This window comes from Anolis sagrei, chromosome 4 (assembly GCF_037176765.1).
Source record: "Anolis sagrei isolate rAnoSag1 chromosome 4, rAnoSag1.mat, whole genome shotgun sequence".
Lineage (NCBI taxonomy): Eukaryota > Metazoa > Chordata > Lepidosauria > Squamata > Dactyloidae > Anolis > Anolis sagrei.
In genome coordinates, this window is record NC_090024.1 from 227,327,607 (window position 1) to 227,399,695 (window position 72,089).

A 72,089-nucleotide genomic window follows, 5' to 3' on the forward strand; every position below is an offset into this window, starting at 1 on the left:
TCTTCCTCTAATGATGAAGATACATCTAAAGGCACCTGCCAGAATTACATGTCAGGAATTCAATCTACTCATTTACCCAATGGGAGCAGAAACCCTAATGACAGTGTTGTACTGGCTAGTTTGAGTTCAGAAAGGGAAGGGTTGCTGTAACTATCAATGAGTTGCAATTACAATACACCCTTTTCAACTTGAAGATTTTTTTTCATGTCAGGAGCGACTTGAGAAATTACAAGTCGCTTCTGGCGTGAGCAGGCATGTAGCGGGGGGGGGGGGGGCTTGAGGGGCTTTGCATGGTGGTTCGCAAAAAGGCCTTACTAGTGCATTATTTAAACTGTTATGTTTATTCATATAATGATCTCATCGCCATACTCAATATATCCCATATGCATGGGGGTATTGGGGTAACGATACAAAAGGTTTGCTAGGCTAGACCCTCTTTCACTCAGACTCAGCCCCCCCCCCCCCGAAACAAACTCAGCCCCCCCCCCCCCAATCGAAATCCAGGCTACGGGCCTGGGTGTGAGAACTGGCCATCTGCAAGGGCCTTGCCCAGAGGACACCTGGATGTTTTAACATTATGTTAGAGGCTTCTTTTATGTCCCCACATGAGAAGCTGGAGCTGACAAATGGGAGCTCATCCCGCTCTCCAGATTCGAACTGCCAACCTTTCGGTCAGCAGTCCTGCAATCCTGCTAACACAAGGGTTTAACCCATTGCACCCCCAGAGGCGCCAATAACAACAGCTGGGACATTGTCACTCATTTGGTCCTGCCGGCACAAGTCCTACCCATTGCACCACCGGGGACTCCACCTTGGAAGATAATATCTAAATCTTTCAATACTACAAGATACACAGAAAGAAGAGCTCTGCAATTTGGCAAAACCATTAATACAGGCTACATAATCTCACCAGGTTGCCTTAGCTTCTTAATCAGGACAAGATTGTTTCTCAGAAGTTTTCTTAAGTTTTCAAGAGCCTGTTATGAATCATTAATAGGTACGTCAAGTCAGGAATATCCCAGACTCTAAGATACCTGGACCCAAATCTGATCCCTGCAATCGTGTCCTGAACTGGAATCCCATCAGATGCCTGGCACTAGCCCTAACAACCAATAGCAGCTTTCTCAATCCCTAATGTTCAACGAACAGACTTTTGGGAAGCCATCTTGTTCAGAAGGGACAGAAGAAAAACTAAATTAAGCCTGAAGTTATGGAAAGAAAGCCAAAGAAGAAGAAAAGAGAAGAAAAGAGAAACAGGTCAACTTAGTGAGTCATTGTCGGTCATTGTTAAGTTTTGGAAATTGTCCAAGTTTAACTGAAAGCCCATACTTACCTGAGTAAACACCACCAAGATGCTCTTTGCACCATAAGCAAAGAAGGTGCTGTTGTGTAAAATGTTTGGAATTCTGTTCCTTGCACTCAGTGACATGGTGCTTTCCTTGTTGGCCACGGGATCAAATCTCCCTTCTGATCTGTTCTGTACTCCCCAGCTTGTAAACAGTCCATGCTGCCATCAAGGAGGTCACGCCAGTTCCTTAAAGGGTCTTAACAGTATTCTTTTCAGCCTATAGGCTCCATCTATCCTTTGGGAGTTTACTTTGCAATCTGATTTATACAAAAGAAGCCTTAAGGATATGTGTCCTCAAGATAAACAAGATAGTAAGGAAGGGCTGTTTGTTTACACCATATCATGCTGACGTGCCAAATAACAAACTCGACTACTCCTGCTTGTCAATCATTTAGAGCTTCAGCATTATCGAAAATGTAGATAGGTGTAATCAAACCCAAATCACAGAACTCGAATATGACTGAAAGAGTATAAAGCCTGACCCCTGGCCTAAGCGGCTATCTCCACTTTGTATTATTAAACCACTATTCCATTTCTTCTTGCAACCTTCCTGTGCATGAAGTACCAGGAATGTGTGTCTCTTTATGTTTTATTGTTTTGCTGTAACTGCCACGAACCCTTAATATTGCCCTGGCTGATTATAGCTAGTGGAAGTTGCAGACTGTAAGACATTCCTCATATATACAGGCAGAGTATCGCTTACTCAAAATGTTTGGGACCAGACATATATTGGATTTCCGATTTCTTTGGATTTTTTAATACTTGTGTTTGCACATTTGCAAATACATTATGACAGATCTTGGACACCCATATGGCTGATTTAGGAGTATTTCAGATTTTGGGATTTTGGATAGGGGATGCCCAATCTATATTATCTTTTCCAGTATCTCCATTTTGAACACAGAGAAGGCACAAAAATTAATCTGCAATAGAGAGAGCAGGTTAGTTGGAAGAACTGTACAAATAAACTATCAAGGAAGGTCGCCATACCATATACTAGAGCAGAACTGGGAACATCAGCTCTTATTGTGCAGAGTTTAATAACATGAATGGCTAGATATTTTACATCCCAATAATAGGATGAACCATGATGCGAATACATCGGTCATGTGGGTCGTGGCCTGGACACTTCAGAACACTTCATACACCTCAGTAGTCCACATGTAAAGTGGGAGCAGACAATACCAGGAACTCACCATTATATTGATCTCCCTGAAACTCAGTAACAGGTTCTAGATTCGCTACTGCCATGGTTTCCACCAAACGTCCTCATTTGTCTATAATACAGGGTACCGGAGAAATAATTTTTTCAGCAGAAATTGTATCAAGTGCCGGTAGGGTGATTTGATCATGGTGACAACTGATGGTGACAAGCACAACACACCCACCAACATTTCACAGATAAGGATGCAGCAATTTTGCTCCTCCCCACTTTCTCCTGGCACATCATTTCTACGTGTCAGGAGAGCTCTGGCAGCCCTCTAGCGGAGGCTGGGCAAGTTCTTTTGTTTTTTTACAGTGCTTTGGGGGTCTTTTGGGGAGTGGGTTGGTATTCTCACAGTTTTCTGGGCTAATTTAGCCGGGAAAACCATAGGAATGCTGTCTGGACTGCAGTCCAGACACCGGAAGTAGTAGGTTTATCCTGAGCCTTCCAAGAAGGTGCAGAATCAACCCACTAACAAGTTAATTCACCACAAACCAGGGTTTTCCTGGTTTGTGGTGAATTAATTCAGATTTGTTCAGGACGTCATCTGGACAGCTCCCTTTTTATTGTGGCAACTCCCGCATTAAAGGGACTGTCTGGATGCGCCTTGGGTCTACTGGGAAGGGCAAGATTTTTAAATAAATAATTAAATAAAAGATGCTGTTTTTCAGCTCCTCTTCTCTTTTTTAAGTCAAAAGAGTGCAAACTCCTTCTTCACTTTGAAATTAGTTTGCATCAGTTGAAATAAACTGATAATAAAGGGGGGAAGTGGAAGGATGGAGAAACTGGGAAATTTTAAAAGCAGCTTTAAAAAAAGTAGGATGAATCAGAAATGTTCCTGCCAAACAGGACAGTTTATGTGTATACAACATGGGCAATCTTTATGCCTGCCCGCACACACTTCTTTGGGTGCTACACAGCTTTTTGCTGGTTTGAAAGGGAAAAATCCCCCCCCCCCCCCCGAAATATAGGTCAGCCTTTGAATATAAAGGAACAGGGAAATCACTCACCAATCTTCTATATCCTTTGTCTTCTGCAAGGCAAACAGTGGCCTAAATTTTGCATTCCGATTCTGCGTTGATTATGCATGAAATCCCGGAGTGTGAGAAACCTGGCATTCTTGTCTTTGTTTTGACCTCCTTTCCATTCAAATAACTTGTTAAAGCAACCTACAGTTTTTCTTTAGCTTTCCAGCTTGCATTTTATCAAGGGCATTTGGTCTTGAAGTCATCAAGGACACACCGACTTGTTATGGTGTTTTCATGTTTAACTTTTGAAAAATACAATTAAAGACTTTAGAAAGATGAAAAGAACACACTTCCTGAGATATCTGGACACAAACAGTCCAAGGTTTTGAAAATGTGCAGTTGTACAGAAGCTAGAATTCTTTTTATGCTCTTTATTTTCAACAACATTAGGCATGAAGTCATAAGGGTACCAAATCTTGAATGATCTTGGAAGCTAAGCAGGGTCAGCTCTTGTTATTACTATGATGGGAGACTGCTAATGGATATATTTCAGGAGCTCTACTCTGGAGGAAGAAACTGGCAAAACTATTTCTGACTTTTTCTTTCCTAAGAAAACTCTATAAAATTCATAGATTTGCCATAAATCTATAGGCAAACTAAAGCCACACAAACACACATACACAAACTTATTTAGGCTTGCAATACTATAGTGGAAATTCATCATAGCAAATGTTGGATTCCAGGGCCAGAGAAGCAGGTGGCGAAAACAGAAGAATGGCCTGCCCCAGGGGAGCGTGCTTGCTCCATCAATGTCTAACATTTACACAAATGGTCAGCCTCTGCCAGAAGGAACAGAGAACTTCATCTGTGCTGACGATCATGCCATCACTGCCCAAGCAGGGAAGTTGAAATGGTTGAACAGAAGCTCTCCAAAGCTTTAGGTGTTCTTACTGTATTACAAGGAAAACCAGCTGATTCCTAATCCATCTAAAATACAGACAGTGCTTTTCATCTTAAAAACAGACAAGCACATTGAGCTCTGAGGATTACCTGGGAAGGAATCCCACTGGAGCATTACAGAACACCCAAATACCTGGGAGTTATCCTGGACCATGCTCTGACTTACAAGATGCAATGCTTGACTATCAAGCAAAAAGTGGGCACTAGAAATGATATGAAAACTGACTGGCACAACCTGGGGATCACAACCAGACACAGTGAAGACATCTGCCCTTGAACTTTGCTACTCTGCTGCTGAATGTGCATGTTCAGTGTGGAACACATCTCACCACGCTAATACAGTGGATGTGGCTCTTAATGAGACATGCCACATTATCGCAGGATGTTTATGCCCAACACCGCTGTTTAGCCAGTATTGCACCATCTGACATCCGCCGAGAAGTGGCAACCAATAATGAAAGGACCAAGGCAGTGATATCTCCAGTCCATCCCCTGTTCAGATATCAGCCAGCACGCCAACACCTTAAATCAAAAAATAGTTTTCTAAGTTTTATAGAGATACTCACAGGAACACCTCAGAAAATGAAAGTCCAAAAGTGACAGGCTAAAACCAGGAACCTCTAGCCATGGCTGAAACTGAATGAGAGACTCCCTCCTGGGCACACAGAAGACCAGGTGACTTGGAAGGAGCTGAACAGACTGTGCTCTTGTACCATGAGATGTAGAGCCAACCTTAAGAAATGGGGCCACAAAGTGGAGTCCATGACATGCAAGTGTGGAGAAGAGCAAACTACAGACCACCTATTACAATGCAGTCTGAGTCCTGCCACATGCACAATGGAGGACCTGCTTATAGCAACACCAGGGGCACTTCAAGTAGCCAGCTACTAGTGGGGGGACATTTAGTATGGTGCCAAGTTTTTTAAACTTTGTGTTTTTAAATACATTATAACTGTACGCTCGGTTCGCTTCTGACACAATAAATAAATAAATCATAGTAAAAATGGCTGCAGCCGTAACTAGATTGCAAAGCACATACCAAAATTTCAAAAATTCATTCATTCCTGGCTACAAGCAAAGTTGGAAAACCTCAAAATTAAAATATTGGAGATCCAACATAAATCTGGATGGACAATTCCAAACAGTTGTAATTAATTGCCATCAAGCCAACCTCAATCTAACAAGATTTGATGGATGAGAGACTTCCATGACACTCTGTCATCACCAGCCTTTTTCAGCTTCTGTAAACCGAGGGCTCTGGCCTCATTGACTGAGGGAGTTATCTCAACTTGCGGGGGGGGGGGGGGATTCCAGAGTCACCCCAAATGGAAGTCTTCCTGTCCCCATGAAATGCAGTGTCTTGTAATGAGTACCCCATTTTTTTTATTTAATTGTTTTGTTTTTTTAAACCAACTCTGCCCTGATTTGGACCACATCGGTGGATTTTCTGGCAAATTCTGCAACTTTGGAGCAGCCTGAACAACAGAATTGGGTCCAATTCAACCCAATCCATGCTCCAGATTGAATATCAGTGCTGCCATCTTTTCTCTGCAATCATCAGTGGAGCAATGGATTATTCCAGTGCCACCACTGCTCCCAGCTGATCATGGAATGGGGCCTCTGCTGGTGTCAGAATGGGCCACCAACATGAACAGGAAGAAAGAGGACAACACAGGATATGCACTTCCAGGCCCCGGTTTCAATATTAACATACTGGATGGAAAACTGTTCAAAATGAACTGCCCGGTGTGGATGAGTCCTGAGTCTATCCACTTGTAATGAGATCTTCCTCTTTTTTTTGCTGCCTCCCACTTTACTGAGCAGTTTTCTAATGAATCATGTTGTCCAAAGTACACTAGTCTCAGTTTGGTCATTTTGGCTCCTAGGGAAAGTTCAGTATTCATTTGCTCTTGAATCTATTTATTTGTCTTTTGGGTTGTCTGACACCATATCTCAAATAAGTTTATTCTTTTCTTGCCAGCGTTGTTCACTGTCCAGCTTTCACAACCATACATAGAAATTGGGAAAAACTGTGTCCTGTGTGGTAAGAACTTTGATTTTCAATTATATATCTTTACACTATTTTTTAAATGTTCATTTTAAAGAAAATCACTCAAGTACAAATACGTACAAATACATACTAGACAATTGCTTTCAGACCACTACTAATATATAAGAACCACATTAAATATTAACACTAAGCACTAACTAAACTATTTTACCCAACACATAAAATACATAAAAACTAAATCTAAATATCTTAAAGGAAAAGGTAAAGGTTTTCCCTTGATATTAAGTGTAGTTGTGTCCAACTCTGGGGGTGGTGCTAATCTCTATTTCTAAGCTGAAGAGCTGGCATTGTCCGTATATGCCTCCAAGGTCATATAACTGCATGGAGCACCATTACCTTCCCACAGAAGTGGTACCTATTGATCTACTCATGTTCTATTTGGCTGGCAGAAGCTGGGACTAACAGTGGGAGCTCACCCTACTCCAGAGATTCAAATTGCCAACCTTTCGGTCAGTAAGTTCAACAGTTCAGCGGTTTAACGCATTGCACTACCGGGGGCTCAACTAGAATTTTCTATATTATCAGACTAAACTATTTTTTGGAAAATCTTGTAAAACATAAAACATTTCATATACAGTATAACAGTCTTCAAATTGTGTAAGCACAATCTTGTCTTTTTTCTCCTGTATGTAGGTCAAAAACAATTCCCAGTCCTTTAAAATTTTATCCAATGACTTCTCTCTAATCAAATTAGATAATTTGTCCATTTCAGCAATTATATATGGTTACACTTGAGGATCGTATCTAGTTTTTTCATAGTCGTCCTATTAATCCTACTTGATCCAAAACTGGTTCTTCGGGGTATCTCTAAATCACAAAAATACATTTCTCCCTCTAATTTCTTCTTTCCTTAACTTGGAAAATTGTGTCAAGTCCATTTTCCTGAGAAGAGGAGTCCAGAGTGTCCACCAGATTCTCAAAAAAGGTTAAGAATTGCGGGCTGAAAAAAACTTGTTATGTTGCCATGGGTCCATTGCTCACATAAATCAAAGAAAACACCCTCACAAGCTCCTATTACTCAGGAAAATTGTGGGCAGAATTCTGTTTGTCCATTATTCCAATCAGTTGCATGGAAACCTCAGGATCTGGCACAATCAAATCCCAAAACAGTAGGTGAAGAAGAGGACTCCAGTTCTTTTCTCTTAATTTATCAGATCTAGCAATATCAATATTTTCCAGCAACACCAGTGGAGTAGCAAAACCAGGATGTTTCGAAAGGCAGAATCATTTCAATTGCCTGCCACCCACCCTTAGATTTGTTCCCTTTGAACTGAGCTGTAATTCTTACATTACCTTGTGGTAAGAGGGGAGGACTCTTTCCCAGCAATAATATACAATCGGGATGCTATTCCTCTTGTAATCCCTGTTGTAACACAAACTATTGCGGGTAGCAAATAGGTCTTGAAAATGCAATTAAGACCAATTTGCTTTATGAAAGGCCAACCTCTGGTAAAGGATCAAAACTGCTTAGGATTGTTTTGTTGACTCGAGATAAAAGTCTTTCTTTCTGATGCCTGGAAAAGATACTCTGAAAATACAAACACATACACAAAGAGATCAACAAAGCTAACTGGTTACTTTAAAAAAAAACTCTCCTATGGGAAACATTATGGGGATTGTCATGATAAATGAATAAATAAATGTTTGCACATCCAAATTTACCACTGAATTACATCTCACTATATTAGACATGAACTACCCATATATACTCATGTATAAATTAACTTTATGTATATGTTGAGTGCAACTTTGGTTGCCAAAATTCTCATATGGATCCATGGATAAGTCAAGGGCCATTCTACAAGAGGGGAAAGCACCAGTGCTATCTCAGGGGGACGAATGGGAGATGAAAAAGTAGGATGATAGGATGAATGGGTACTGTCTCTGCCAAACTGGGACTGTGGTAGAATATGCCTATTTATGCAAGCCTGTTAAAATAAAATCTGTTAGAGCATTGTGTGAAATTACAGTGAAATGAAGAGTCAATATTTTGTCTTGTTGGTTTTCTGTGGTGCTCATTTACTACCAAAAATGGGGTCTACCTCAAGCTTTGGAAGAAAAGCATTCTCATGTTAAACAGTGCAGCTAACCCTGGTAACCTAATCAAAGGGTGAATTGCCTGCCTCTAATTTTGGCCAGAAATGCTTAGACTGTTAAAAACCTCCATACGTTATGCATCCTGACTGTAATGGAATGAAGGTGGGTACAGGTGGGGCCGACAACCCCATATTGTTCAGAAGCTTATGAACAATAAGCTCCTTCCCTCAATCATCCTTTAAGGTGCTACAAGATCCCTTTACATACTGATATTCCAGACTAGCCGGGCCATGTCTTTGAATGCACTCCCTTACCAGTTCACTTGGGATATGGGAACTGGACTGTGTGCATTGCATGCCAATGTTGTTCCATCCTCTCCCTCCCACAGCTATTCAACCCTGCTCCTTTTTCCCCATGCCAAAGGATGTTTCCAAAGGCGAGTAAACACTCCAGGGGCGAGCCTCCAGTTCACAGCCAACGGGTAGTTGCTGTGACGACGCAACCGGCTTTTCTACCCATTGCACACATTACTGCCCGGGTGTTGCAACCATCCGGTCTCTCTTTTTTGTAAGTGAGCTCTCCACATGTCCCTTTTACTGAAAGGTGACGACAATTCCCCTGGACTGGGGAATAGACTGGGATAGAACTAGGCCAAAGGTTGGCCTGCCAAGACGTTTCGTAAACTGGCTTGGAAGAAAACAATGAGGCAGTAAAAACTGACAAGCCTCATTTCCAAGCATTCATTAATTGAGCTGGTTAAAGGATAAACTCTTGGAAGGGGGGTGCCATTTCTGGGGACATGGTCCATTCTTGGCCAGGAACCAGGAGCCACGTTTTCAAAGAATGACGTTACAGGGCAAGCCTCTTTTGCCCCGGATAGTGGGATGGACCACAACCAAGGAAAAGTATTTAAGGAAGGAAGATGCTTCCTGGAAAACCAGAGACCTCACAGAGATCTTGCAGTCAGCAATACTTTACTACCTGAAAGGACCAGCCAAATCCTGTCCAAGCTAAATACAAGAGCCTACTGCAAAAAAGTAAGTACATTACCTGCATTTAAAAAATACCCAACATAGTTAAAATGGGATCTTATGTATGTGTGTGTGTGTGTTTAAAATTTGAGGAAGAATTTAATAGCAGAACAGAAGTTTTGTAACTGCAAGGTCTCAGTTTGAATTTTCATTAGCTTCAGAAGAATTTGAGAGACATTCCTGTTGTTTTATCATTGTCAACCAGACAATATGGACCACAGACCACTTGCAATCTTTGGTAATTCAAAATGTAGCCCCAGCAGTCTCCATTCTCCATTGAGCAAAATTTAGCAATGTTTTCTGGATGTTTGGTAATTATTTTCCTAAGAAAATCCTTAAACAGTTCAAAAAGTTGCAAATGTGACTTTTTCACTCTATCCTACCTGATATGTATATGTGTGTGTGGTGTGTGTGTGTACACACACATACATATACACACACACACGCACACGGCAATCCCAGTCTTCAGATTTATACTCTAAAAAGACATGGCATGGAAGGAAATGGGGACTGGGGAGATAAAAAGAAAGGAAGTGTAAGACATTTGCCTATAAACTATGTTTGTTTGTTTGTTATTCCCCAGCTGGCTATCCTTATCACGTGGCGCATAGCCAGGACCTCTTCCTTATCACCTGCCAATAAGCAGCAATGCCTTCCCAGCAGCAGAAACAGAGAAACATCCCCTCAAAGGTCATCCAGGGTGACCTGAAGGGTCTGGCGCCAGATGTAAGAGATTTCATTGAAAGCAATGCCAAGCTGTGCCAACCAGAGGCCATCCACATCTGTGATGGCTCAGAGAATGAGAACAAGAAGATCCTGGAGCTGATGGAAGAACAGGGCATGATCGAAAAGCTGGGGAAATACGAGAACTGGTAATGACATCAATAATGGCTTATGTTTGCTAATGTAGTGCGAATGATTGCAACTGGTAGAAAAGAGCCACTGTTCAATTGCTGTTTTATCCTTCTTAAGTCTAGGGTGTGGTGATGATAATAATAGTATAATATTCCCGTGTGTTGTTTTATTACGAAAAAGAATGGTTAGCAACGTAGTTACCTTTCACTGTATCATCCTAACATCATACAGAGCACACACACACCTATACTAAAGATACCAGATCCTGTCTGATCTTGGAAGTTAACTCTAGTTAGTACTTGGATGAGACACCACCCACGAGTACCAGGTGCTGCAAGCTGTATTTCAGAAGAAACTGGCCTAAGAAAGCTTTACAAAATATATGGAGTCACTATCTGTCAACAGGAAACGAAGGGATGTACACGCTGCAGCTTTAATGTAGAGATGAATGTCACTTTTTTCTATCGTATTTATTTAAGATAATTTTTCCAAAAGCTCACAAAATTACTTCATCAATTTGATGGAGGCAAATGTTATTCACCTAGGGCAGTGGTTCCCAATCTTTTTTTGTCCAGGGACCACTTTGACTAGGGACCACTCTCCAACATTATTACCAAAAGGGTTACGAATCAGTTTTTGGTCAACTTTAGATTTGGTTTGATTATTTTGGGTGCTGATTCAGAAAATTGTACTGGATAAACCACATCAGCTCTAGTTTCTCATACAGAGCATATGTCATCCAGTAGTCACCATCTGCTCACCCAAAGAAAACCATATTTAATGAAGCCTCAGCACGATAAGAGGGTTTCACGAGAACAGTCGCTCTTGTTGCAACAGTGTAGTAACGGTGAGGCTGAGGAACATATTTAAGTACTTGTGGGCCACTGGTGCTCCATGGACCACAGGTTAGGAACCACTGATCTTGTGGAATTATAGTTTAATATGAAACTTAACATCTTTTTAAAACTCAGGGGATGTAGTCTAGCTCCTTTATCTGAAGGGAGGAAGCAGATGCAAAGGAAAACAATATTTAATCAGAATACATGGAAGAAGAAGGAGGGGAATAGAAAGAGAAGTGAAAACACCTTGGGATGTAGTGTTTCTGTCTCTACCTCTCTCTAAGGGTCTGATGTCAGCATGTGCTGCCTTGCAGGAGTGCCTTCTGTGCGCTTCCTCTCATGCAGTGCAAAGGTCTGCAAAGATAACAAGAGAAAGATGAATTGTTGTAGGTTTTTTCGGGCTGTATGGCCATGGTCGAGAGGCATTCTCTCCTGACGTTTCGCCTGCATCTATGGCAAGCATCCTCAGAGGTAGTGAGGTCTGTTGGAACTAGGAAAACAGGTTTATATATCTGTGGAAGAGAAAGATGCCACCAAACTCCAGCACTCTCCACTTGAAAACTTGTCATTCCAATAAATCCTTCTTCTTTGGGGAAGTTGGGACTACACATAAGCCAGGGGCAACAATCAATTTTTGTCGTCATGGGGCACACTGAGTGCACACGAAAAAAAAATCACACCACTTTGTTTTCCCAGTGTCTAGGTGGTTTTAAGTAATTTGTGCAAGATGGAGTTTGGGTGTGCTGGACATGCTAAAACAATGATTTTGTGTGTCCACTTTTGTGTGACAATTGTCCCCAGATCAGCTCCCCCAAATTAAATTTGAAGTATCATGGGTCTTTGAGGGTATCCTGAAGGGTCTTGAGAAGCAACACAAATGGGGACAAAGGGCTGCACTTTTCCACCTCTGTTTTAGGCCATGCATTACCTTATCCTTTCCGAATCTGATACTCTCCAGATCTGTTGGATTACCACTACCATAACCTCAAGCTGGGAGTTTCAGTTCAACATATCTGAAGGACACCAGTTTGAGACAGGCTGAGTTGGATAGTAAAAATGTAAAAATACATTTTTAAATACAAAATGCCAGTGAACCTTGCCTCTGCTCCAAAAACTTGTTCATCAGGCAGTTACATCAGTGATATATCGATAGAAATCAGTTCTTTGTGTCCAGTGTAAATAATATTATTTTTGTGACAAAACACTACATTGTTGTAGATCAGGGCTTTCCAAACATTTCATGTTGGTCATGCACTTTTTAGACATGCATCATTTTGCGACACAGTAATTCAATTTTGCTAGAAAACTAGAGGTCAAACCAACGTCTTACAAGACATACAGACATAAATTGTAATGACAAAATGTATTATGGGGATACAAAATCTTTCATGAACTTTCCATTTATATATTTTAAAAAATATGATGTAATGCTTATTTCACATAGACTCAGAGGTTTCTCATCAGGTTTGTGTGACACACCTATACACTGCAGTTGACACACTAATATGTTGTGACACATAGTTTGGAAAGCTCATTGTAGATACTAAGGAAATAAAATATGTATTATCCAGATAGGATCCCCCAGTGGTGCAATGGGTTAAATACTTGTGCCAGCAGGACTGAAGACTGACAGGTCATAGGTTCGAATCTGGGGAGAGCATGGATGAGCTCCCTCTGTCAGCTCTAGCTTCTCATGCAGGGACATGAGAGAAGCCTCCCACAAGGATGGTAAAACATCAAAAAAACATCCAGGCGTCCCCCCCCCCCCCCCCAGGTAACGTCCTTGCAGACGGCCAATTCTCTCACATCAGAAGCGAGAAGTTTCTCAAGTTACTCCTGACACACAGACACACAGACACACAAAAGCTGGAGCAGATCAGACAATTGGCCTCCATTAGTGGTTAGACCACATCTGGAATATTGTGTCCAATTCTGGGCACCACAATTCAAGAGAGATATTGACAAGCTGGAATGTGTCCAGAGGAGGGTGACTAAAATGATCAAGGATCTGGAGAACAAGCCCTATGAGGAGCGGCTTAGGGAACTGGGCATGTTTAGCCTGAAGAAGAGAAGGCTGAGAGGAGATATGATAGCCATGTATAAATATGTGAGAGGAAGCCACAGGGAGGAGGGAGCAAGCTTGTTTTCTGCTTCCCTGGAGACTAGGACGCGGAACAATGGCTTCAAACTACAAGAGAGGAGATTCCATCTGAACATTAGGAAGAACTTCCTGACTGTGAGAGCCGTTCAGCAGTGGAACTCTCTGCCCCGGAGTGTGGTGGAGGCTCCTTCTTTGGAAGCTTTTAAGCAGAGGCTGGATGGCCATTTGTCAGGGGTGATTTGAATGCAATATTCCTGCTTCTTGGCAGGGGGTTGGACTGGATGGCCCATGAGGTCTCTTCCAACTCTTTGATTCTATGATTCTATGATTATATAATGGTGATGGGAAAACATGGTTGACCATAGAATCACACTGTAGGTCCTAGAGATTTCCAGACGTTGTTGCTTCCTCCCTAAAGAGAGGTTTTCTTAACAAGATTTATTTGGAATGGGTTTGACTTTTGCCTTCCTCCGAGGCTGAGAGAGAGAGTGACTTGCTCAAATGCATCCATGGCTGAAAGTATACAAACCATGCTCTACCAGAAGCCCACTCTAGTGCCAAAGCCACTACCGACATAACTGAAGTCCTGAAGTTTCTCTTTCTTGTAAATATCCTATTCCTTTCCCCTGCAGCTGGTTGGCTCGCACAGATCCAAGGGATGTGGCAAGAATTGAAAGCAAAACTGTCATTGTCACCCAGGAGCGGCGAGATACCATCCCGGTCCCCAGAAGTGGAGTAAGCCAGCTGGGACGCTGGATGTCAGAAGAAGACTTTGAGAAAGCCTTTAGTGTCAGATTCCCTGGCTGCATGGCAGGTAATGGCATGAGAAAGAGGATTCGTGGTTAGAAAAGAAAGGAAGCTGCTTTATATTCATAGGTATGACAGCATGTCTTCCAACATTTTGAAGATTGCAAACATTATTAGTGAGGAAGAATGCACAAGCTAGGAGAGGTTGCAGCAGTTTGCTTTTGCCTGAACCTGTAAGAGGGATAAGATTACCAATGACTCTCCTTTCCCAGCCCTACCTTGCTGAGTTAATGGAGTGCCGAGTACTTTTGCAACCTGAACTCAATGTGTAGCATTTGAAGTAAATTGAAGGGAAATGGAGAAAGTAGAAAGAAAGAGACATTTTAAAAGCCATTTGAAAAAAGCAGAATGACAGTGGCTTAATCTGGACTCTTCCTGCTAAAGTGTCATACAGATGAATCTTGATTCAAATGATAGACACATTCAAAGCCAGCACCGGATGGTGGTTTGAGTGTTGGACCAGGACTTCAAGAGAGATTCCACCTGACTTAAAGGAGATTCCACCTGAACATTAGGAAGAACTTCCTAAGTGTGAGAGTTGTTCAGCAGTGGAACTCTCTGCCTTGGAGTATGGTGGAGTCTCCTGCTTTGGAGGCTTTGAAACAGAGGCTGGATGGCCATCTGTCAGGGGAGCTTTGAATGTGATTTTCCCGTTTCTTGGCAGGGGGTTGGACTGGATGGCCCATGAGGTCTCTTCCAACTCTACGATTCTATGATTCTAAGAGCCCAGGGTTTGAATCCACTCTCAGCTATAAAAACCCACTGGACAATTTTTAGGAAACTCACATTCTCTCAGCATTAGAGGCAGGCAATGGCAAGCCTTTCCAAGAAAAGCCTTATAATAGTATTGCCTGAGAGTTACTATAGTGGGAAAGAATTTGATGGCACACAACAAACACATGATTTCCTTTTTTTGCTTAACTGAATCTGGCCAAACAAAACCTGCTGGTTTTTGAAATTTAACAGAAATGTATTAGTGCTCCTGACAACGTCCTATTGCCAGATGCATTCAGTCCAAGTCAGATACATTTACAATTCACCATGTCATTGCTATCCCCACTCCTTGTTCATGAATTTATAAAAAAAATACCTTGAGAAGTTCTCTCTCCTCTTTTCCCCACCAATGTTTTTACTTTTACTTCTCAAAAATAATAATAATGCAAATCTCAATAATGAAATTCCACTTACATTTTCACTCAATATAATGTATTTTATTTACTGTATATACTCAAATATAAGCCGTTTTTAGCCCCTTTTTTAGGCTGAAAAAGTCCCCCTCAGCTTATACTCAAGTTAAGGTTATTTATTATTTTACTCTATTGTTGTTGTTACATTTATTATTTTACTATATTTGTTATTATTAATTCATTTATCATTTTACTCTGTTTTTATATTTATTATTTTACTTTATTATTGTTGTTATTACATGTATTATTTTACTGTATTATTACTGTTGTTTTAACATTTCCATCACTTTACTCTATTATTATTATTATTATTATTATTATTATTATGACATTTATTATTTTACTCCTTTTATTATTATTGGAAAGATATGTAATGTATGTTTACATTGAAGAAGGTCAGAAACATTGTTTAATCAGAGTTGGGCAGTCTTATCTTAAATTACAGTCTTATCTTAAATTACAGTTTCATGTAAATATTCAAAAACATTTAACCTATTGATGCCTCAATTAATGTAATTGTATTGGTATCTATTTTTATTTTGAAATTTGTCAATAGCTGCTGCATTTCCCACCCTTGGCTTATACTTGAGTCAATAAATTTTACCAGCTTTCTTGTGATAAAGTTCGGTGTCTCGACTTATATTTGGGTCGGCTTATACTCAAGTGTATACAGTACTTACTTTACCAACCTCAATCTCTTGTGTCCATGCATTTTGCTTTTCCCCCTTTGCTCCCCACCCACTGGGAATAGTTATATATTCAATTTGAGTATTATTTGAATTAATCAATCAATCATGAAGAGAGTATGATTTAGTTCTTTATATTTTCTTTTTCCGTTTACTCTAGCTACCAGAGTTCCCTCTTTCAAGTCCAAATTCTTCTTACAACCTGTCATATATTTCCTCCCCTTTTCAAAAATATAATCCTGGAGGATACAGTTCACAAAATATTCAAACCATTTTTAATTCCCATTTTTCCTGCTCTTTCCAGCTCAAGGCTATTGTTGCTTAGACCGCTTTTATCATATGTTTTATGATATCTGTCTTTTTGTTAGTGCTGCTCTTACCCTTAATTTTATGACTAAAAATACCTATTATATTGAGTGAAAACATAAGTGGAATTTCATTATTGAAATTTGTATTACCCTACTTGTGTCTATAATTAATTATTTTTTTAAAAAAAATCTCAAAAAATGAGTGGAAATGATGCACAGAATAGCTACAACTCCCAGGAAGAACACAAATAATGTGATAGTTTTGGTTGCTGTGTGCTGGACTTCTTGCAGAAAGTATTATCTATCTATATCTCTCCATCAACTATTTAATATATAGGCTACTATCCTCCTAGCATAGGATTCAAGGTGGCTTGTTGTTGCTTTGTGTCTTCAAGTCATTTCCAAGTTATGGTGACCCTAAGGCAAACATGGAGTCATATTCTCTCAGCTTCAAAAGAAGGCAAAGGGTTCTGGAAGTTGGGAATGTGGAACAAGTTGTGTGAGTTCCTACTTAAACTATTTGTTGTAAAATGGAACCTTGACTTAAGAGCGCCCCAAATTAAGAACTGATTGAGTAAAGAGCATTGCTCTGCCCTGTTTCGCTTTGACATATGAGCAACATTTTGGGCTAAGAACTAGAGCCAGAGGGAGCACTAACGCAAGAGTACAGGGCTTTAGGGTTTCAAGGGAGCAGCCTCCGTGCCTTGTGCCTCATGCTCTTGTCTGCTTTGGGAGATTGCTGTCTGCTTTGCTCTTCTCTGCTTTGAGAATCTTTGGGTTCATTAGAAATGACTTGAAGGCACCCACACTACAATAAGATCCTGTATGTCCTGGGTTTCCAGCAAGATAGAGAAAATATATCTGAAACTTGCAGCTTCCATCTCCCACTTTGGGTTCATTTAAATTAAAATTTGCAAACCTGCGTCTATATAGTGCTTTCTGACAGCTGTCAATCAACTTTAAAACAATTAGTATTCAGCTTCTACTTTCTAAAAGGCCTCTAAAACACGGAAAAGGGACGTGTTTGGAAAAGGTGATTAAAATGTATTGGAATCAGGTGGTGACATTGGCAGGAAGCTTGAAGGTGCCATACATATACATAAATTCCCTTGTACAAGTGACTGTTTTCTTTGGCCATTATTGTTTTTGTGGTGTGATTTTGCAAAGCATATATTTAATTCATGGTTGCATAAGTGGATTTCTAATTGTGTAACTATTTAAGGAGTAGGTTACTATGGAAATCTAGGGGAGCACATTGGTCCCTCAATAGAACTTGTATGGTGCCACCACATCACTGCACCCACCTCCCCAAAAGAGATTTTCTTTTGCCCCAGATACCCTCTGATAGCATATTTTGGTCCATTATAAACCCACACATAGTCTTTTAAAAATAAAAAATGAGTGGAAGTTACTTTCTGTTTCAAAAAAAGTTTCTTTGGAATCAAAATGTTTTATTTAATGGAGCCATCACGTACATAGTGCAAAATGTTTGGATAAAAGCAACCCCAGAATCACTGGGTTGCTGTGAGTTTTCCAGGCTGTATGGTCATGTTCCGGAAGCATTCCCTTCTGACGTTTCGCCCACATCTATGGCAGGCATCCTCAGAGGTTATGAGGTCTGTTGGAAACTAGGCAAGGGAGGTTTTTATATCTGTGGAATATTGTCCAGGGTGGGAGAAAGAACTCTTGTCTCCTTGAGGCAAGTGTGAATGTTGCAATTAGCCACCTTTGTTAGCACTGAATGGCCTTGCAGCGTCAAAGCCTGGCTTCTTCCTGCTTGGGGGAATCCCTTGTTGGGAGGTGATTAACTAGCCTTGGTTGATTCATGTCTGGAATTCCCCTGTTTTTTGCATGTTGTTCTTTATTTACTGTCCTGATTTTAGAGTGTTTGGATAATGCACCACTGTCTGCCAGTGCCTCTGATAGACTATCTTCTGCACAAGGATTGCAGTAACATGCACTGTGGCAGAATCTACACTGCCATCTAATCAGTTTGAAACAGCATTGTATGGTCAGTGTAAACTCATATAATGCAGTTTAGCAGCGCAGAACTGCATTATATGCGTCTCCACTGACCGTGTAATGTGGTTTCAAACTTCATTATACATCAGTGTAGATCCAACCTGTGAGTTCCCTGTTCCAGGAGGGAAAAATAAGATGCATGGTTAGTTGCATGTACAACATTGGAATTCAGCAAAAAATAAAATAAAAATGGAATGCAACTGTTGTGTAACTACATGGGTGAAGTTTTTCATAATGTAAGCACAATATAGGATTTTGGTCATATATGTCCAGAGCTGGTCATATATTTTTATTTTTATTTCTTTTTTTATAGGGCGCACCATGTATGTTATCCCATTCAGCATGGGACCCATTGGTTCTCCTTTGTCCAAGTTTGGGATCGAATTGACAGATTCTCCTTATGTGGTAGCCAGCATGAGAATCATGACACGGATGGGAACGTCAGTCCTAGAAGCTCTTGGCAACGGGGAATTTGTGAAATGCCTCCATTCAGTCGGGTGCCCTTTGCCTTTAAAAAGTAAGCATGTTTCAAGCCTAAATGCACAATCTTTATTATTTTATTTGCCGTATCTAGCACAATATTCAGGCAAATTTATTTTACATGGCAGTGTAGACTCACATATTAATTTGATTAAGGCATTGGAAGATAATGGGTCCAAAACTTTTTATCAAGGATACTACCAACAGAGTTTTGGAGCTGTTATTTGTCAGTTTAGTTGTGCAGATTAGTTTTCATATCCCCATATTTCTATCATACAGAATGTATGCAACCTGTGCTATTTTTGAAGGTTACTGATTGCTACTGTATGTGTATGTGCATGTGCAAATATATGTATGTACATGTATATGTATGAGTGCCAGCTGTGCAAAGAACACTGCAGGGACATTTATTTATTTATTTATTTGCCGCATTTGTATACCGCCTTTCTCAGCCAGAGGCGACTCAAGGCGGTTCACTGTCGGCAGCGATTTGATGCCATAACAAATATCAAAATACAGTTAAAACAATTATAAACAATTCAACATTTAAAATGTAAAATAAAAAGCAAATATATCTGTAAAAACAAGATCCTCGGCATCTCCTTACTAAAATTGTTGTCCAGTTGCATCGTCAGTCATTCCATATATTTGTTTACATCTAATTATGCTCCAGTAGAAAAAGCTTGCTTGATGTTTGAAGGAAGGGAGCCGATTTTATATCCCTGGGGAGGGCTTTCCATAGCCGAGGGGCCACCACTGAGAAGGCCCTGTCTCTCGTCCCTGCCAAACGCATCTGCGAAGAAGGCGGGATCGAGAGCAGGGCCTCCCCAGATGATCTTGAAGTCCTAGATGGTTCATAAGGAGAGATACATTCGGATAGGTAAGCCGGACCAAATAGTGGATCAAATCGAAGGAGCTGGATTGACCAAAGGGTTCAAGTCTAGTATGTACGAGCATATATTTCAGTACAGAAATTATGCATATTCTCATCATGTATATTAAAAATGGAAAAGTGAAGTTTTAAAGATCGGTCTTATCTGTCATAATTTGCTGTTTTGAGATGTTTGATACATTAAAATCCGCATATAAAGTCCTGGGTTATACTAAAATTAATATGAAAATCTATGTTATCCTGCTAACATCTCTACAAAAGGAAGTAAAATAAATATTAAAATTTGAAAGTGGATCTGATACATGTTAGATTCATAGGTATGATAGTTTAATATATGATTAGATATAATAATGTATTTGATGAAAAAAAGGGAAATACTATATTAAGATGTTAATATCATCATGTCAGTAACTGGATGCTGAATTTAGGTGTCATGCTTAAGATATCTAAGATTCTGAGGAAATTATTGGTGGTACCTGCAAAAGAAGACGAATTCTTGACTGTCTTATTCTTTGTAGAGAATGAAAATATGGAAAATCCATGTATTCTAAAATAAGAACATTTTTCTAAAAGTTTTAAATATGATTTTGAAAATCAGTAGTAGAAAAATGTGATATTGTGTAATAGATTAAATCATATAAGATATACATCCATTGGTAAGAAAGCTGAATTTCAGTGTTTTAGTCTTTCTCCTTTTTGTTTCTTTTTATATATTATTTTTAAAGTATTTTGTCATTTTTTGGAGTTGTTTTATATTTTCTTTTTTATCTGTTAGAGCTGTAGTTTACATTATATTCAAAATATTTTGCACTTAAAATAAAAAATGCATATTAAAGTAAAACATTACAATCTTCTCTAAGGGTGCATTTAAACTGTGGAATTAATGTAGTTTGATGCCACTTTAACAGCCATGTCTTAATGCAATGGAATAATGGGAGTTGTAGTTTTTAGCCTTTTCTGCCAAAGGTGTTGGTAACTCATCAAACTACAAATCCTAGGATTCCATAGCATTGACTCATGCCAGCTAAAAAGTGTCAAACTGTATTAGTTTTACAGGTGGAAACAACCTGTGTGACAAATGGTGCTTTGTATTTCTAGGGGCTCTGGTATGCAACTGGCCATGTAACCCAGATTTGACTCTGATTGCTCACATCCCGGATCACAGAGAGATCATTTCTTTTGGAAGCGGTTACGGAGGAAATTCCCTGCTGGGCAAGAAGTGCTTTGCTCTCAGGATTGCCAGTCGGATTGCCAAGGAAGAGGGCTGGCTTGCTGAGCACATGCTGGTAGGAAGCATTTTTAATATAAGTTGTTGTAGGTTTTTCATTTTTTATGGCCATGTTCTAGAAGCATTCTCTCCTGACGTTTCGCCTGCATCTGCGGCAAGCATCCTCAGAGGTTGTGAGGTTAACTTCACAACCTCTGAGGATGCTTGCCACAGATGCAGGTGAAAGGTCAGGAGAGAATGCTTCTACAACATGGCCATACAACCTGAAAAACCTACAACAACCCTGTGGTTCCGGCCATGAAAGCCTTCGACAATACATTTTAATATACAGTGTACATTATTTAGAACCAACCCAGCACATTCAGCAGCTAGGAGGCGCTCACACTGCATTGTGTTTTCACAAGTGCTATGAAATGGTTTACTGCACTTCATCTCTGAGCCAAGCAAGAAATAATACACACAGAAATGAGTAAAGCAGACTCCCAGAGTACTTTCCGCATGCTTCAATAAGTATAACTTTGAAAACAGACAACTTGAAACAGAAAGGCTAGAGAAGGTGCTTTGCCATTTCCACCACTCAAGTTCCCAATGTATATTTGCAAATCATAATGTTGTAGTGTGCCTTCAAGTAAGTTTTTTCTTCAATATTAATATTTTCTTAAATATTTGAAAGTAATATATTTAAATATTTGAAATCTCCTTGGCAATATTAGAATATTTGACTGTAACTGAGAAGACCAGGATTAAAATGTTAGTCTTTCCCTTTTATAGCGTAGGATTGTTCTGAGTTTAAATGTAGACTCCCTAAAGCTAATTGGAGAAAGAACAAGAGAAGTAAAGGTAAAGGTTTCCCCTTGACATTAAGTCTAGTTGACCATGACTCTGGGGGGTGGTGCTCATTTCCTTTTCTAAGAGCCGGCATTGTCCATAGATGCCTCCAAGGTCATGTGGCCGGCATCAATAGGTACCGCTGCAGCAGGTAGGTAACGACGTTCCATGCAGTTTATTCGAAGAGGATTTGTCATTGCCTTCATCTAAAGGTTGTATGGCCATGTTGTAGAAGCATTCTCTCCTGACGTTTCACCTGCATCTGTGGCAAGCATCCTCAGAGGTTGTGAGGTTAACCTCTGAGGATGCCTGCCATAGATGGAACGGCGTTACCTACCTGCTGCAGCGGTACCTATTGATCTATTCACATTTGCATGTTTTTGAACTGCTAGATTGGCAGAAGCTGGGGCTAATAGAAGGAGCTCACCCCGCTCCCTGGTTTCAAAACGCTGATCTTTCGGTCAGCAAGTTCAGCATCTCATTGGTTTAACCCGCTGCGCCACCAGGGACTCTGAGCAAGAGAAAAATACAATAAATAAAATAGATTTATCAATAAAATATAATTGCATGTGATTTTTTTCAAGAAAATCACAATATAATGAGTATATTCCAAAAATTAAATTCATATTTCCTCTATGCTGTGTTGGTTTTTGTTTGTTTGTTTGTTTGTTTTCAAGTTAGGAGTGACTTGAGAAACTGCAAGTTGCTTCTGGTGTGAAATAATTGGCTGTCTGCAAGGACATTGCACAGGGGATGTCCGTATGTTTTGATGTTTTACTATTGTTGTGGGAGACTTCACTCATGTCCCCGCATGGGGAGCTGGAGCTGACAGAGGGAGCTCATCCACTCTCTCCCTTCTGGATTCAAACCTGTGACCTGTCGGTCTTCAGTCCTGCTGGCACAAAGGTTTAACCCATTGCGCCATTGGGGGCTCCTATGCTGCATTGTGTAGAAGCAACATCTCTTAGATAATAGTTTTGTTCATATGATTGGAAAAGCTAGGCAGTGGTCAAGAGTAATTGTTTAGTAGTCTAGAGTTATTAATACTCTAAATCCCTTAGTGCTGTTATGACTTGTAGCATTATGTGCTTTAAAATTGTGCATTTTGTGCTTTAAAAACAGATCTTAGGGATCACAAACCCAGAAGGCCAAAAGAAATACTTTGCCGCAGCCTTCCCCAGTGCATGCGGAAAGACCAACTTGGCCATGATGAAACCAACTCTGCCAGGATGGAAAATTGAGTGCGTTGGAGACGATATTGCTTGGATGAAATTTGATGACCAAGGTATCAATTATGTTTTATGGCATTCAAAGGGAAACTGAAATGGCTGTGGCACCAAGCCAGCACTTTATGGAGCAACAAAGGTTTGAGGATAATGTCCTGGATCAAATACACCTCTTTTCTTGCAGTGTTGCAGTCAGTCTGACTTCACTGCATTGTAATTCTTAAGCAGTGCTCCATATCGTGCAGTATAATAAGATGGTAAAATTCCCAAAGTGAATCGAACTAAATGAATAAAAGCTGGAGACATGCTGGAAAAATTACATGCCACGTGTAGTGAAGTTTATTTCGGAGAACTTCTTGGATCAAAAAGAATCCGGGAATGTTTGAACTAACTCTGGCGAATTCTTGTTTTTCTCATCCATAGAACATCCCAGTTCAACAGGGACAGTCCCATTAATCCTCTGCTGTCCTTTTTCTGGGGCTTTTGGAACATCCCAGTGTTTCTCCTCTGCCTTCCATACTTCTTCCCTTTTTTCTCAGTTTGCTTCAAATTAAGTTCAAAATGCAAAAACCATTTGTACTCATTGGAGAGAGAAGAGACGAAGGGGTGAAATCTCTAACTTCCCTGTATATTAGATAAAAGCAAATGGCTGCAGCCTCTCTTACTGCAGTGTTGTGTGGCTAGACATGTTCTCATTTTCATCTGTTTATATTGTATCAAAAGCATTGCATAAGTTTAAAACTGATAAAAGGGATCGCAAGTAGCTAAATAGTTTCAGACCAAAAACGGGGAACAGCAACTGCATTGTCTGTAGCTTTGAATCGTTTTTCCTCTGTGCATGAGGCAGGGCATTGTGGGCAAGCATACGGATGCAGAGTTGTTTGTTCTGCTTCACAGTTGCACAAGGTGGAGGATTCTTCTAGGTAGTACCATTTTGCCAGGTTGTCATGATCTGCCAACTCAACTGAGTCTGTTCAGGGACTTCAAAGTTGCCCATTCTTGGTTTGACCTTGGAGAAAGACCCTCGTGGGGAGCCATCCAGTTGGAATTGCCTGATTTTTCTGCCCACAGGAATATTCTTGCTGTTGCTGGGGGAACATTAGGAGGAGTGGTGGTACTCATGAAACTTTTCCGTGATTTGAGTCTACTGAGAGGAGGCTGATAGCCATACAGTGGGTGGTTTTCACAGTGTTCGATCTTATTTCTCTCACAGCAACTTCCTGTCACACATCAGGGGAGCAATGCCAGCTATCTTATGAACAGGTGTAGGTTTGAGACATCCTGTGATTATTCTATGTGTCTCATTCGGTGCTATATTCACCTGCTTCACGTGGGCAGATTTATGCCAGACATGGCAGGGATACTCAGCAGTTGAGTAAGACAAGGCCAGGGCTGATGTTCTTATTAATTCTGGGTCTGCACCCCATGTGCTATCTTATTGTGTGCAGCTACTTTGTGCTTGGTGTTCGCACAGTGTTTCCTAAATGTTAGTCTACGATCTAAGGTGATGGCAAGATATTTAGGGTGGGAACAGTGTTCAAGCTCTTGGCCTTCCCAGGTAATCTTCAATTACTTTTACAACATTTTGATCAGTGAAACATTAGAAGGTATGGTTTTCAGGAAAGTGTCAGATTGTAGAACAGACATTCTCTTGGAGCCAAACTCTGGAATTGCCCCACTTCATTTCAAAAGCACATTTCACACCTGATATATAGGAGACCCTGGCGGCGCAGGGGGTTAAACCCCTGTGCTGGCAGGACTGAAGACCGACAGGTCGCAGGTTCAAATGCGGGGAGAGGCGGATGAGCTTCCTCTATCAACTCTAGCTCCTCATGCGCGGACATGAGAGAAGCCTCCCAGAAGGATGATAAAAACATCAAATCATCTGGGTGTCCCCTGGGCAACGTCTTTGCAGACAGCCAATTCTCTCACACCAGAAGCGACTTGCAGTCTCTCAAGTCACTCCTGACACGACAAAAAACAAAAAACAAAAATACAACCAAAAACCTGGTATATACATTCCTTCGAGTTTGGATTTACTCCCTTTTCTATTTTCTTCATATCTGAAGGAGAGAAATGCAATTTTTTTTGCTTATATCAGATTGAAATCAATGTATGGTCAAGCAGGGTCTACAATTATGTAATACGTATGTAGTTTAAATCAGGAATTACAAGTTTTTACAATTTGACCCCTTTGCATTCTTGTGCATGTTTGGTTTGAAGAGATGTTTTGTCTAAGTTCACATTCAGTCATAATTCCACCAAAACTATGCATATTTGAGAAAGGCTTATTCATAGCATTTCAAAATCCATCTTACAGAAGTGTATATGCATAGGAAGTCATGTCAATTTTAGAGACGTCCTATTGTCGGACTCCGCTAAACCTGAGATGACTAGAAGAAGACCTTATAAGGGTCATAACTGGAAAAAATTGTACCGTTTCTCTTTTTTCCCTGCCACCATTTGCACTGATGCATCAAGATGGAGGAAAGGAAATCATTGTTCTCCTTCCCCTCTCAAAGGCATGTAAAGTGCACTAACAGAGTAATACTTTCATTTTAGAGAAAGAAACTGTCAAGGCGTCAAGCGAGGCTTTTCTCCCACTTTTGTGAATGTCTCTCAGCAGGAAAAGAAATGACAATGGGGTTGGCTTGAAGGATACCTGTGAGATTGCATCCAAATCTTAGTCATACTTAAGGTGTGGGAACATCTTCTCCTGCTCTCCCTGGAGGGAGTGCGATGACATTTAAAGTGGGAACAGCACATCTTGTGAACACCTGTAATGTGCATTAGCTGAAGCAAGGAAAAGCTCTTGAGTGATAATTAAAGCACCTTAAAAGGATGTATAATTTTGGCATAACTGAAAACCAACGCTGGGGAGGGGGGAATGTGAAAATCTGTCAACCCACCCCCCAATCCCCCTAGTCATATTCAAATATTTTAAAACTGAGGTTCTTTCTTTCCTTGTGTCAGGAGCATGAGTCCTGCCATGTTTATTCTTCATTTGGTGTACGTATTATGTGAATTGGATTGTCGTTGTCGTGCATTGACCATGCTGATATTTCCTTGTTTTTAATAGCTGTTACTGGGACATAATATTTCTTATCATTAGCTAGGAAATGTTAAAAGGGCCTCCTGGTGGCACAGTGGGTAGAACTACCGAGCTGCTGAACTTGCTGACCGAAAGGTCGGCGGTTTGAATCCGGGGAGCGGGGTGAGCTCCCGCTTTTAGGCCCAGTTTCTGCCAAGCTAGCAATTCGAAAACATGCAAATATGAGTAGATCAATGGGTACCGCTCCGGCAGGAAGATAATCACGCTCCATGCAGTCATGCTGGCCACATGACCTTGGAGGTGTCTACAGACAACTCTGGTTCTTCGACTTGGAAATGGAGATGAGCATCACCCTCCAGGGTTGGACATGACTAGACTTAATATCAGGGGAAACCTTTACCTTTACTTTTACTAAGAAATGTTTATCTATCCCTAGGAGATTTGTGGCTGCAGCTGCAAAAGGGAGGTAGCAACTGGTCAATAGCTCCGACCAAGGCCATTCTTATGAAAGGAATAGCTGGAATATTTTGGTTTTAATAATAATAATAATAATAAATATTATTATTATTATTTCTTATTTGGTTCTCCTCGTGGCTCAAGGCAGGTTACAACATAGTTAAAACACAACATAACCAGTGAAAACATTCTATAAAACACACCCATTAAAAGTAGGAGTCAATGGAGGAAAAACGTACACAAGAGATTAGTGTTACATAGTGACAAATGGAACAAAAACCCGCTGATTAATTAAATTGCTTTACCTATAAATGTATTGTGCAGTTATTCATTTCTCGGATCTAACAATGTCTGTTGTATGGTGAGCAACTCTATAAGGGTTGACAGAATGAAGAACCTCAAAAGAAAAAAAAAACAGAGATGGATACAAGGATAGCGAATCTGCTCAGAGTTTTAGTCCAACTTTAAAGAAAATATCCAGGGTGCTGAACCTGTTTGGGAGTGATGGTTGAGGATCTTGAATAGATGGAAATTCAGAACAGATTTTCCATCTCATTGAATAGTGTGTTTGCGTTATTAGATACCTGAAGCTCCTGTTACTTCTGCAATTCACTTAGGTAATTTAAGAGCAATCAATCCGGAGAATGGCTTTTTTGGAGTTGCTCCTGGAACATCAGTGAAAACCAACCCCAATGCTATAAAGACCATTCAGAAGAATACCATCTTCACCAATGTGGGGCTAACCAGTGATGGAGATGTCTATTGGGAAGGCATTGATAAGGAACTTGCCCCAGGAGTGACAATTACGTCATGGAAAAACAAAGAATGGACAGCCAAGAATGGTATGAATACTTGTTGGGGAAATCTACCATTCCTCCTCCTTTCCTTCCTCCCTTTTTCTTTTTTCTTTCTGTTTAATGGGACAGTGATGACATCTGTATCTGTTATTTGTCCAGAGGAACCCTGTGCGCACCCCAATTCCCGGTTCTGCACTCCGGCCAGCCAGTGCCCCATTATTGACTCTGCCTGGGAGGCTCCAGAAGGAGTCCCAATTGAGGGGATCATATTTGGAGGACGGAGACCTGAAGGTAAGCATTCCCATAAAGTTGTCTAGCAATCCAAGTTTTGAACGGTAAATAGGTATGGAATTGACTATTAAACAAGACTGAGAGCAGTAGGTTCTCTCTAAACACAAGGACAGCAGAATTTTAACCTTGTTGGCTTTGTTACAAAATAAATCTGTTTGCTTTGGTCAAATTCTAAAAATTCCAATTTAGGCCAATGGCTTATTTGTACATTTTAATACCATATTTTCCCAAGGTGAATTGTTGTTACATTTGAAGGGTAAGAGTTTCTCAAACTGATACATAAGGCATCCTACAGAAAGGCAGAAAATACAATAATATATATATATTTAAAAAGTCCAAAATTAAGACTAAAATATTATGAAAGAAAAACAGAATTAAAACCATGTTTTAATTAGGACAGTATTGTTGTTGTGTGTCTACGAACTATTGTGAACATATCACAGGGCTTATGGCAAGGTTTGTTCAGACGTTTCCCATTTCACTGTTGCGAGGCTGAGAAAATGTGACTTATCCAAGGCCACCCAGTAGGTTTCATGGCTGAGTAAGGATTTGAACAGTAGTCCCCAGAGTTGTAGTCCAATGCTGAAACTACTACTCCACACTGGCATTGTACAGTAAAGGTTGAGGTAAAGATTTCCCCTGACATTAAGTCTAGTCATGTCCGACTTTGTGGAGTAGTGCTCATCTCAATTTCTAGGCTGAAGAGCTGGTGTTGTCCATAGACACCTCCAAGGCCTTGTGGCTGGCATGGCTGCATGGAGTGCTATTACCTTCCCACAGAAGCGGTACCTATTGATCTACTCATATTTGCATATTTTCAAACTGCTAGGTTGACAGAAGCTGGGGCTAACAGCAGGAGCTCATCCCCTTTCCTGCATTTGAACTACTGACCTTTTGGCCAGCAAGTTCAGCAGCTCGGGGGTTTTAACCCCCAGTGTCACTGGGGGCTCCTATGCAAGTATATATATTCCAAAAATTAAATTCGTATTTCCTCTATGTTGCGCTGTATAGAAGAAGCATTACTTAAATAATCGTTTCATTCATATGATTGGAAAAGGTGGGCAGTAGTCAAGAGCAATTGTTAGCAGGCTAGAGCATTGTATAACTCCCTCAAAAAAAAAAAACCTCCCCATTTTTTGTTTGTTTTTTTAATTTTAAAGATTTGCCAAAAGTTCCCAAAGAAGGAGCTAGGGTTACTGCAATAATGAGGTAGCCAAGAGATAAGTAATTCTATTAGATATTGTGAAGGCCAGGATGAAATGAACCATGTAACTGCCATTTTCAATGTTCTGCTACATCAGGAATTAATGCTTTCCATCTGTTGCAATGCATGAATTTCCGCTCCTACACTTTGTTTCCATAGGTCATTAGTGAGCAGGGAAATGCCATGTACTTTGTAGACCCATCTAGACTCCTCCTTTCACCCTCCTAGGGGCCATGTACACTGGGCAGTTTAACCTGTGCAAATACGTCCTGGGGGTGTCATCCATGTGTCCTGGGAGCAAGGGCAATCTTCTCACCTCCTCTGCGTCCCTGTTCCTAGCTAGCCAAAGAGATCACCCTGAGCTCCTTGCCGTTGTGGCCATCTCTGCAGACATCAAAATGGGACACCCATGTGACAGGAAGAAGAAGGGTATGATCCATCCCATTTCCCTGCATTTAGTGCAGGGAAAGGATCAATGTATTGGGCTGAATTTGACCTGATCCTGCTATCCAAGGTATCCTGATCCTATGGGATTCCAATAAACTCCAGATTTCCCCCTGACTTTGGCCAAAGTGGGACAAATTGTTTTGAAGCAAAAATCAGAACAAAACCCCACAATATTCACCACATGTTGTTATACATCAAGAGGACAGCAAATCTTCCATTTAGAGTGAGGTTCAGCATTTTTTTGTAAGTCTACAGATGATCTTAGTTGCTCCAGAGCAGTAGCTCTAAATATACTGAAAATGCGAATGGACATTTTCTTCCCTGACTCCTTATAAAACATGAGTGGTAGCCTCATTATTTGAACTGTTTACATGGCCTGATACAATTAGATAAACCTTCAAAGATCAAGTTTTGACTGCTGTACCAGCTACCCCTGCAGAGGGATAACTTAGCCACAGTAGTCCCCTGTGCCGGCAGGACTGAAGACCAACAGGTCGCAAGTTCGAATCCGGGGAGAGGAGGATGAGCTCCCTCTGTCAGCTCCAGCTCCTCATGCGGGGACATGAGAGAAGCCTCCCACAAGGATGATAAAAACATCAAATCATCTGCGTGTCCCCTGGGCAACATCCTTGCAGACGGCCAATTCTCTCATACCAGAAGCGACTTGCAGTTTCTCAAGTCGCTCCTGACACGATAAAAAAATTAGACTACTGCAATGACCTTGAAAAAGAATTGAGAGCTACAACTATTCAAAAATACGGAAGCAGAACTGATGACAGGCATAGCGTATAGACATCACCTATTTTAAAACTGCTGCACATACTATAGTTTTGCTATTAGTCTCAGTCATAGAGGTAGTGATGACATTGACAAACTACAGCTCAATACTTGAAGGCAGGCTTCTCCCTGTGTCTCAGCAATTAGGCTAATATGTTGTGGGAGAGCATGGAAGAAGGGTGTATCTCTTTCACCCCAATTGTGGAATTCCTTCCCTTTAGAGGTCCACTTGGCACCAACCTTTCTTGTTCCAAGTTAAGTATATAATAGGGTTGTGCATGGAACTGTTTTACTTCATTTCATCAATTCTTTTGATGGTTTAGTTACCTTCGAAAGCATGTAACGGGGAGGCCCCTCCCAGTACGAAAATCAGCTTGACCCAATAGCAAGCGGGAGCCAATTCCAGCTCCTCGCTTGCTTTTTGTGAACACATGACACTTCATGCCTCCTTGCCTTGAGAAGAGTGCATGTTTGGTGGGCAGGCCCAGAAAGCATGCATGTGCGCCTGCCTGCAGCTGAGTGCTTCCTCTAGAGCAGGCATCCTCAAAATGTGGCCCTCCAACTCCCAGAATTCCTGACAATTGAACAAGCTCGTAAGGGCTTCTGGAAGTTGGAGGCCCAAACAGCTGGAGGGCCGCAGTTTGAGGATGCCTGCTCTAGAGGAATAAGGAGAACTTGCCTTGGAAAGAGTGTGTGCGTGTGTGATGTGCAGACCCAGAAAGCGTGCGCACCTGCCTGCAGCCGTGTGCCTCTCCTCTGGAGTAGAAACATGTAAGAAGCCTCCTTAAAGCGCACCCCTGCCTGCAACTGAGCACCTCTCCTCTAGAATAGAACAGCTTAAATGCCTAAAATGATGGGAAGGGGAGCCTGGGAAGCCCCCCCCCCCCCATAATGGGCTGATCGAAAACTGATCTTTCAGCATCCCAGAGCAAAAAAAGGTATCTGCCCTCCCAATTTCAGGAGGCTCCCAAAAATGGATTGGGTCCCCCACTGAAAGCCGAGAGATGAAACGAGTCAAGGTTTACCCTGAATGTGCAAACCTAGTATATAATGCGATATGAACATCCACAGGTTTTGGTACCCAGTTTAACCAAACCCCAGCAGATAGCAAGTGTACTTGTACATTTATTTAATACAGACTTCTAAGTTGTTTTATCTTGTTGTCGTGTTTAATATATTCATTCCACTGAAGCTATTTGATTGTTTTAAATTGCTTATTGTTTTATCTGTATGCCACCATGAAATCCCACGAGGAAAAATGAGATAGAAATGTTTTAATAAAATCAACAAGGAGGGGGAAGGAGATGTAACTTAGAAATTTACCATTTGCACTGCATCAACACTGTTTATTTGAAGTAGCAAACTGTTATGTGCCCAGGACCACTGACCTTTAAATGCTGTGCCTCCCTCCTTCTCTCCAGGCGTGCCTCTGGTCTATGAGGCTTTCAACTGGCAGCACGGCGTATTCATAGGTGCAACAATGAGATCGGAAGCAACAGCAGCTGCGGAGCATAAATGTATGTCCAAGTGAAAGCAGAAACACTGCCACAAGGAAACTACAAATAGTTTATTTTTCATTTCTCTCTCTTTTTATTGCAAATATATTTATGTGGTAGGCTGAATCGTGTAGTGTATGAACTGTGAAAAAATATCAGAGGGCCGATATGATGTACCACTAACTAGGAAGGATTTCTTGTTGTTAATTACGGTGAAATCATCTTCAACTTATGGCAACCCTATGATTGAGAGACCTCTAAGGTCACTTCTACACAGCTGTATAAAATCCACATTGAACTGGATTATATGGCAGTGTGGACTCAGATAATCCAGTTCAAAGCAGATATTGTGGATTATCTCTCTTGCTATTTCAGGTTATATGGCTGTGTGGAAGGGCCCCAAGACACCCTCCCAAAAACCGTCCTGCTTTGGTCCTACAAACACAGGGCTGTGGGTTTGCTTGACTATCCACCTTCAAGGTTGTCTTCCTCTCCCAATCATTACATTCTTATAGAAATGTAGCTTTATAATACCCTTGTTTAGAGGGAAAGAAAGTAATTCATTTAGACTTCAAAATCCAGGTGCACGGGTATAGGATGTGGGATTCTTGACTTAGAGATAAGATCTGCAAAAAGGATCTGGGAATTAGTGTTGATCATAAGTTGAGCATGACCCAGCTGTGTGATACCACATCAAAAAATGAAAATAATATTGCAGACAACATTAATAGAAGCATAATTTCCATGTCAAGGGAAGTGATCGATTCATTATATTCTAATATAAACAGCCCTCATTTGGAGTAGTGCATTCAGGTTTGGGCACCTCGTTTCAAGCAGGATATAGATAAATTGGAATGGGTACAAAAAACAGCTGAAGCCCCTTCCACACATCTGAATAAAATCCCACATTTTCTGCTTTGAACTGGAATATGGGGCAGGAATATGGACTCAGATAACCCAATTCAAAGCAGATATTGTGGGATTTTCTGCCTTGATATTCTGAGTTATATGTCTGTGAAGGGCCCTAAATCCCCCCATCTACATTGTCATAAAATCCAGATTATCTTCTTAGAACTGTATTATATGGCATTGTAAACTAATATAATCCAGTTCAAATCAGATAATCTGGATTTTATATAGCAGTGTACATATAGCCTAACAGCCATTCCACACAGCCATATAATGCAGGATATCAAGGTAGATAATCCACAATATCTGCTTTGAAGTGGGTTGTCTGAGTCCACTGCCATATAATACAGTTCAATGTAGATTTTATACAGCTGCGTAGTAGGTGCCTAAAATGATAAGAAGGAGAATACATCATACGAGGAAGTAACTGAGGATGAATCTACCTCAGGCATGGACAACTTTTGGCCCTTCGGGTGTTTTGGACTTCAACTCCCACAATTCCTAACAGCCTAAGTTTGGCCCAATTCCATCGTTGGTGGGGTTCAGAATGCTCTTTGTTTGTAGGTGAACAACAGCTCTCAAATGTCAAGGTCTACTTTCCTCAAACTCAACCAGTGTTCACATTTGGGCATATTGAGTATTCATGCCAAGTTTGGTCCAAATCCATCACTGTTTGAGTCCATAGTGCTCTCTGGATGTAGGTGAACTACAACTCCAAAACTCAAGGTTATTGCCTACCAAGCCCTTCTAGTATTTTTTTGTTGGTTATGGGAGTTCTGTATGCAAAGTTTAGTTCAATTCCATCATGGCTGAAGTTCAGAATGCTCTTTGATTGTAGGTGAACTATAAATCCCAGCAACTACAACTTTCAAATTACAAAATCAACCCCCCTCCTCCAACCTGACCAGTATTCAAATTTGGGCGTATTGGGTATTTGTACCAAATTTGTTCCAGTGAATGAAAATACATACTGCATATTGGATATTTACATTACGATTAATAACAGTAGCAAAATTACAGTTATGGTGTAGCAACGAAAAAAAATTATGGTTAGGGGTCACCATAACATGAGGAACTGTGTTAAGCGGTCGCAGAATTAGGAAGCTTGAGAAACACTGCTCTAGCAAGATTTTCTAGTCTGTGCACGGGGCTGGATTCGATGGTCTTCTAACCCTTCCAACTCTCTGCTTTATGAATTCTGATATCAATGTTCGAATCAAAGAGATTTATATCAGTTGATCATAGAAATAATGTTCTAAATGCAAATAATTTTCCATCTTCTTTATACAGGCAAGACTATCATGCACGATCCCTTTGCTATGCGACCCTTCTTTGGTTACAACTTTGGCCAGTACCTCTCCCACTGGCTCAGCATGGCCCATCGGCCTGGTGCAAAACTGCCAAAAATTTTCCATGTCAATTGGTTCCGAAAGGATAAGCAAGGGAGATTCCTCTGGCCAGGGTATGGTGAGAATTGCCGCGTGCTGGAATGGATGTTCAACCGAATCCAAGGAGAGGATTGTGCAAGGCGCACAGCCATTGGCTACGTCCCCAGCGACACAGGTGTGAACTTGAAAGGCCTGGAAGGTGTTGACATGCAAGAACTGTGTGATGTTTCCAAGGATTTCTGGGAAAAGGAGGTGGAAGAAATCAAGAAATACTTTGAAGAACAAGTGAATGCCGACCTCCCCTATGAGATGGAAAGAGAGCTCCTTGCACTGGAGCAGAAAATAAAGCAGTTATAAAAAAGCAGCCAGAGCAGATTATTTAGATGATTCTGTACCTGGAAGTGGGAAGGGGTAAATAGAGAAATGTCTTTTCCAAACTTCACCTCTGGACTGAAAGCACAAAAGTGCTAAAGTTGGCAGAAAGACTTGGTCAGGACTGTCACATCTAAGCTAACTGCATACCCTCCAACATTTCACAGATGATAACTGGGATACATGTGGCCAGTTATTGATAAACTGGTAAACTGGTAAACGTTATGATGAGGAAAAAGACTCAAGTTAGGAAAAGTAGCAGCAGCAACGTGCTTTTGCATGAGCTTACTGGGAAGGGAAAAATTTTGCTCTTCCTCTCCACTCCATCTTGCTATGTAACTCAGAGCAAAGTACTTTGATACTTTGAACCTCTTTTGCAATAATTGAAGTTAGTTAAGGATAAATGCCCCGGAGTGTGGTGGAGGCTCCTTCTTTGGAAGCTTTTAAACAGGGGCTGGATGGCCATCTGTCAGGGGTGATTTGAATGCAATATTCCTGCTTCTTGGCAGGGGGTTGGACTGGATGGCCCATGAGGTCTCTTCCAACTCTTTGATTCTATGAAATGGAGAGCATGGGAAGGGCAAAGAGAAACAGACATTTTTAAAGCAGGCAAAAATAGTGGGCCAGCAGAAGACAAATCAGGGGCATCCCTGTGAGTTCAGGACAATTGGAGGGCGTATGATTATAGTCCCGTTTTTCAGATATCACCTATCAAGGTGAAGCAGTTGTCATCAAATATTCTTGCTTGATAAGCTTTCTTCCACAAATTAAACCCTGCACACATTTAGAAGAAAGGTTTCTCATAATAGCCGAAGTTCTGTAGTATAAAGTTAGATCCCTGTAACCTCAGAACTCACATATGGGACTTCATTTACACATGCCCAGGGAAAAGGGTCTTACCAGAAATTTGCCAAGTTCTCTAAGGCTGTGTCTACATTGCTCTATGTCCCAGGATCTGATCCCAGATGATCTGCTTATCCCAGATTATCTGGCAATGTAGACTCAGGGCCCTTCCACACAGCCATATAACCCAGAATATCATGCAGATAATCCCACCATATCTGCTTTGAATTAGTTTATCTGAGTCCACATTGCCATACATTCCAGTTCAAAGCAGAACATGTGGGATTTTCATACAGCTGTGTGGAAAGGGCCTCCGGACCCTTCCACAGAGCCATATAATCCAGAATATCAAGGCAGATAATCCACAAAATCTTTGAATTGGATTATCTGAGTCTACACTGCCATATAATCCAGTTCAATGTGAATTTTATACAGCTGTGTGGAAGGGGCCTCATATAATCCAGTTCAAGCCTGGGATCAGATCTCGGCATATAGGGCAGTGTGGTTCTATGGTTTGCTCCCCTTTGAGGGTACCATACAGTTATGTTGGAGAACCTAACAAATTCACTAGGTCAGGGGCAAATCTAGATCATCATCATGAGCAGTCTGAGGCCCCTTCTACATTGGCATATAACCCAAATTATCAAAATGGATAATCCACATTATCTGCTTTGAACTGGATTATATGAGTCTACACTGCCATATAATCTAATTCAAAGCAGATAATCGGGATTTTATATGCAGTGTAGAAGGGCCCTAACACCGAGGAACCCACCTCTGCAGAGCAGCAGCTCCAAGGAGATAGAGATACAGAGCTAGGGCAGGATCGGGAGCTTGAGAAAGCAAACCAGGTACTAAGTGTTCCAGCTAGGACAGAACAGATACCATTCAACTGAGGCCCCTTCCACACAGCGAAATAAAATGCCACATTATCTGCTTTGAACTGAAATCCATGGCAGTGTGGACTCAGATAACCCAGTTCAAAGCAGATATTGTGGGATTTTCTGCCTTGATATTCTGAGTTATACGTCTGTGTGGAAGGGCCCTGAGGAGATCCAGTAGGTTAGCTGAAAGGAGGGCCAACAGGTGGGATCACTTGAGAAAGTGGTATAAGTAGCTGGAGGCTGAATCAGTTAGGTGCTGGAAGCAACGTCGGGGAAATTGTTATAGCCTGAATATCTGCTGGTGAACCTTGACTTGGTGTAATATGTTTTGGCTTGCAACCTCCATGTTGGTGAGATAACTTGACTTTGAACATTTTGGAAAGGACTTTGGAATACTCTTGTGTCTCACGCTTATTTTGGCTTACTGCTGTGGATGACCTTGGACTGCTTTAGACTATGTCGCAGTGTGGACAGGACTATCTTAATAGCATAGAGCACATGTGTCAAATTCAAGGGCCGTGGGCCAAATCCAGTCCACCGTGGCATTTTATGTGGCCCTCCATAGGCCAGAGTACAACTCCTGTATTCCTCAACATTAGACCTCATGACTAGAGCTGATGGGAGTTGTGATACCGTAACATTTGGAAGGCTGCAGTTTGTTATGTTATAGTCAGGAGAGTCAAGTTTGAATTTAAATGAAAGGCTTGCTGATATGATGCCTGACTTTAAAATGTCCTTTCACTTCAGAGCCACAAGTGTTGTTGGGTTGCAATACCCATTATTCCTGGTCCACATAGCATATAATCAAAAGTGATGGGAGTTGTCATTCAATAACATCGAGGGACCCAAACTGGGTAAAAAATAAAGAGCACACACACACATATCGTGTGTGTATGTGTGTGTGTGTGTGTGTATAGGGGGGGGGGGGCAATGGTCCTTTATATCCAGGTATTCTCCATCCATGGGTTCAATGACCCTTTGAAGGCAACCATAAGGCTGATGTGGCCCTCACTGAAAAGGAATTTGACACCCCTGCCATAGACACACTGGCCAAATTCAGTTATGAGTTGCAATAGAATAGACCCATTCCTAACTAATTGCTAAATGTTGTCAACCATTATGTGAATCTTATTCATTTAATGGGTTTACTCTACTAGCAATTAGCAATCCGATGTAGTCCAAACTTTTAATATCCCTGCTGCAGTGGTTCAGTGAATAGCAAAGGAAGCACATAAACCTTTAGAAATGGGAAATACTACAGTTCTATTTTACTGCAGTTGCAACTGATTTGTATGCAAAGAGTGGCTTTCAATATCTTTATATTTTGTGCATATTGTGATTTCTCTGGTATATGGAAAAGTCATGTTAAAACCCAAAGTAATAAAATAATTTTTTATACTTAACATACTCTGTGTCCAGTACTACTGTTGCTTAACACTGGACAGCCCGATTCTCGGCATGATTCCATCTGGATTCAATAAGACTTAGAATGCAACCCTATTTTGGGTTGTTCAAAAATAATACACCATGTTCAGCTTGATTTACTTCCACTTAAGTATGCTTGAATCGCAGCCTTGATCCTTCAGAAGTTACATATATATTATATTCTCCCCATTTCTCCAAACAAGGAGTTCTGGGACTCGGCACTTATTATTGGAAAAGAGGTTGGCAAAAATGCATGTTGCTATGAAATATTTGAGTGCAAACAAACAGCTGTTTTGTCAACTTAGTAAACTGTTTGTAGGTGTATGAGACAGAGAGAGAATAATATGAACCAGAGTTTAGAAAAATGCTTTTTGGAAAAGTTACTATTTTGGGTTCCATCTTCTAGATTTCCTATGTCAATATGGACAAAGGCCATGTTATCTTAAAGAATTTGAGAGTGGAAGAAATGAATAAATATCTACTCCAGATTCTGAAATGTTTGTACTGAGTTGACGATGGCCACAAATCCTAATTTCTTTTTCTTTTCCCCCTTTACTTCCTTCCTTATTAGTGGTTCAGTAGTATACAAGCAGCTCACTACCCAAGCTCCTCCATTCACAGACAATAATAGGATCACAGTATCATAGAGTTGAAAAAGACCACAATTCCAACCCCCTTCCATGCAGGAAAGGCATAATCAAAGCACTCCCGACAGATGGCCATCCCTTTATTTAAAAATCTAATCAGACAATTACTTGCAAAGGCAAGTGAGGGCAACAGATTGTAATCAACATCCAAAGGTTACTCACCATAATAGCTTCCAAAACATTGTAGAATTGAACTTTGGAGCATATCTAGAGTTTATATGTGGCATATATGTTATAAATGCATGTCACGCAGTCTTAAAGAAGAAGCTGCGTTAGTCTCTAGAAGCATAAAAAGGAGGAAAGAAGGGGTAGGGAAAATAGATGTGTCAGTATTTTTAAGAATAACAGGTTTTTATATTTTGTGGATATAAACCCACTTTTTCAGATGCAGTACAGAGTGGCATTAAAGTCTCAGGCATAAAGCATATGCATGTAATTGCAGTATAGTGGTTGAATGTAATAGGATACAAAAATAAACCATGTCCCTTTCCCTAAATTTTCAGAGAGCTGCATGCAGTTATATTATTAACAAGATTAGGTACCTGGTGATGGCCAGGTTATTGAAAAGGGGCATTGTTTGTTTTTGGATGTTATGAATGGACCCATTAGATATTGGTGCATATCCATTGGGGCATATTATGGGGTTAGCAGTAGTCTCTGGATGTGGGTGAAAGTACTGCAAATCCCACTGTCTAAAGTCCATGCTCCTCCAAAATCTTACCAGGACCTAAAGTGGGTCATTGGCAGTATGTGTGCCACGTTTGAGGCAGATCCATGGCTAATGAGCCTAGCAGTAATGGTTGAATGAGGATGAAACGGGGAAAGGGAAAGAGAAAGAGAAAAAGAAAGACAAAGACTAAGGAAAGGGAGGTTGTGTTGAAGGTAGGTTGGAAGAAGAGCACGATGGGCAAGCAAGCAAGCAGAAAGGAAGAAGGGCTGGGAGAAGGGCTGTTGCTAGCAGTGCCTGCCTACCTGCCTGGCTGGGCAGCGGGCAGCCTGCCTTGCCGCTTGTGTGATGTTGCTGTTGGGGTTTGGGTTGGGTGGGCACTGCGAGGGTAGTGTGTGGGTGAGTAGCGTGGGTGGAAGGAACAACAAGGAGGAACCAAAGCATTCACTCCAACATTTTTAGAAGCCAATGTTGTAGCTGGTCTCTCTGGCCTCAGTGTTTTTTAGTTTGTGTTGCACATTGCCTCAAAAGTACTAGATCTTCCAACAATTCAAGGCACTCTTTGAACACAAACTCTCCTTCCCAAAGTAGTGGAATCAGCTTCCAAGGCAAAAAGGGCAGGGCTGTTTGTTATTTTTTTTGTTTGCTGTGAGTTGCCTAAGAAGACACTAGAAATCCCATACATTCATGCCTATATTTCCCTAATTTTTGAAATCAGTGAGAGAGAATCCCCTGAAGTTTGCCCAGTACCATTTGCTGTTTTTCGCGTATTATGCAATTGCGTCCGCCATAAATGAAGCAATTCGGAAATTTTGGAAAGTTCCGAAATTTATTTTTGGAAAAAATCAGAATTCAGTTCTGAATCGAACAACTAGCACCCCCTACATCCGAAACTAATTTTGAACCATTTTTATCAACCAAGCCTAATATTCTTGTGTGAATATGGAGACTGTATTGTATACTATATACTCTTTCTAATCTTTCTTTGTAATTTCCTTGTACTTTTCTCTAACTGGACTAGTTACTTCCATAGGCATTATTATACATGCTTTGTCAAAGTAAACTTCCTTGAATAATACTGGTGTTCCCATTATAACATCACCTACTGCAGAAGCCCCCCTTCCCTGGCTGACTGGGCACATTCTGGCTTTTTATTCCAGCTTTGAAAATGGCATGAGGTCTAAAACGTCTGCAAATATTTGTTCAGCAAAAGGGAATCATTCTGATTGCCAGAATAAACCCATTCCAAGCTCCTCTTCTCCACAAGAGCAAATAGATACGGGTGTGAGTCAACAGCTGGCCTTTGTAACAGGCAAGGAGAGGTCACGTAGCCTGAATGGTATATTTTAAGCGCTTCCTGTTTTTCTGTTGGACAGTCTTAGCCATTTCAAAAGCAAAAGACTAGATAGGAAGGACTCCTCCAGATGGCCCCAAAGGCTATTAAACATTAAAGTTCAGCCGACACTCTGATTTTACTTGGATTAGGGATGCAGGACCCCTGTGAAAGTGGAGAGAAGGTGAATAAAAAGACACTATCTCTGTAGAAATATCTAGTACCGATAGTGTGATTCTATGCCCAACGTCTACTGGAGGACCATGTTTTCCCACCAGTGTTATATAACGTAGGCCAATTGCCCGATCTGCTCCTGCTGAATTCAGGGAAATGTAGTTTAGAGAAACCAAGGACCTCTATAGCTGAGAATTCCAAAGGTTCTGCCATGACTTCCCAGAATTCTGCAGGACCAACCTAGATGATTGGCAGACAATAGCTTCCATTCTATAACATTGGTGGGAAAATGTCCTTGGTGTAGCATGATCCTGGGTAGCATGCCTGATAGTAACTGTACCTGTTTCGCCATCCTATCATGTCATAAAAACACTGGGTTATCATATTATGTTGCAGGCATAGTGAATGGTAATATGACTGGAGTTTCTTTCCCTCCCTGTCTTCCCTCATACAACTTGTTTTCAGCGGGATACCCAGAAACCAACGTAGAGGAAAAACAAAGGCAACGCCTGCTAGTGTGGGAAGTTGCTATTATATACCTTCAAGTCATTATGATGACTCTAAGACGCCCCTATCATTAGGTTTTCTTGGCAAGATCTGTTCCAATGTGTTTGGCTTTGCCTTCCTTTGAGGCTGAGAGAAATGTGACTTGTCCAATGTCATTCACCATCTATCTTGGAAGCTAAGAAGAGGCAGCCCTGGTTAGTACTTGGATGGGTACCCCCAAGGCATGCCAGAGCTAGGACCCAGGCAAAAGTACATCTGAATATTCCTTAAGAAAACCTATGGAAATCCATGTAGTCATCATAAGCTAAGAGATGACTTTAAGTCGTGTGTACACACAAGGTTTTGGATAGATCCTGAGTTCTGCTCTGCAGTCTTGAAAGATTGTGCAATGGAAACAGAGCTCAGCTCTGCAGACGTTGCATGGTATAGGAGGTCTGGGTTATAGACTGAGAAGATTTTTTATGTGTCAGGCTGTTGCTCTTTGTGGCAACCTGGCAAAAGAGAAAAGATTTGAGAAACTATTTGAAGCCCAGGAAGCTGAGTCTGATTTTTCAGTTTGTAGTCTGGTATTCTCTTGATTGAAATGTAGGACAATGTCCTGCCTGAGAAGTCATTATATGGAATTGAGCTGTGCTCTAGTCTGCAGCCTTGGAGGATATATTTGTTCCTCGTTAGACATGTATAGAATTGAATTGTGCTTTGTGTGTCTGGTAAAAAAGATTCAGATTTGATAATAATTAGATTTGGCCCCCTGTTTTACTTTGGATCTGTTCTAGATGTTGCACTGTGCATTTGATTGACAATTCCCTTGACAAGTGTCCCTAAACATGGCCTAAAATCAAGTCCCTGTATTTGAGTACTGCAGTTTTCAAGCTATTACGACCCTGTTATAACTGCTCTATCTTTTTGTGCTATATGATTTATGCATCTTATTGATCAGCCTATTTTCTAACATGTTTGCACACCACTACCCCCCTCCCCCAGCCCAAATGAGACTTGAAGTATTTTTGGTGGTTGCTTATGATGCTTGTCTTACTATTGTTATAAGGTTGTTTTATGTTGTTGTTATATTTTCTTTGATATGTTTTTAACTCTATGTGTTTGGGCTTGGCCCCATGTAAGCCCGCCTGAGTCCCTTCGGGGAGATGGAGGCGGGGTTTAAAAACAAAGTTTATTATTGTTATTTTACTGACACAAAAACACAGTATGTCACAGCAAACGATATCTATATGCTAGAATTCATAACAAAGAATCACAAGTCGAACACTTTCCAAGTGTCTAGGACTGTGTGATGTCATTTTCAAATGATGCGCCCAGATCCAAGTAAGGTGGCATTTTGCAGTTGACAGATCGTGATTTTGTCAATATTTATTGTTTCCAAATGCCGGCTGAGATCCTTTGGCACAGCACCCAGTGTGCCGATTACCACCGGGACCTTCTGTACTGGTGCAAGAACCTTTGCAGTTTGATTTTGAGGTCCTGATAATGGCTGAGTTTTCCTGTTGTTTTTCCTCAATGCGACTGTCACCCGGTATGGTGACATCAATAATCCAAACTTTTTTCTTTTCCACAATCGTGATGTCTGGTGTATTGTGTCCCAAAACTTTGTCAGTCTGGATCCAAAAGTCCCACAATATTTTTGCATGTTCATTTTCCACTACCTTTGCAGGTTTATGATCCCACCTGAAAAGGTAGTGGAAAAATGAACATGAAAAAAATACTGTAGGACTTTTGATTTATTATTATTATTATTATTATTATTATTATTATTATTATTAATTTACTGACACAAAAGCACAGTATGTCACAGCAAACGAGATCTATTATTTTCTGACCTTGACCCCTTGAAACCTTTCTGAAGTTGAAATTTGGATCCTAAAGTAGAAGAGGTGCCCCATTTTCCGGACTGTTTGAGAACAGGTGGCTTTTGCTCAACTGTACGCTGTTCTGCCTGTCTAGCAATTAAGGGTCCCTGTAATTAGTACATAATATCCTTCTCCTTGTGTATGTTTATAGAGACTCGCGTCCTCCATTCTCAGTGTTTATACTTTGCCTAGAATGTTGCAACCTTGATTTGATCCTCGGGGCATTGTTTGGTTATAAATATTTAACAGCAACACTTATGTCTCTGTTTATGCATGCAACCATGCTTTCAAATTTTTGTTGACAGAGCAGAGGAGCCATTCCCATGTTTTGTTTACCTTAATAAAGGGGGGCCACCTTCCCTCTCAATTAGAGCCCCGCTGTTCTCTCTCTTTATGTGTGTGCAAGCAATGATCTGAACGGGGAGGGGAGGTGAAGGGAAGAAGAGGCCTTCCGAGCCTTTGCCCATGATCCTCATCTTTGCAAAGAGTTAATGCGCCTTTCACACTGCACAACAACTAGCAAATGGCAGCTTGTTTCTGAATTCTTTCATCAGCGCCACACACAGAGACAGACACACAAAAACGTATGTGGAGTGGTTCTAATTTTCCATGACTTGTTTTGTGAAATACAATCCTTGAGTTGAAAAAAATGGTCTGGGTTTCTAACAGATGTATAAGAAATCAATTTTCCATTTGGGAAATGAGAGGAAATTAGTCAAGAGGAGAGCAGACAAAGTGAGAGGAAGAAAAGTATAACACTGAGAAAAAGGATGGTGGATAGGTCTGTGGCAACTGACTGCATTCAGACACATTTAGGCTGGCATTTTGTTAACCAGGAAACACTAACACTAAGTCAACCTTATGCACATTATGTCTCTTTTTGGTCAATGCAGTAGTTGATTTTCTTTTCCTCTATGTGTAGCAACTAAAGTTCTCTGAACCTAAAGTAAAGTCATTACAACTTCCCACTTTGGAAGCAGTAATACATTGGAGAAGTGACTGGCTATATTCTTGTAGACCAGTGTTTGTCAACCTGGGGGTCAGAACCCCGGGGGGGGGGGGTGCATGAGGAATGTTTCGGGGGGGGGGGGGTCACCAAACACCATCACAAAACACATGTTGTGGCAGAGAAGGCTGAAGATCTCTCCACCTGTCCTTCTCTTCTATTTTGGAAACAGACAGTGAATCCTCCCACCAAAAGCCGCCCTCCTGCTCTCCGGATATAGGTGAACTAACACTCCAAAACTCAAGGTCAATGCCCACCAAACCTTTCCAGTACTTTCTGTTGGTCATGGGAGTTCTGTGTGCCAAATTTGGTTCAATTCCATCATTGGTGGAGTTCAGGATGCTCTTTGATTGTATAAATCACAGCAACTACAACTCCCAAATGTCAATGTCTATTTTCCCCAAACTACACCAGTCTTCACATTTTGGCATATTGAGTATTTATGCCAAGTTTGGTCCAAATCCATCATTGTTTGAGTCCACAGTGCTCTCTGGATGTAGATGAACTATAACTCCAAAAGCTGAAGGCCAATGTTTTCTGTTGGTCATGGGAGTTCTTGTGTGCCAAGTTTGGTTGAATTCCATTGTTGGTGGAGTGCAGAATGCTCTTTGATTGTAGGCTAATAATTATACATCCCAGCAACTTCAACTCCCAAATGACAAAATCAACCCCTCCTCCCAATCCCACCAGAATTCGAATTTGGGCATATCAGGTGTTTGTGCCAAATTTAGTCAAGTGAATGAAAATACATCCTGCATATCAGGTATTTACATTATGAATCATAACAGTAGCAACATTAGAGTTATGAAATAGCAATGAAAATAATTTTATGATTGGGGGTCACCACAATATGAGGAACTGTATAAAGGCTGAGAACCTTCCTAATGCCACATTGTAGATTGTTGTAGGCAGACACAACATAGATCATCCACTGAGGCCTCTGATGGACCTAAGTGGAAGATGCAGTTGGCCAAGGTGGTAGTGTAGGGTTTGCACCAATTCACTGGTATAACTGGGTTCTCCAAGCTTTCCTGTCTTTTCATTATGTGGCCAAAATACTTCATCTTTGCCTCTAATATCTTTCCCTCCAGTGAGCAGTCGGGCTTTATTTCCTGGAGTATGGACTGGTTGGATCTTCTCGCAGTCCAAGGCACTCTCAGAATTTTCCTCCAGCACCACAGCTCAAACACGTTCTATCTTCCTTCTCTCAGCCTTCCTTATGGTCCAGCTCTCACAGGTTGCTATGGGGAATTCCATTGCTTTAACTATGCAAATCTTCATTGCCAGTGTGATGTCTCTACTCTTCATTATTTTATCGAGATTGGTTATTGCTCTCCTCCCAAGAAGTAAGTGTCTTCTGATTTCCTGGCTGCAGTCTGCATCTGCAGTAATCTTTGCACCTAGAAATACAAAGTTGTCACTGCTTCCATGTTTTCTCCCCCCATTTGACAGTTATCAATAATTCTTGTTGCCATAATCTTGGTTTTCTTGATGTTTAACTGCAACCCAGCTTTCACACTTTCTTCTTTCACCTTGGTTAGAAGGCTCCTTGGCTCCTCCTCGCTTTCAGCCACCAAAGTGGTGTCATTTGCATATCTAAGGTTGTTAATGTTTCTTCCAGCAATTTTAACTCTAGCATTGGATTTGTCAAGCCTTGCACATCACATAATGTGTTCTGCATACAAGGTGAATAGTATAGAGTAAGGAGCCTTGCCATACTCCTTTCCAATCTTGAACCAGTCTGTTGTTCCATGGTCTGTTCTTACTGTTGCTTCTTGTTCATTATATAGATTCCTCAGGAGACAGACAAGGTTATTTGGTATTCCCATACCACCAAGAACTTGCCATAATTTATTATGATCCGCACAGTCAAAGGCTTTAGAAGAGTCAATAAAACAGGAATAGATGTTTTTCTGAAACTCCCAGCCTTCTCCATTATCCAGCAGAGACTGGCAATTTGGTTTCTCATTCCTCTGCCTTTTCTAAACCCATGTCTACATGTGACTAATAATGGGGACTAACCTCTCAGTTGCTCGGGGGGGGGGGGGGAGGCACATCACACAAGTGCTGCATCTAACTGTTAATCCATCTCAAGAGAAAGCAGGATTTGCTCCAGAGTGTTCAGGGAGATGTATATGTGTCTTCTTTTCCACTTCTCCTGACAATTGTGCAGGTCCATTCCACCCCAGTGTTGTTTTGTTGGTTGTCATTGGGCTTTCAATATGTTTTTCAAAGTAATAAATCATACCTTGGTCTCTAGGACTATTGCCATTCTGTCCAGTATTTCAAACGAACCATATTGCATCAAGCTGAGGAGCTGTATGTGTGCAAATGTGTGTCTGCTGTACTGCTACTGAATCTGGAATGAAACAAGTTGCTTCATTTTCAGACTAGCTCAATTTGTCCACTTACAGCCAAAATGCTCTCAGTTCAGCTATAAAAACCTTTGTGAGGATCTTGAAGCAGCATCAATGACTGAATCCACAGCCTTATGTGCTAGTAAAACTTTTCAATTATAGAAAGGCTATAAATATGGATTCTAATGTTTCAACCAAAGAAAGAGGGTGTCACTTTTTTGTTGTGGCTTCATGAATCACACTGTTTTTCAGTCCTTTGAGTGGTTTCAAGAAGAAGATGATGGAATGAAGGGAAACAGATGAGCTGGAGACAGACAACTAAGTAAGTAGCATGGTGGTGCCATCAAAATGTTTTTGCATTAAATTTTAATAAAAGGAATTTAATGAATTTGCAACCAAAAATATAAAGGAAAACGACAAACATTGGTAATACAGCTCAGATCAGTGACGTGTCCATACAGAATGTGTATAATAAACACTAAGAGGAACATTAGAGTATAATACTTGTTTTGGGGGAGCAAGAATTTCCCAATGTGGCATGTGTTGCATGAGGCTTCTACTGTGGTGGTTGTTAGAGTGGTCCAGCATTTCTGTGTTTGTTGGATTTTCTTGATGGGTTTGTAGGTAGTTTGTAGGTTGTGTTTCTTCATCAGCTTCCCTATGCAGTCAGTGGTTCCCTTGAGGTATGGTAAGAACACTTTTCCTCTGGGTGGATCTTTGTCTTGACTCTCGTGGCTTGTTCTTGGTCTTGCAGCTCCTTTGATATCTGAGGTGGAGTATCCATTGGCCTTTAGAGCCCATATTATTTGAGAACACAGAAATGCTGAACCACTCTAACAGCCACCATGTCAGACTCCACAGAGAAGTCACTGAAATCCACAAGCATGTGGACAATTTCAACAGAAAGTAGGAAACAATGAGAATCAAAAAAATCTGGCTACCAGTATTTTAAAAACGCTAAAATCAGGACAGTAAATAAAGAACAACACTCGCAAAACAGGGGTAATCCAGACAGGAACTATCAGACCCAGCTAATCACCTCCCAACAAAGGATGTCCCCAGACAGGAAGCAGCCAGGCTTTGAAGCTGCAAGGCTATTTAGTGCTAACCAAGGTGGCTAATTGCAACATTCACATTTGTCTCAAACAGAGAAGAGTTCTTTCTCCTACCCTGGACATAACATGGATATATAAACCTCACTTGCCTAGTTTCCAAAAGACCTCACAACCTCTGAGGATGCCTGCCATAGATGTGGGCGAAACGTCAGGAGACAATGCTTCTGGAACATGGAACATACAGCTCGGAAAATTCACAGCAACCCAGACCTAGAAAGTGACCTTTAGTGGCTTCATTTTTTTAAAAAAGCCATAGGTCTGTGCATTGGACTAAGACTTTAGGAGACCATGTTTTGAATCCTTGCTCTGACATGGAAATCCACTGAGTGATCTTGAGTAAGTCAAACTCTCTTAGCCTAAGAGGAGGAAAATCTTGCCAAGAAACCTAGATGCAAAACTTCTCAGGGGGTCAAACATGTGGCAGAATTGCACATTGAGTCCCCAAGCGGTATTTGGTGGTATCTGGGAGCAAACATTTTAAAGTAAAATTTGGAGAAAAAAGCATCCAAGGGTTGAGGAACAGAGGAGGGTATCCCTAGGTTCCAATTTAGCCTCCAACCTCTGATAGTTGTCCAAACTTGCCGTATACCATGAATGAACACAGATTGAGTTTCCCTAATCAAAAATGCATGGAACCACATGTGTTTTGGAGTGTGTGCGTCTGTGTGCAATATTTGTAATTGGGTTTATGTAAATAATAGCTGTCTTGGAGATGGGACCCAAGTCTAAACACAAAATTAATGTTTCATATACACCTTATGCACATAGATAAACAATATTTTTATAATGTGCATATTTTTAAATAAAGTTTGTATACATTGAACTATTGAAAAGTAAAGATGCCATTATGTCAGCCACCTATGTGAGCATTGGCAATTTGGGATTTATAAAGATTGTATTCACTGAACTATTGAAAAGTAAAGATGCTACTATGTCAGCCACCTATGGGGGCAATTTCGGATTTTGGAGTATTTTGGAGCCCAACATGTACTACCCAGGTGAGGGTTGGCCAACATGTACTACAAAGATGTTACTTTCTCTCTCCATCCTGAAGAACTTCTTACCCTGGTATAAAACTTTCTTTTCATATGGTTGTTCTTGACATACTTTGAAAACCCATGAACTATAATACTAGTGGAATAGCTTATACACCAGGGACAGAGACAGCGCTACCTCTAGCATATCACCATCCATCTTCAGCTTTGTTTTTGATCATGTTTAATGGAGTTGTACACATGCAAGGACATGGTGGATTCAGAATAGATAAGATCAAGGCTGGGCAAGGTTGGCCAAACTCTCAATATTCAAAATCCTCATCTTTTGTCTTTGGATTGGTACTTCAGACATCTTGTCCTGATGTTATTAATCAATCTGTCAGTGGTTCAAGGTATATTTGCCTAGCAAACATCAGTTTATAGAACTTTCTCTTTACACCTTCACATTGTGTATATTCACAGTCGCTGTAGGCATCTCTCTCCCTAACCATGTTTTGTGTGTATGTGTAAAAGACACTGATGGAGAGGGCCAGTTTAAATGCTCGTACTGGCTTTGCTGTCCCACCCCTCCATAATAGCCTAAAATCAAAGGGGGCAGGCAGCTATCCAGAGAAGTTTTGGTTGTCCTTAAAACGGCATTGTTTTGTTTCAGAGCTCATACAATGTTCTTTCTTGCAAATCAGTTTCAAAATTCTGACCTCTTGTGTTTGCTGGCTGTAGTCAAAATGTTTCCTTCTTTCTCTACTCAAAGAGGTAAGTTCTTCACCAGCTAGTAGCCACCACTGTCGAACCAATTTATTCAAGACCATAAAATCTTCCTCCTCTACCTCCACCAAAAACTGTGTACAGGGCTTTCACCAAAGAATAAATATGACACATCTCTAGAGAGAAAGACATGACAGAAGAAGACTGGAAAGCGGTAGTGCCTGAGACCATCAGAGCATGGCTTGGAGATTCAGGGGGTAATAGCTCTGAGGGACCATGCAGGTGCTTTGTCTTGATCTGGGTGAGAATCGGATCTAAGCCCCCCCCCCCCATTCAATAAATCCAACAACAAACTCAAATTAGGAGAGTATGCCCCTCTTGGGCAGCTTGGAAGCATGCATATTTATTTATTTGTTTATTTATTTACAGCATTTATATTCCTCCCTTCTCACTCCGGGACTCAGGGTGGATCACAGAACACATACACAGCAAACATTCAATGCAGTTCAACAGACAGGACAGACAACAGATAGAGGTATATGTTGCCATTTTTTCCAACTTTTGGCATTCTGGAGGTTGTACCCGGCCACAGGGGGGTGCGGTCACCCCATCCTCTATGACGAAGAGCCCTTGATTACAGACTTCCTACTTTCATTGATCACTGACATTTTGCGGTGCCTAATTTCTCTACTCACAGCTCATAGCTGTTTTCGAACTGCTTAGGTAGACAGTGAACTGGGCTGAAGATCGGGTGCTCACTCTGACTGGGCTTCGAACTGCCAACCTTTAGATTAGTGTTATCTATTGCTGCTGGTGATTAACCAGCTGTGCTAAAGCCCGACCCTTTAAAGCCTGGATAGAGGAATAAAACTCACTTAGGGCTTATATGCTTTGGTGAAAAACTTTTGAGACCTGTATTAATTGCATATTGTTATTTTTAAAAATCCAAATAATTTACCCCCATCCTGGTTTACCCCTCCTGTGAATTTTCCCTCTTTTTGATTTCGAATAACATCCACTGTCAACTGTTTGAATTCGCGGAGCAGGATGAGCTCTTGTCGTTAGTCCTGGCTTCTGCCAACATAGCAGTTCGAAAACATGCAAATGTGAGTAGTTCAATAGGTACCACTCCGGTGGGAAGGTAATGGAACTTCATGCAGTAATGCTGGCCACATGACTTAGGACATGTCTATGGACAATGCTGGCTCTTCGGCTTAGAAATGGAGTTGAGCATCACCTCCCAGAGTTGGAGACTTAATGTCAAGTGGAAACCTTTACCTTTACTAACATCCACTGAAGCAGAACTGGAAATGCATCAGAAGTGGATGAGAGTGGGTTGGATTGATGGGATCCAAATCTCCTTGTTCCCCAGAAGTGAATGGGGAGAGTAGGAACAGGGGTTAGTATAGTTATTTTATCTCGCCTATGCTTTGAACTGGATTATATGAATCTACACTGTCAGATAATCTGTGATAAGCAGATAATCTGGGATCGGATCCTGGGATACAGGGCAGTGTATATCCAGGATTTGATACTAATATGAGAGTCAGTGTGGGTGAAATTATTTAGAGTTCACTGAGCCCTGAAACCCATTGGGTGACAGTCTCAAGCCAAACTTTAAGTTTGTTGGAGGGAAGATGGACTAACACTATAGCAGGAAGATTTAAAAATGAATAACAGTATGATGGTTACTATTGGCTGGAATTCATGATCACACTTATGCGTACATAACCTAGACTTACACATTAGTTGACTAATTTCTATTCTCAGTTCCTACAAATTAAACAGTGTATAGTATGGAAGTCCCCCAGTGCTGGGCAGCAGTAGATGTGAGCAACAAGGGTCTTTTCTCCTGTTGGATGGGATGCAGTAGGTTAACATTTTTCCTCCCTCCTTTGAGCAATCCCCAGTATGACGAGGGCTTATACTTCTGACTGTTGCACCAGAGATTGCTCAAAGGAGAGGGATGGAGGTGTCAGTCTCTGTGTCCTGATCGAAAAGTGATCAAAGCCCTATTGCTCACAGTGGCTGCTTCTTGATAAACGAAGGGGAGAGATGCAATTTAGTCATATAACCAAGGTAGTTAAACCAATGATAAAATTGACAAAGAAAATCCATTCAAAGAATCATAGAGTTTGAAGAGAACTCGTGGGCCATCCAGTGCAACCCCTAACCAAGAAGCAGGAAAAGCACCTCTGACAGATGGCCATCCAGCCTCTGTTTCAAAGCCTCCAAATAAGGAGCCTCCATCACACTCCGGGGCAGAGAGTTCCACTGCTGAACAGCTCTCACGGTCAGGAAGTTCTTCCTAATATTCAGGTGGAATCTCCTTTCTTGTAATTTGAAGCCATTGTTCCACGGCCTAGTCTTCTGGACAACAGAAAACAAGCTTGCTCCCTCCTCCCTATGACTTCCTCTCACATATTTATACATGGTCCTCATCATGTCTCCTCTCATCCTTCTCTTCTGCAGGCTAAACATGCCCAGCTCTATTAAGCCACTCCTCATAGGGCTTGTTCTCCTGACCCTTGGTCATTTTAGTAGCCCTCCTCTGGACACAATCCAGCTTGTCAACATCTCCCTTAAATTGCGGTGCCCACAATTGGACACAGTATTCCAGGTGCGGTCTGACCAAGGCAGAATATTTATTTATTTATTTATTTACTTCTTTTTTATACCGCATTTTTCAGCCCTTAGCAGGCGACTCAATGCGGAATAGAAGGGTAGAATGACTTCCTTGGATCTAAACAACCCATTCATAACCCAGGCTTTCTGGGTCGTTCTCCTGATCCATTGAGAATGACCCAGTTTAGTGATGGGTATTTCCACTGCCATTTTCTTCCTCTATTTCCACCTACTGACAGTATTCCTCTGTTAATCTTGAATATATTGCAGGTTATAAAACTCCATTGATAAACCACTTCATCTTTGCAATGAAACAACTTGGTGAAATGGCAGCCTTTGTTGAAAATTCAAATGAATAATACTGCCTTGTTCTTTGCTTTTTTTTTTTTTAAAAAAAGGACTACCATCAGTGATACTGCAAAATTCACAAAGGATACATTTTGTTGGACCGACCTCCTGGTGCTGATGTAAGATCAGACTAAGCTGCACATGGTTGCTCCTCTCTGGGGATTTTAAAAATAAAATATCCAAAGTAAAATACAAGGCAGAGCCTTTGATGTGCTAATTAAGCTATTCAACCTGTCACAGTGCACTCTCTTGGAAAAAAACGCAATCATAATTTTTGCCTGAAGAGCCGCTCTGTGAAATTCAACGTTTTGCTTTATTCTCCAATTTTTCATTAGTCTGGTAAAAGATATCTGTAAACTGTGTCAGTATCCCTTTAAAAGCCACATGGAAAAATGCAAACACTAGAATAATAGTGCAATCCTATACATGTCTGCTTGAAGGTATGTTCCGTTGGCTTTGACTGAGTGCTTAAGACAGTGTTTCTCACCCTGGGGGTCGGGACCCCTGGGAGGGTCACGAGGGAGTTTCAGAGGGGTTGCCAAAGACCATCAGAAAACACATATTTCCTGATGGTCTTAGAAGGCTGAAGATCTCTCTGCTTATCTTTCTCTTCCTTTTTGGAAACATGGCGAATCCTCCCACCAAAAGTCCTCCTCCTGCTGTGATTAGCTGACCTCTCAGAGACTGTTTCTGAGACTCCAAGCCAGGGAGAGGAGAGTAGGTGTACTTTGTGCATGGCAGTGTGGTGCATATGTCCAGGGTGAGGGAGAGTGTGGGAGGCTGTAGGGAGGCTCACACCATGACATGGGGGAAGTTTGGCCCAATTCTGTCATTAGTAGGGTTTGGAATGCTCTTTGATTGTAGGTGAACTATAAATCCCAGCAACTACAACTCCCAAATGTCAAGGGCTATTTCCCCCAAACTCCACCAGCATATTCATTCATATTGTGTATTCATGCCAAGTTTGGTCCAGATCTACCATTGTTTGAGTCCACACTGCTCTCTGGATATAGGTGAACTACAACTCCAAAATCAAGGCCAATGCCCACCAAACTCTTTCAGTATTTTCTGTTGGTCATGAGAGTTCTGTGTGCTAAGTTTGGTTCAATTACATGGTTGGTGGAGCTCAGAATGCTCTTTGATTATAAGTTAATTATAAACCCCAGCAACTACAACTTCCAAATGACAAAATCGACCCCCCCCACCCCCGCCAACCCCACCAGCATTCAAATTTGGGCATATTGGGTATTTGTGCCAAATTTGGTCAAGTGAATGAAAATACATCCTGCATATCAGGTATTTAAATTAAGATTCATAACAGTAGCAAAATGAGAGTTATAAAGTAGCAATGAACATAATTTTATGGTTGGGGGTCACCACCACATGAGGAACTGTATTAAGGAATCACAACATTATAAAGGTTGAGAAACACTAGCATAAGATATTCTTAAAGAGCCAGCATGATGTAATGGTTTGAGCATTGAACTATGGCTGGACACCAGGGTTCAAATCCCCACTCGGCCATGGAAATCCATTGGATAACCTTGAACATGTCACAGTCTTTCAGTCCCAGGGGAAGCCAAAGACAAATCTACTTTAAACAAACCTTGCCAAGAAAGTTCAAGGGTATGAATGTTGTTTTTCTTGGTTTTCAGGTATGGTAAATAAAAGGAACGTAACAAGATGCTTTGAACTGAATTTAGCCCCCAAGACATGCAATCTTTTACCTGATCCATGTCTCAAATTGTTGTGCCCTAGATCATGTGAAATGCTGTTTAGACTGAAGCAATTTGCTAAAGGAAATTAATTTGTCAATTTGATTAGCTCAGCATTCATTTCAAATGGTTATTGGCAATCCTTCCGTTTTTCACTCACTGCATTATGCGTCCCCAGATTCTTGTATACATAGGAAAGAATTTTGCAGAGCTGGCCGGCAAACTCCTGTCCATAGATCACAAACCTTGATTAAACCGTGCAGTCAAATTCAAATCTGAACTTTACAACGAATGATATAATGTCCCCATTAGGATAAGGTTTAATAAGCAAGGCAGTATTGTACGTGATGCTTAGAATTAACTGCTGCCCTGGTCAGAATGCAAACTTCTGGGAGAGATAAACTGCATGTGCCATGTTTGTTCCAACTGGGAGCAAGTACTTATAGTCAGAATGACTTCTCAGAAAATGTGAGGAAAACTGAAAATGGTGAATGCCAAAATCCACACTGAAATTTGGAAATGTTGCTTTTTGGATTAAAGCTACCAGAACTCCATGAGAAGCATGGAGTGACCATGTTGTATTTTAGTTTGAATTTTAAACTCCTTTTACCTCCTGTAGCTTCTTACTCTGAGTAAGCACATGGCTTTGCTTTACTGATTCTTATTATTGCTATTATGGTTTCCATTGGTGTTATTTTAAGATACCCTGGGAGCCTTAACAGCTGAAGAATGGTGTTAAAAATATTGGCCAAGATCCTCCATTGTAAACGATGACAACAACAATGAAACGCCATGTGCTCGCTTTAGCAGCACATATACTAAAAATTGGAACGAAACTCCATCATGTCTGACAATACTACTCGTTAAAAACTTGCCTTTTCAGATGTGCAACACGCCAAATGAAGGATTCCCAAAGTACTGTAGATTGGGGCACTGGGAAATTACATTTCCGGTTCTCCCCTGGATGTAGATCATGTTGCTAATAGGTAGCTGGGGGGACCTTTTAGGGTCTGGCCACAATTGCTTCTTTCAATATTTCCTGCGACCAAAAGAAAGCTACAGATGTCAGCTAAGATCCAGCGTTGCCATGATCTCATAGCTACATGTTTTTTCCCACTGTGATCCTCAAAATCCATCTTAAAATCCAGCAAGCCACACTTAGGGAAGGAGTTCTGTAGTGCTGGTGAACAAGAGATGAGGGATGATATCTCCAGCCCCTTCCTGCCAGTGAATGGTACTTCATCAACTGAAGCAGGGTCTTGTTGCAACTCCTTGGTAGACTGCCTCTTGCTGGTGAAGAGTGGGTCAGACATATCATTTTTCGTAACTGCTAAACAGACATTGTAAGTAAGATAATCCATGAATTAGCACCATCAAGTCATGTAGCTGAAGGTAGTTCATGTCCTGCTCAATGGAAGAATAGCAGAATTTGAAGCTGCCCAACAGTTGGATTTCCACACTTAAACTGTAAATTGCTGGTAAGAGAGCCCACTATTTACTCATATAATTGCTCAGCTTGGTGGATCATGTCCATTCCCTCCATGTGAGTGTGTGTAAAGAGAGAGGGAGAAAGACAGTTTGAAGATGAATCCAGAACCCAAGAGAGCTACACTACAGACTATATTAAATGTTGTGTCCTGAATCCTATTGGAATTAATCACTGAATTTAAGTTTGAGTGAGAAATCAACATGTATGTAAATCCCATTGATTCAATGGATGTACTCGGTTGGGATGGTCAGTCGAATCTAGATCAAAGTATACTTCTTTCCCTTCTTTACTTTAAAGTAAGTGTGCATGTCCCTGTTTGGGATTGGCATGACTTTGCATGGCTGGAAGAGAAGGAAAACATATTCTCTCTCCCATTTTCAACCTCAAACTCACCCTTTCTCTGTGCAGGTGCTTTAAAAAACATCAATTTGAGGGGGAAAATTGAGAAACTGCAAGTCGCTTCTGGTGTGAGAGTATTGGCCGTCTACAAGGACGTTGCCCAGGGGACACCAGGATGTTCTCTCATGTCCCCGCATGGGGAGCCGGAGCTGACAGAGGGAGCTCATCCACGCTCTCCCTGGATTTGAACATGCGACCTGTCGGTCTTCAGTTCTGCCGGAACAAGGGTTTAATCCACTGTGCCACTGGGGGCTCCATTAATTTGAGAAATGGGGAAACTGACAAACAACCTTCTCCCTATATCTGCACAGGATCATCCTAATTCAATCAAGTTTCTGTATTATAACTGTAATTTGAGATTCAACTTCACACCCCTCAAACTTTCAACACAGTACATGTAATTTACCATTTCTAGTTTCAAACACTCAGAGATAAGAAAGGAATATTTTGCTGTTAAAGTCTTGGAATCATGGAATCTTAGAGTTGGAGAGGGACCTGTAGACCAACTCCTTGCCATGCAGAAATACATCATCACAGTACTCCTAAAAGATGCCCATCTGCTTAAAGATTTCAGAAGGTGGAGAGCCCACTATCCTTTGAAGCTGTCTGCTCCTCTGTTAAACATCTCTTACTGTAAAAAAGTTCTTCCTAATTTTTAGGTGGAGACTCATTTCTTATAATTTGAGTCTGTTACTTTGTGTGCTAGTGTATGGAGCAGCCGAAAGCATGTGGGCTCTGCCTTCTACATGCCATCCTTTCAGATATTTAAATATAGCTATCATTTCACCTTTCCATCTTCTCTCCTTGAATCTTCCTCACAAGACTTGGTTTCCAGACTTTTAATTCTCTTGGTCACTCTTTTCTGGATAACTTCCAGCTGTTCTTCTTGAATTTTGGTGCCCAGAACTGGACACAGATGTTTTTATCGTGTCAAAAGCAAACTGAGAATACAGTTATATATATATTTAAAAACCACAAAAAGAGTTAGAAACTTGGCATTATGCTAAATTTCCTATGACCAGAAACTGGTCACTTCAAGTGCCTCTGTGGTCACTACAAGAAGGTCCTCTGTTGTTCATGTGACAGGGCTCAGACTGCATTGTAGCAAGTGGTCTGTGGTTTGCACTTCACACTTGCATGTCGTGGACTCCCCTTTGTAGCCCCGTTTCTTAAGATTGGCTCTGCATCTCATAGTACTAGAGCACGGCCTGTTCAGCACCTTCCAAGTTGCTAGACACAGATGACATTGGATCAGAGCAGAATAAAGTGGGCCTGCTACTTCCTTTGATCTAGACACTATATTCCTGCTGATAGAACCCAGAGATACATCACACTATTGACTCATGTTAAGATTGTGGTCTATATAATCCAAATTATCAAAGCAGATAATCCATATTATCTGCTTTGAACTGGATTATATGAGTCTACACTGCTATATATTCCAATTCAAAGCAGGTGATCTGGATTTTGTATGGCAGCATATAAGGGACTAAGAATCCCAGATCTTTTTCACGTGTCTTATAAGATCCACATCCTTTTACCTGGAAATATTTCTGAGCCTCACAACTTCTGAGGATGCCTGCCATAGATGCAGGCAAAACATCAGGAGAGAATGCTTCTAGAACATGGCCATATAGCCTGAAAACCCTACATATTTCTGAGATCACTCACCTTCCCCATAAACAACTATGAATATGGACCCACCTTGCTATGGGTGACATGAGGTGCTTCTCAGTTTGCTGTTTATCACTGTACTGATCCTATGGTTGTACTTTGCCATGGATAATTTCATCCAAAGGCATTAACCTATCTGCTATCAACCAGAGTAAATATTTCATTACTAACCAAGGAACACACACGACTTTGCTAAACAAGCAAATAGAAAGCTTATGCTTCACTTGTATTTTAGGCAGATTTGCGTTATTCAGGTGAACTGCTGTTGACTGGTGTGTTCTTTGGTGGCACACACCAATGTTCTTACATTAAGCTTAGACTTTTGGCAAAAAGGCAAAACATCTAATGTCTAAAAGTAAGCTAATGCTCAACCAAGCAATAACTGCCCTTAATAACACTAAGCACTTCTAAAGCTGTCATTTGAAGACTAACATTTTTAAATGTTGCCATATTGTTGATGATAATGTTGCAGCATCATTTATAGAATAAACAATTTGATTTGAATTCTACTGGCTACTCCCAACAAGTGCAGATAAGTTAAATCAATTACTGATTTTTTGCATCTAAATCCTATTCATTCAACAGGTCCATTTTGGCTGTCTAGGCTTTTTATATCTTATAAATGTAGAGCGGGGAGCCTTTTTATTATTTTGTGCTGTAGCTGTTGTACATTCTTAATATTTACATAATGAGAGCAAGTTGCTGGAAATATTTAGTCAAATGTGATTAGTTATATACCATTCATTTTCTCTTTGCACCAGCACAGCTTAACTAAGAATATCATGCACAAGACTGGGGTGTGCAAACAGAAGAGAAGAGAGATGCAGACCAGTGACAAAACTGGACTCAATAAGGTGAGATGATTTAGGACTTCTTTTCAAACCCAGATGTGTTGTACTGCAAAGCCCAGCATTCCCCCTACAAATCTGTAGAATTTGTAGTCCAACCTGGGTAGTGCATGTTGGGGGAAAAGGCAGATAAGCATGCATCTGAAGAAGCCAATAATAAAATGTGTCTCTGGGGAAAACTCATCAAGTAATCGTCTATAAATTCTATAGCTTCTTTGAAGGCTACCTAATTAACAATTATTGCAATGATACTAGTTTTTTGTCTTCCTAAACTTAAGGTAAAGGTAAAAGTTTCCCCTGACATTAAGTCCAGTAGTGTCTGACTCTGGAGGGTGGTGCTCATCTCCATTTCTAAGCCGAAGAGTCGGCGTTGTCCATAGACACCTCCAAGGTCATGCGCCCAGCAGAAGCGGTACCTACTGATCTACTTACATTTGCATGTTTATGAATTACTAGGTTGGCAGAATCTGGGCCTAACAACAGGAGCTCATCCCACTCCTCGGATTTGAACCACCAACCTTTCTTTAAACAAGTTCAACAGCTCAGTAGTTTAATCCGCTGTACAACCGGGAAGCCTGTGACTAACTTAAGAACAAAATCATTTATCTCTTTCTAACTGTGAACAATATCCATTCTTTTAAACCCAAACTATGATCTGACAAAAGATCTTCCAGATGTACCTCCACCCTTCTTGCCAGAGGTACTTATGTCCCATAAAAGCATTCCTTGCAGACATTTAGTGGCCAGGGAGAGGGATTCACAAAATCTACAGCTGAGCACTAGAAGGCAATGCCACTCCACTGGGGAGTGGAGTGGCAGGGGGGCAGATTATATGCCCAGTGGGTGTGGTGAATGGAGGTTTGGGGTATTTCCTTCTGCAGTGACCATAAAGGAACATACACCGATATAGGTTGCCATCCTGCTAATGGCATATACCAGTATAAATCCACCTTGTGCCTGCACATATCCTTTTTTGTTTGTTGTAAAGGCCAGAATTCTCTGCCTCCCACTGCAAAAACCAAAGCACACACACATGGACTATTGAGCTGCTATAGCCTTCCCTGACATTTTGTGACTAGTGTGTGCGTGTGTGTTTGTAAAGTGGAATGGAGTTGAATATGCGTCTAGCTAAGTCTCCATATAGTAGGCATTCTCAAACTGCAGCCATCCACTTGTTTGGGCCTCCAATCCCCAGAATTCCTGACCATTGAACAAGCTGGCTAGGGTTTCTGGGAGTTGGAGATCCAACAGCTGGAGGGCTCCAGTTTTAGGATGCCTGCCATAGAGAAAGGTTAAATGGTTACTGCACAGGATCAGAACTCAGGAGGATCCTGGTGGGTCAGTTGATGATGTAGTTGGTAGAGCAGTGGATTACAACTCTGGAGATCAGGTTTCAATTCCCTGCTTGCCCATAGAAATCCATTTCAGCCCCAGAAAACCTGATCATGGGCTTGCCTTAGGGCAGTATTTCTCAACCTGGGGGGGGGTCAGGAACCCTGGGGGGGGGGAGGTCGTGAGGGGGTTTCAAAAGGGTCACCAAAGACCATATGAAAACACATAGTTCCTGGTGTTAGGAACCCTTTCGCAGAGAAGGCTGAAGATCTCTCAGTTTGTCCTTGTCTTCCTTTCTGGAAACAGACGGCAAATCCTTCCACCAAAAGCATTCCTCCTGCTCTCTGCATGTAGGTGAATACTCCAAAAACTCAAGGTCAATGCCCACCAAACCTTTCCAGTATTTTCTGTTGGTCATGTGAGTTCTGTGTGCCAAGTTTGGTTCAATTCCATCATTGGTGGAGTTCAGGATGCTCTTTGATTGTGGGTTGATGATAAATCCCAGCAACTACAACTCCCAAATGACAAAATCAACCCCCTCCCCAACCCACCAGTATTTAAATTTGAGTATATTGAGTATTTGTGCCAAATTTCGTCCAGTGAATGAAAATGCATCCTGCATATCAGATATTTACATTGTGATTTGTAACAGTAGCAAACTTACAGTTATGAAGTAGCAACGAAAATAATTTTAGGGTTGGGGGTCACCACAACATGAGGAACACGAGGAAGTTTGAGAACCACTGCCTTAGGGTTACAATAAACTGTGAATGACTTAAAGGCACACAAGAATACAGCATGTCACAAACAGGATTCTAGCCTTTAAGAAACCTGTTTTTATGATCAAACACTATTAAACAATAGAAGATGTCATTTGATGGCTGAAGATATTGAGATTACTTCCATATCACCCTGTTTAATGCCTGGCAACAGTTGGCTCGTCACCTCACTTGGCTTAAACTATGTTTAAGTCATAGAATTTTATTGCACAGAAAATGAGTCCATTCAGAGTGCATTTTATTTATAAAAAACTACTTTTCATGGTGAGGCATATGTTTAACAATGTTTAGAGAAGATATTTACTGCCAGGAGAGGGAAAGCAAACCAATTCAGACAGGGAAGAAGAGGGAATGTTCTTTTTGAATGCAAACAGTAATAGCAAAGTGCCCATAACTGGAAAGGCAATGCTAAAATAAAGACCTACAAATGTAGACTTAAGACTCACCAGTAGCTTCTGGAGCAGATATAAATGGGGTTTCTAGATTTCTAGACCAGAGTTTCCAGTTTTCTTGAGTCATTTCTAGGGAGAAGACAAGAGGGCACATTCTTCCATTTTTTGGTTTTTATGTATTTACGTAGTTAACTTCCTTCCATTCAACGTCATGCCAAGGCTTACCTTCTATTCTGTATCTACTTTCTAGCTAAAAGTAGGTTGTCTGAATTTAAATGTTCCTCATCCATTCTCTGTAATTCCTTAACTGATTGTTAATTTCACTTTGATTCGTAAATGTAAAGGTTTCTCCTGACATTAATTCTAGTTGTGTCTGAATCTGGAGGGTGAAGCTCATCTCAATTTCTAAGCTAAAGAGCTGGCGTAGACTCTTCTAAGGTCATGTGGCCAGCATGACCTTGGAACACCGTTACCTTCCCACAGAAGCAGTACCTATTGATCTACTCACATTTGCACGTTTTGAACTGCTAGGTTGGCAGAAGCTGGACCTAATAGCAGGAACTCACCCTGCTCCCTGGATTTGAACTGCCAACCTTTCGGTCAGCAAATTCAGTAGCCCAGCAGTTTAACTCGCTGCGCCGCCAGGAGGCCCACTAATCACTCTGATTAGGGAATAACACATTCTATCCTTTCAAATGATTCATTGATTTCAACATTTCATTTCAATTCATTTCAAATATATTTGGTTTATCTTACCATGCTAACACAGATGCAGGTTGCCAACTCAAAAGGATGTTGTAAAGAACATTGAAAGTTGGTTAAAGGTAAAATAAGTATAGAAAGCAAAACCTATTTCTTGAAATTTAAGGAAAAGTTCCCTGTGTTCTTTGATGCACCATTTAATAACATTTCAGAAACAGGAGATGCAGATGTTTTTGTTGGGTTGCAAGAAGCCAAGGCTCTGACTGTAATTTCAGCTCAATGATGAAATGTTTTGTCTCCAGCACAATGGAGAAATTGCTCTCATTGCTTAAATTCTTGTCTGTACAAGTCTTTCACTTTTGAAGGCTTCTTATGGATTTTTAACTGAAAAGAGAGATTACCTTGATTGCCACCTTGTGGTTATTGGCTGAATGGTAACAATCCCCTTGAAGGGAGGAGATGGCCAGCTGGCTTTTTCATATTTTCATAGTGGAATGTAAAATCCAGGGAGAACAGGCTGCAGTCTTGTGTGGTCTTTTCTTTTATGAGAATCTCTACAACCCACACATGCATTTTCCATTTACAAAGCAACACAGCATGTTCAAGATCCCCTCAGAGAGAAGATAAGTAAGGCGTATTACATGATTGTAAATAAACCACCAACCAGCAAGCGTATCCACTTGAAATTGTTTGGAGGTCCATTAGTAGGATGCAGTCTAGTCTGCCTTTAGCCCCCATATGTTTGAACTATAAAATTCTATATGGACATAGTCCAAAGTTCTCTAAAATATTTTTACAGTGTCGTTAAATATTTTATAATGCAAGAACACAAAACGCATCTAAAAATAATTTTTCTGGATGGTCAAAAACACCCAGAAGTACACAAAAGACACCAATCTCAATTTAGCCATCTTGGCTTCTAGGGAAAGTTCTTGCTTAGAGGCTTATTTGTCTTTTTAGTGTTCCACAGTATCCATAGAACTCATCACCAATATCACATTTCAAATGAATTGATTTTATCCTCTCCAACTTTCACAATCATACATAGAAATTGAAACTACAATGGCCAAGATGATCCTAACTTTACTATTCAATTACAAATCTTTACACTAGAGCAGTGGTTCTCAACCTTCCTAATGCGCGGGCCCTTAATATAGTTTCTCATGTTGTAATGACCCCCAACCATAAAATTATTTTCATTGCTACTTCATAAGTGCATTTTCATTCACTGGACCAAATTTAGCACAATTACCCGATTTGAATACTGGGGTGTGTGTGTGATTTTGTCAATTGGGAGTTGTAGTTGCTGGGATTTATAGTTCACCTACAATCAATGAGCATTCTGAACTCCACCAGCAATGGAATTGAAGCAAACTTGGCACACAGAACTCCCATGACCAACAGAAAATACTGGAAAGATTTGGTGGGCATTGACCTTGAGTTTTGAAGTTGTATTTAACCTACATCTAGAATGCACTGTGGACTCAAACAATAATGGATCTGGACCAAACTTGGCATGGATACTCAATATGCCCAAATGTGAACACTGGTGGAGTTTGGAGAAAATGGACATTGGCATTTGGGAGTGGTAGTTGCTGGAATTTATAGTTCACCTACAATCAAAGAGCATTCTGAACTCCACCAACGATGGAACTGAACCAAACTTCCCACACAGAACCCCTCTGGCCAACATAAAATACTGTATTTTCTGATGGTCTTTGCAACTCCTCTGACACACCCTCGTGACCCCCCAGGGGTCCCGACCCCCAGGTTGAGAAAGGAGAAAGGAGATTCCTACAAGAAAGGAGATTCCATCTGAACATGAGGAAGAACTTCCTGACTGTGAGAACTGTTCAGCAGTGGAACTCTCTGCCCCGGAGTGTGATGGAGGCTCCTTCTTTGGAAGCTTTTAAACAGAGGCTGGATGGCCATCTCTCAGGGGTGCTTTGAATGCAATTTTCCTGCTTCTTGGCAGGGGGTTGGACTGGATGGCCCATGAGATCTCTTCCAACTCTATGATTCTATGAAACACTGCACTAGAGCATCTTCTCTAGTTCCTTCATAGCTGCCCTTTCAAATTCTACTTGATTGTGGTTTCCATTGTGATTCTTCAACATACTGTTATTTCAGCATCTTCAGTCTCTGCTTTAACACTATGTAAATAATTGTTTGTGGTCGTTATTGTTTTCATAATGTTCAACTATCAGCCTGCCTTTGCACATTCCTCTTTGCACTTTTCTGCTTAAAACAAAATCAAGAACTACAGCTGTAAATACCACAACCTCCAGCAGCTTTTGCTCTCTCTGGACATGCCCTATGCTAACATTTTTGGTCCCACACGTTTGCACTTGGCTCCAACTACTGAAAGATGGCCCCTAAGGATGTCTCTGACATTTAACTGGAGACCTTCGTCCTTTTTTTTTTTTTTTTAGTTCATCATCTTGCTTCACACAATAGTCACGCTGGTGATGGTGATTCTAGAAATCTGCAAGAAGGAAATAAGGCAATAGCTCACCATCTCTGTTAATGCTCAGGTTTGCTGTGGTACACAGATAGACAGTGGTACAGTAATTTCTAGGCTTTGGTCCTTCAGACATTTTTAACTTCAGCTCCCAGAATTCCTGTTGAACAAGATGGCTAGAGCTTCTAGGAGTTGAAGTTTGACGGCCCTTCCACACAGCCATATAACCCAGAATATCAAGGCAGAAAATCCCACTGGGATATCTGAGTCCACACTGCCATATATTCCAGCTCAAAGCAGAAAATGTGGGTTTTTATTCAGCTGTGTGGAAGCTGCCTAAGTGGAAATTAAATATCAAAGTTTGAGAACCATTACAATAGTATTGTATAATGTTTATGGCCTTGGAAGTTTCATTTTTGGAAGGATGGTGTGAAAGTATCTTGTTTAATAGGCCATCTTTTTCATAGACCATTTCTTTCAATATATTTTCATAGGAAAACTCCCTTGGAATCTCATTCAATTGTGCTCCTCATTACTTGTGTTATCTGCATTACAGAGTTATGTTGCTTTCATGCCACTGCAGTTTGGTGATGCATTTGGAATGTGTCGTCGAAGGCTTTCATGGCTGGAATCCAAGACGAACTGAACCACCTAAACTGGGCTTTACAGGCCAATGGATACTCCACCTCAGACATTAGAAGAGCTGCAAGACAAAAAACAAGCCACGGGAGAAAAGACAAAGATCCACTCAGAGGATGTGGAGATAAAGAGGAAAAAAAGTTGGAGCACACATTCCATATGTAAACAAGATACGTTTGTGGCATATTTTAGGTATATATTAGTGAAAGTAACTGTTTAACAACCATTGCAAAAAACTTCCTGCCCTGTTGTACATACTGATTTTTTTTTGTAGACACCTAGTTCTTGCCATACATCAAGGGAACACTGACTGCATAGGGAAGCTGATGAGGAAACACAAGCTACAAACTATCTGCAGACCCACCAGGAAAATCCAACAAATGCTACATTCAGCAGAGGACAAGAGGGATCCTCTCACCTCTGCAGGAGTCTACTGTATACCAATCAGCTGTGGACAAGTCTACATAGGGACCACCAAATGAAGCATTGCCAAAACACAAATCAAGGAACATTAAAGGCACTGCAGACTACTTCAACCAGAGAAGTCAGCCATAGCAGAGCACCTGATGAACCAGCCTGGACACAGCATATTATTTGAGAACATAGAAATGCTAGACCACGATAACAAACACCGTGTCCGGCTACTCAGAGAAGCCATTGAAATCTACAAGCATGTGGACAATTTCAACAGAAAGGAAGAAACCATGAAATTGAACAAAATCGGACTACCAGTATTTAAAAAACTCTAAATTTGTAACACTAAATAAAAAACAAAACTCAAACACAGGGGAACTCCAGACAAGAAACAGTCAGGGATGGCTAATCACCCCTCAACAAAGGATTTCCCCAGGCAGTAACAAGCCATTGAAATCTACAAGCATGTGGGCAATTTCAACAGAAAGGAAGAAAACATGAAAATGAACAAAATCGGTCTACCAGTATTAAAAAAATCTAAAATTATAACACTAAATAAATAAACAAAACTCAAACACAGGTGAACTCCAGACAAGAAACAGTCAGGGACGGCTAATCACCCCTCAACAAAGGATTTCCCCAGGCAGTAATAAGCCACACCTAAAACTGTCAGGCCATCAAATGCTAATCAAGGTGGCCAATTGAAACATTCACACCTAGCTCCAAAAGACAAGAGTTCTTTCTCCCACCCTGGACTTTGGAATGTATTTTAATAGCGCCTGAGAAGGGGAGGTTAAAATAAATCCAATTCTATGTTGTTGACCAGAACCAGGGATCCGCATTGTAGTGGGGAATGTTGGACCAGAGCTCTGTGGAATTGAATTCTAAGTACTCAAACAAACTATAAATTGCAGTATTCCTTAAGTTGGAACTATGGTGGTGAATCTAGTATGAAATTGATTTAATTCTATAGTACCGACACAGCTTGAATTTCAAATGTACACAAACTTGGCCTGTATCGTCTTCCCTTGTTTTTGTTGCAAGAGAGAGAGATAGGCCAATGTTATTAGTATTATTATTACTGAAGATGTTGGAATCTACAAATCAAAGACTGACAGCAAAAGACCAGATGCTACAGGCTGATAAATTGCCAGGGCATTATGCGGCTCCAGCTGCACCATATAAATGTGGCATTTTTATACCACGCTCCAATTTTCCATGTGGCATCGTATGGTTTCAGCATCTGGGCATCACGGCCGATGTCTCTCGTATATTTTGCTCAGAACTGTCATTACAATAATGAAGAAATTGTAGCAGACGTTAATTGTTGTTCCTACAGGCTATTGCAGCGAGGAGAGCAGGAGGAGGGATTAGCAGAGCAAACCGAGGGGCTGCCTAGGCATTTTGGACACCTTTGCTTTCTCTTTGTTCAGGACAAAGACTGGATTAAGAACACTTCAAAGTACCAGGGCTTCTGAAATGAGAGAATCTGAGAGTCCTTTAAATTTATGAAAATGCAATTTTCTCTATTTTAAAAAAAGCAATTTTCTAGATCTTGTGTACTCAAAATTTGTTTTGCATATCTCCCTCTGTGTTTTGTTTTAAAAAATGACCCCGAAAGTTAAATGTTCTGATTTCCACCTTCTTCATCTGCTCTGATATGAGTCTGAATTACTACAATTTGACACCACATCAACTGCCATGGCTCAGTGATATGGAATTCTGGGATTTGTAGTTTGTTAGATATTTACTAGGGATGTGCAATTCAGTTAAACCCTGTTCTGTTTTGGTATCGGGATTTTCATGGACCTCCAGATCCATTTTTCGGGAGCCTCCCAAATTTGGTGAGGAAAAATAATCCATTTTTTCAATCTAGCAACCAAAAGATCAGAGACTATTCGGCCCATTGGCATCGATGGAGAATTTACGAGGCTCCCCTTTCTGACATTTTTAGGACATCAGTCTTAGGAAATCACCCTTTCTGGGATTGTTTCTCCTTATATCCTTCAATAAGACCTGAATTAAAGGCATGAAAGTTAAGAAAACACCCTTTCTGGGATCCTTTCTCCTTATATTGTGGCAACATGGCCACAATCCATCTATTGCTCCATGATGGCATTGCTTTCTCCTTCTTGATGCATAGCTACTTCTCCTTCCTGATGCATAGCTACTTCCAGTAAGACCTGGATTAAAAGCATCAGTCTTAAGAAGCCACCATTTCTGGGATTGTTTCTCCCTGTATCCTTCAATAAGACCTGAATTAAAGGCATAAAACTTAAGAAACCACCCTTTCTGGGATCGCTTCTCCGTATATCTTTCAATAAGACTCGGATTAAAGGCATTGGATTTAAGAAACTACCCTTTCTGGGATCATTTGCCCTCGACACCCTTTCAATGAAGCTGAGTTAAGGCATCCTTTTTTCAATGGGAGCCATACCACCTGAAGGAGCATTAGCCTCCTCATTTTATGGCAGCTTTACCCTTCTCTGTTAGAAAGCTCGTCCCACAACAAAATACAAATTAAATCTCCACTGTAGATAATCTCTTAGTATTGCTCACCATTTTACAATTGTAAATGATAGTAATAGAGAGTTGAGATCCTGTATCTGGAGATGTAAATACCTGAGGAGCTATTATTATTATTATTATTATATTTATTTATACTCTGCTTTATCTCCCCTGGAGGGGACTCAAAGCGGCTAGTTTCCAGCACAAGGCCAAACAACAGGGGGATGAGCAGAGATGTTTTCAGCTGTTGGATGTGCAGTAACAAGCATTTGCAGGGAAAGCATGTCCAGCTACTGGAAAACAGTTGGATGCATCCTTGGTTATCCCCTTGCTCTCTGACAACATGGAAATGCCTGTGTTGGGGGGCTGCACTGCTTAAAAGGTAGATTTTTGTATAGTTGGAATAGAGATTTTGACTTGGCACATAAAAGAGAGAAAGGGAGTACAACAAGAAAATAAAGTAATAGCACCTTAGAACAAACTGGTTTTTTATTTTAGCACAAGATTTTATGGATAAAACCCACTTCTTCAGGTGCAGTACAGAGCAGTATTTTAACACAATTACTGTAAAAATGAATGGTGAAGGCATTGTGAACTGTGATGTATGTCTTCAAGCTGTTTTTTACCTATGGCAATCCGAGGGCAAACCTATTGTGGGGATCCTCCAAGGCTAAGAGTGTATGATTTGCTAAGAGTGGCAGCAGTGGCAACATGGGCACAATCCATCTATGCTCCATGATGGCATTGATTTCTTCCTGACGCATAGCTACTTCCAATGAGTATCCTGGAGGTGGGGGGGGGGGGGTCTTTAGCTTTGAAACAGCTTTACCCTGCTTTAGGCAAAGTGAGGGGAAACTCCAGAGTACCCCACGACTTCAGGATAGTTTTCATGACTTTGCCTCAAGCAGGGCAAGGCTGTTTCAAAGCTAAATAATGCCCCTGAGATACTCATTGGAAGTAGCTATGCATCATGAAGACAGGCACACTTCCATTTGTGTTAAGCCCAGGGGTTTGGCTTGCGTGGACAAGCCCCTCTGTATCCTCAGAACTCTTTTCCAGCATCACCTGGAGGAGCCCTGAATGGCAGTGAAAGAAAAGGAAGGCAGAATAACCTAAAGTGTCACATTTACTGCTGATGAGTGAGATAATGCATAAGAGACTTTAATATTTCAGCTATGATTATGAAATGATTTAAGTGATAAATCATATCTTTCTAGGATCAAAGAAAAGCTTGTCTGCAGTGCTGTTTGATGCTTTACATTTACAGATAGACAGATAGCTAATGTCGTGGAAACTGTACACGTAGATCAGATTCATGCACATCATCAAAGTCTACTTCACCACAAATACGATTCCTTTTCACATGAAAGTCCCGGCATTTTGACCTCCAATGACATATAAAGCCAACTTCACAAATCAAACAGACTAGAAGGGACCCAAACAATTGGGAGTTCCCTCCAAGCCTATGGCACAGTTTTGGAAACTCTTTTGCAACAAAACCAGTACATTTTGCATTGTCCCAAAATTTGAATTAATGAGTGCCCCCACTTCTGTCCCTGTTTGGCTAGGAAGGCATCAGCACTTGGGAGAAGAAAAGGAAATAAAAACAGTGCTAATTTGAATTTGGGATGTGGCCTGCAATACAACTTCATTGTAGTGTAACCTCCCTACTCTTCTAGGCATTCTCCTTTTGTCTACATTACATTGGTAAGGCATAAAAGCCTGCCCTGTACTAAGCCCCAGGACTGTGTGTGGATGGGCCCCAAGAATAGAAAGTCAGTGTGATATAGCCAAAATAATATTTGGGATTTAGAACATTCAAATCCCAGCACTTACTGGGCCATCACATTCACTAGGTGACCATTTCTCTCTCTACAGGTTTGATTTGAGGACAAAGCAGGAAGAAACCTGTTATGAAGGCCTTGCCTAAGACTAGGATTGTCAGAGTAAAATTGGATAGGGCTGCTGTATCTTTAATGGCTGTAGAAAAAGGGGAATTTTAGCAAATGGTTCTTGTTACCTGGTTGAGCAAGAATTATCATCTGTTGGTGTTCCCTCTTCTATACAATTCAGGGCCCTTCCACCAGTCATATAACCCAGAATATCAAGGCAAAGAATCCACAATATCTGCTTTGAACTAGGGGTGCTTGTAGACAGCAGCAAATTGCAAAAAAACAAAAACAAAACAAAAAAACCTGGGACTTCAGGAGAGGTCTACATACAGACTGGATGGTCCCGGGATTTCTTCCTCCATTGTCCACACTTGCTGCTTCGTTGTGGGATTTAGAGGCTCCCAAGGTGGCCACCATGGGACTTCCACCCGAAATTTCTGCTTTTTTTTTAAAACTTAAAATGCGAACATGCAAACATATGAATCATTGCATAAGTTCTGTTCCTGGGTTATATAAGCTGCAGGGCCATCTGTTCAAACAGGGTGTTGTTCCTGGGTTAAATGGCTCTTATTGTGAAAAGATGCACAACATTGACTGGGGGGGGGGGGACAACTTTGTCCTGGCCATAAAAAATGTGCCCGCCACACATGTCATGAAGTTTCTGGCACACAAACAAAGTTTTCACATTCTACTCAACTGTCACCTTTTTTTTTAGTAACCAACCAATCGGGAACAAACATCTAAAACTTGGGAACAAACCTAGATTTAAAATCCCATAATTTCTGAGTGCAGGGACATGCAGACATCCGAAAATGCAGATTTTTGGCTCAGAACTGGGATCTTGTGTTTTTTGCCATTTGTAGCAATTGCTTCTGCGCTTACAGGGAACGGCATGTGGCCATCCTCCTGTTTTTTGCAGAAGCTCCTGGTGTAAAAGTACTGTCTGGATGGGCCCTAGGTTATCTGAGTCCACACTATAATCCAGTTCAATGTGGATTTCATATAGCTGTGTGGAAGGGGCCTTAATCTACAATGCCATATAATTTAGTTCAACGCAAATAATGTGGATTGTGTAGAGGGGGCCTGAACCAATACATATTGCTCCCTAAAACAAAGTATATAGGGTTTCCGAAGGCTCCTGTATCATTAAGCGTTGGGTAGAAGAAATTTTGGTAGGCGCTGCTGGTCAGATGATCATCTAACAAGCAACCCCTGCTGAAGCCTTCTCCTTTTTTTCACTCTAGCAACCCTAAAATAACAAGATGGTTCCTTTCTCCTCTCATGTTTTGAAAGACTACCAGAGAAATCTTTCTTTTGCATTGGTGGTAGGACAGTGTCTTCCACTAGAGTGAAGGCAGAAGGGTAGCTTACAGCAAGTTAGAATTATAGAATCATAGAGTTGGAAGAGACTACAAAGATCATCCAGTCCAATCCCATTTGTGCCACTTAGGAAAAGCACAATCTAAGAACCCCTCACAGATGACCATCCAGGCTCTGTTTAAAATGCCTCCAAAGAAGCCTCCATCATCTCAAGGCAGAAGATCCCACATTATCAGAGTGTGGACTCAGGCCCCTTCCACACAGCTGAATAAAATCCCACATTATCTGCTTTGAACTGGAATATTTGGCAGTGTAGACTCCGATAACCCAATTCAAAGCAGATATTGTTGGATTTTCTGCCTTGATATTCTGGGGTATAGGGCTGCATGGAAGGGCCCTCAGAATATCAGACTGAGAATCATAGTGTTGCCACCTACTAAAACGGTTATGCATTTGTAACTACCCAAGTGAATTCTGGTCTATATATATGTAACATTTCAAGGGACTGCTATACTGTCTCTGATCTGAGCTAACCCTCTGATGCAGACAAGACCCAAGGGATAAGCACAGAATGCTTCTTTCTTCTGTGGTTATGGCAAGACCAACTGCTTAGGAAAGTAAACTGTTTGCCTGACACTCTTGGCAAATGCACCCGGACGAAAGCAGACAGGAGAGGTGCCAGGGAAATGGCCCAGAAATTGTAGCTGCGGTCTGTGGTTCAGCGACTGCAGGAGCTCCCTTGGGCTGCCGAGTTCATATTGCACACAAATTAATGAAGTCCTCTGTTTCACCTTCATGCGAGGCACGAAGAGAGGGCTCCCCGATTGCTTGCTGCTGCTTTCTTGTTAAACTGCAGCCGCTCTCACTGGGCCAACGGGAAAGTGTGAGAGTCCGTGATACCTGATCAGCAAGCTAATATCATTATTTGCAGCTGCTGAAAGAATACGTCATGAAGCTGGACCTTATGTGGCACTCAGACACTTTCCACAGAGGGGTCTTTCCCAAGGAGTATGGCGTGGCGAGCTGTCTCTTGCAGACATTTATATACAGACTAGGATTCCTAGTCGGCACAACTCCCCGAGCCAACATAAAGGACTATGGTGCATCTAAATTGTAGAATTAACACAGCTTGACAACAATTGTCATGACTCAAAGGTATGGAATAATGGGAACAGTAGTTTAGAAATCTTTAGGCTTATTGGCAAAAGAGTGTTGAAGTCTCACCAAGTTACAAATCCCAGGATTCCACATCATTTAGCCATGACAGTTTAAATGGTGTCAAACTGCATTAATTCCACAGTGAAGATGTGCCATGTGCTGCAAATTAATTAAAGGCATTTCTTATCCTTTATGATTTTTCTTTTAATCCACACAGAACCTATCAGATTCTACAAGCCTTGATTCAGACATTAGAGTACAGCGGAGAGCAGTTAACCTTCATGTCACATTGCTTTGTTCAGTAGCAGCATCTCTCTCTCTCTCTTTTAAAGGCTAAGCAAATTACAGCAGTTTATGACAATTGCATTTCAATTTTGTTCAAGTGTCCTTTTTTGATGTCATTGTGATGGTCTGCTTTGGTTTCAAACAGATGTTAGTTTTAACTGCTGCTGGTTTTGCTTGTTGGTTTGGGTCCATTATTTTGTCATAGTACACAATTTTATTTTATAGTATACTCATTTTATATAAGCCACCATGGGTGCTTTCCCCTTTCATTCTCATAATTCTGTATATGCCCCTTGCCTTCTGAGGGAGGCATCCTCGA

At 41.0% G+C, this 72,089-nt stretch overlaps 1 protein-coding gene across 1 annotated transcript; it reads left to right on the top strand.

Annotated features, from left to right (window-relative positions):
• The first annotated feature begins 9,087 nt into the window (after window positions 1–9,087).
• PCK1 (phosphoenolpyruvate carboxykinase 1) lies at window positions 9,088–35,421 on the top strand. Its single transcript, XM_060772052.2, has 10 exons — window positions 9,088–9,625; window positions 10,203–10,491; window positions 14,047–14,228; window positions 18,738–18,941; window positions 20,895–21,082; window positions 22,975–23,137; window positions 27,204–27,428; window positions 27,543–27,674; window positions 31,524–31,619; window positions 33,798–35,421. Exons 2-10 carry the CDS (start codon window positions 10,268–10,270, stop codon window positions 34,250–34,252), a joined length of 1,869 nt encoding a protein of 622 aa, XP_060628035.2. The 5' UTR covers window positions 9,088–9,625; window positions 10,203–10,267; the 3' UTR covers window positions 34,253–35,421.
• Window positions 35,422–72,089: the final 36,668 nt, after the last annotated feature.

Coding starts and splice junctions, on each gene's coding strand:
- PCK1 (XM_060772052.2), top strand. CDS start 10,268: ATGCCTTCCCAGCAGCAGAAACAGAGAAACATCCCCTCAAAGGTCATC. Junction 21,083..22,974: donor GGCTTGCTGAGCACATGCTG/GTAGGAAGCATT, acceptor CTTTAAAAACAG/ATCTTAGGGATCACAAACCC. Junction 23,138..27,203: donor GATGAAATTTGATGACCAAG/GTATCAATTATG, acceptor CAATTCACTTAG/GTAATTTAAGAGCAATCAAT.